Here is a 72,089-nt window from a genome sequence, read left to right on the forward strand (position 1 = left end):
TCTAGGAATTATAGAAACTAGTTAAATAATTATTATTTTTACTAAAATAATTTATATTAAAAATAGCTTCTAAATCTGAAATTTTTGTAATATTATTATTTAACAAATGTAAAAATGATTGATATATTTCTTTGAATATGAAGATAACTGGGAACCAATGTATGAACATATTTTCTGCCAACCGAAAGGTGAAACATATTTTATGCCAACCGAAAGTGATAACATTCCAGAATTACACCTTGTAAGAGTTATTTTGTTCGACAGATGCTAAAAATAATAAGAATATCAGTATGGGATGTGAAATAGAGAATTCGTGTTTTATCAGAATTAAATGTTGTGTCAGATGCTACAACATCTAAGACAACATGCAGCGGAAAATCAAAGTTTGTAACACAAATTCGCTTAACATAAATAAATGGACAAGATTAAATATGCACAAGTATAAATACTTGTGCGATGCCTTATGGCAAAAATATATCACTAGAAAACCACAATGTTTACGTAAAAAACCTATCACTAGTGATTCTCATTAAAATCAATTTCCTCAACGGATTGAGAAAACAAAAGCTTTCTAAAACAAACAGCCAGGATAAAACAAAACAAGAAAGCAAAACGTGTTGATAAAAGCAAATCCACGAGAAAGAAGTCTTCGGCCAACTTCCTCACAGATGTTGTCCGCGGATGTTCTCAACATTCACGGCAACACCCTATCACAACACTTTAAATTATAGCACGTCTCTTGAATAAAGTTTTCTCTGAAATTCTGAACGCGCACACATGAGTGAATATTGACCGAGTGGAAGAAGAAGCTCCATGATGTCCTTGGTCTCTTATTTATAGATGTAGAGTTTCATTCCATAAGAAAACCTATTTCACAAGGAAAGATTAGAGTTTTATTATGAATAAACTCTTTTGAAACACCAATATCATATCTCATCAATAGATAACATATCTTTGAATATATTTGAATGATTATCTCATTATCTAAGAAAAGCAAAATCATATTAAAAAATAAACTCAATTAGATCAACAAGGAGACATAATATTAGGGATATAATTAAATCAATAAAATATATTAATTAAAATTGAAAATAATATTTCCCTTCAATCTCCTCCTGTTTGCCTTTCTTGGACAAAATGAGATCAAACTCAATTATCAATGTTTAGTTCACATCAACTCCCCCTGAGTTAATCAACTCCCCCTGAGTTAAAGCATTTATCTTCCCCTGAACAAACTACACACATTAAGGATGTTGTTAGAAATGTTGGCAACACAGGAGACAACATCTGCATCATTTCATTAGTAGTTGCAAGATAAACAAAGAGGCAGAATCAACACATAGACAGAACCATTAGTAAAACAAAAACAAAACTCTTAACCAAAACACTTAATTCCCCTCATCTCTTTTATCCTTGGTCCTGGAAGGTCCAGCTTCAGTTTGATCATCTCCATCTCCCCCTTTTTGTCAAGGAAATACTGCTACATCCAAAAGCATCCGAAAGTGTCTAGCCAATGCTTCATGGTATGCAATATCCGCGGTGGCTTGAACAACAGCAGCCCTGGCTTGCTCAATCTTTGCCTCAGCATGAGCAATGTGAGCATGTGTGTCTGGGACAGAGATCATGATATAGTCAGTGGACTGGGATGGAGCAGGAGGACTCAGTGGTGGCTCCGCAACAGGTGGTGCTTTGGGAGATTCACACCACGGAAGATCAATTCGGCGATTGCCCTTGAAGAGTGCAAGAGCAATCTTGAATGGTTCACCAAGGTCAGATAATCGTTCTCTGACATCTCTGACAAAACCTTGGGAGACAAGAAGCCCATAGATCAGACTGGGAAATGGGAGCTTCGACGATCGCAGACCACCCGCGGCATATTGAAGCACTGTGTTGAACACCAGATGTCCAAAATCAAACACTCCATCTTGCCCGATGGAATACAGAACCAGAGTTTGATGCCTGGTAACGGTGGTGGTGTTTGTAGAAGGAGTCCAATTTCGGATGGCCAGCTTGTGAAGAACAGAATAAAATGATGTTAGATTTGCAGCTGAAAGGTTCTGTGGATGGTCTGGAAAGTGAGTAATAACTCCTCCAGTGAGGGTTGAGGTAGCCAAATCAATGTCAGGGGCAAGACCATCAATGTCCAATGGTGGGGTCTGGTAGAACTGATTGATGATAGTAGGGGTGAACTGATAGATCATGTTTCTTACAAATGCTTTCCCATACTTGGCAAAGCGTTCATCACTCACACTCAGGGATAGGTTGGCATAGAATTCTAACACAGGCAGTCGGGAAAACGGTGTTACCGCTAATACAGTGGGAAGAAGATGGCAGTGCTTCAGAAAGGCGAGCAAATTTTTTCTTTCGAAGACAGCTTCATCAATATTCATTTCCTCCAAAAATAAGCGGTGCGCATATAGATTCCAATGATCAGAGGCTTGCACAATGTGGAATTTGTTTGAGAAAGCAGTAGTGAGATCATACTCAGAACCATCTGTGTTGTCCACACTGTTGGCAAAATCTTCCGCAACATCTTCATCGGCAGAGGACTTTGCAGAAACATCAGAGGCAGATGAGGCAGCCTCATCAGGTGAATCATCAGTATGGTGAGAGGGTCCACCACATTCAGTATTAGTACAGAGGCTTGCCGAGGCGTCTTTGATCTCGTCATTACTGGAAGCAGGTGGAGGAGTGCGAGGCGTGGGCCGAGCATATTTCTTGTTTTTCTTCAGTGTGGCCATAAATTGAGCCAGGAAGACCTCATCTTCATCTGCTTTAGGTGTAGTATGTGTTTCATGTGGAGTGATGGGTACATTAGCAGAAGAAGAGACTGTGGTCTTACCAATAGTAGCAGTAACTACAGGGACGGGCCGTTTGCGAGGAACCAGCTCAAAATCAGCATCGTTGGAGTCATCCCCCGAGGTGCTATTAGGATCAATCAGTGACGGCCGAGTGGATGGCTGGCCCTTGTAACGGAAACGCTTTCCAGGTGTCAGATCAGGATTATATCCTGCCTGTATTTTGGATCGTCTTCTAGGAAGAGAGGGTGGATCGAAAACCCTGATGATTGGTGGGTTATCAATATCCAGTGCATTTCCAGGATCACCGGGGGCAATGACTTCCAGAGGCTCGGGTATTAGCACATCAGGAATAATCTGCAAGTTTTGAACAGGGAGTGTTGTCGCAGATGTTGCGGGAGGCGAGGAAACATCCTCTATATGGCCCATTTTGCTCGGATATCATGGGGATCAAAACCCTTTCCTGCCATTTCAGAGAGTGAATTACGTGAATTTTAGAGAGATTAGCTCGATTTAAAAAAAAAATCGGATGAAAATATCAGAGAACAGATTATACGGTGAACAGTGCTAGGGTTTTCAAGGAGTTTAAATGAAAAACCGATGATCGGAATTGTGAGATAAATGAGTATAAAATAAACAGTAATAATGCACAATCCCCACAACGGTAAAAAAAAAATTTGTAACCATCCTAATCTAACAATTTGAAAATTAAACGCTGAAATTGAACCGTTAACCCATCTACGTAATTACTGGGATGATTTGTGTACAATATATTTTCAAAATTTCCAAAAATAACTCCACATCAAATTTTAGCGCCACTAGACATCAACAATCACATCAATTCGAAATACTCAAAAATTGGATTTTTATAGAATTTTTCTTTGTTTACATACGAATATCCTTATGACACGACAAAATTCACAATGTTATGTTTATGCATGACTTATGGACGCCTAATAACAGAGTGTATCATAAATAAAAGCATGTGAGCAAATATGAGATATGTACACGGATGAAGTGTTGTCACAAATGTTGGAAACATCTTCTGACAACACGCACAATTCCAAAAACAATTTCCAATTTTTTCTTCACACACAATGATATAACAATTTTCTGAACATAAAAGTGGTAGCTCCCACACTAAAAGAACAGTCTTCATTGGACTCCCCTAGGTAGTTTTTTCCATTTTCTCATATTTCTGTGTTAATATTTAGAAGGGGTAGCTCCCACACTTAAAGTCCAGCCTTCATTGGGCTACTTTAGGTAACTTTTTCCATCTTTCCTTCTAAACACAGACCCATTATTAATGATTGTATTTTAATGCCTCGGGTTATTTGTCACCTTGTTTAGAGTCAAGTGACCATATTTCAAATCTTTTGTGACTAAGTTTACATGAATATGTGTCAAGTTTCTTAGAATATAGCAAGGAATTGTAAGTGCATCAGAAAATTATGCTACACAGTTTCAACACACCATATTACAGTATGAATGCAATGCAGTATGTCTAAGTCCTAAAGATGCATATTCAAATGAGATGTTGTAGTGACCCGTTCCAGAATCACCTACTAAACAGAACTATAAGCATGCAAAATTAACATTTAAAACTGAATCAGGTAAACAGCGGAAAAACAGTAATACAACCCAATCGAATCTGTAAGTACAAGATACTATAAACAACCAGATCGAACTAAAATCCAAGAATAAATACCAACAACTATAGGTCAACCTCTGCCAGCTCCCTGACCACTCCCTTCTGGACCGTCCAACCTGAGACCTGCCCCATCGAATAGGGTGTCCAAAACAGAGATAAACCGAGGACGTGAGCATAAAACGCTCAGCACCGAAAGCATGAGTATACAAGACTATGACATGCATGTATGCAAAATGTACTGGATACCAGGATCTGGGTATAACGAAATACTGCTCAGGCAAATGACGTCAAGGTATGTAGCACTCTGCGCCGTCGCACCAGGAGGTGGCTCCCATACCAAAATAAACATGTGGATATACCGGTGACCTGACCACCGTCGGCCAACGGGGTCCAACCATCCACAACAAACGAGGGCTGAGCACCCTCTCAACAGGCTATCTCAAAAATAGTCAGGCTCAACATGATTATGCAAATGCCGCATAATAAACCATGCATCATATGACAGATAATAATGCAACATATAAACATGCAACACATAGTAAAGCATACTCAATCCTGCTATCTCGGATAGTACTTTCGTACCTCAAACCAGTATATCCTAGCAATCAGCCCTAGAATCAAGCCTGCGTCCGTAGTCAGCCCACTGATGCCGCTATCCCCCAACTAGAGCACAGCTCCGCTACAAAAACCAGTAGCTCCCCGCTAGTGCCTAAACCTCGGGAAAAGACTAGAAACCCATCAGAAACGACTGAAACGCTCTGGAACACTCGGAATTGGCGAGGAAATAGTGAAGCCTCGCGCCTCTATTTATAGACAATGATCGGAAGATCCGATCCACTTCGGAAGATCCGATCGGTACACTTCGGACGATCCGAACCCTCTTCGGACGATCCGAACCTTGCATGTCTTCCACGTGTCCAGACACCTGTCTTCGGACGATCCGAACCCTGATCGGACGATCCGAACTCTGCATGTCTTCCACGTGTCCAGCCACCTGTCTTCGGACGGTCCGAACCCTAATCGGACGATCCGAACCCTCTTCAGACGATCCGAACTCTGTTCGGTCCTTCCGATCCCAACGAAATATAATTAATCCAATAATTAACTCGAATTAGGCATCGGGATACTACATTCTCCCCCCCTAAAAAGGATTTCGTCCGCGAAATCGAGTCTGAAGAATAACAATTCTGAACAACAATACATTCAACTTAAGAATGAATTACAACTGAAAGTACAACTGAAATTACAATCATTACTGAAAATCCTACAACTAGAACAACTCTGGATGCTCTGACCGCATGCGACTCTCTAGTTCCCAAGTAGCTTCTTCAGTACCTCGGCGCTGCCACTGTACTAAGACAAGAGGAATAGTCTTATTCCGCAGTACCTTATCCTTCCGGTCTAAGATCGAAACTGGTCTTTCCACAAAAGACAAATCCGGATTCAGCTGAACTTCTGTCGGATGCAAAACATGAGACTCATCCGCTACGTATCGTCTCAACAAGGACACATGAAACACATTGTGAACACTAGACAGATACGGTGGCAAAGCTAATCTGTAGGCCAAATCTCCCACACATTCTAAGACCTCAAAAGGACCAATGAATCTCGGAGATAGCTTACCCTTGAGTCCAAATCTTAGAATCCTCCGAAAAGGTGATACCTTGAGAAACACTTTCTCGCCTGCATCAAAATGAAGAGGTCTGCGCTTGGTGTTCGCATAACTCGCTTGTCGATCCTGAGCAGTCTTAATCCGCTGTTTGATCACAAGAACTTTGTCCATGGCCTGCTGAATCAATTCTGGACCCTCGACCTGTCGTTCTCCGACTTCCTCCCAGAACAGAGGAGTACGACAACGTCGACCATACAATGCTTCAAACGGAGACATACCAATACTCCTATGAAAACTGTTGTTGTATGCAAACTCTATCAGTGGCAGGTGATCCTGCCAAGCTGGCCCGAAATCCATCACACAAGATCTCAACATATCCTCAAGAGTACGAATAGTCCTCTCTGACTGACCGTCAGTCTCTGGGTGGTATGCAGTACTCAAACTCAAAGTAGTGCCCAAAGCTTGCTGAAAGCTGCCCCAAAATCTAGATGTAAATCGAGGATCTCTGTCACTAACGATACTCACGGGCACACCATGAAACCGTACAATCTCCTGAATGTACAACCGTGCCATCCGATCGAAAGTGAAATCTCTGTTATACGGAAGAAAATGGGCAGACTTAGTAAGCCGATCCACTACCACCCAGATAGCATCTCTATTCCCCACAGACATAGGCAAGTGAGTCACGAAGTCCATCGTGATATGCTCCCACTTCCACTCCGGAATAGGAAGATTCTGCAACAAACCTCCAGGTCGTCGATACTCAGCCTTCACCTGCTGACAGACCAGGCACTTGGAGACATACTGATAAACATCACGTTTCATACCTTTCCACCAAAATCGAGTCCTCAAATCCTTATACATCTTGTTGCTCCCGGGATGAATACTCAACCTGCTACGATGAGCCTGGGACAAAATCTCCTCCCTCAAAGTGTCATCTTCTGGTACAACAACACGACCAGATAAGCACAAAAGACCCTCGGACTGATAGTGGAATCCAGAAGTATTATCTCCATCAGCCAACCGAGCTAATTTCTGAACCTTAGAATCAGACATCTGAGCATCTCTAATCCGAGAATACAAAATTGGCTCAGACAAAATAGTAGCTACACGGATACTCTCTGTTCCCTTCCGATGCTTACAATTGAATCCCATCGAACAGAAATCCTGAATAATCTCAGATACAGCACAAGTCTGAAGAGCAGACAATCTCACCTTGCGACTAAGAGCATCGGCCGTGAGATTCGCAGATCCTGGATGATACTTGATCTCACAATCATAATCCTTGAGTAGATCCATCCAACGACGCTGACGCATGTTCAACTCAGCCTGAGTGAACAGATACTTCAAACTCTTATGATCAGTGAAAATCTCAAATCGCTCACCATACAGATAATGGCGCCAGATTTTCAAAGCAAAAACGATCGCTGCTAATTCCAGATCATGAACATGATAGTTTTCCTCATGAGGCTTTAACTGTCTCGACGCATAAGCAATCACATGCTCATTTTACATCAGAACACACCCTAGTCCCTGTAAAGAGGCATCGGTGTAAACACTGAAACCACCAGATCCAGACGGTAAAGCCAAAACAGGCGCAGATGTCAAACGTCTTCGAAGTTCCAAGAAACTCTCTTCGCACTCTGATGTCCATTCAAATGAAACATCTTTCCGAGTGAGCTGAGTGAGTGGCTTAGCAATCTGAGAGAAGTTGACAGTGAAACGGCGATAATACCCAGCCAATCCCAGAAAACTGCGGATCTCGGCTACTGTCGTCGGACGCGACCAGTTCAATACCGCTTCCACCTTGCTCGGGTCAACTGAAACTCCCTTGCTAGAAATGACATGACCAAGGAATACAACCCTGCCAATCCAAAACTCACATTTACTCAACTTCGCATAAAGCTGATTCTCGCGAAGTGTCTGTAAAATAATCCTTAAGTGTTGTGCGTGTTCTTGCTGATCATGCGAATAGATTAAGATATCATCTATAAACACCACAACAAACTTATCCAAGAAATCCCGAAATACCCGATTCATCAGATCCATAAAAACTGCTGGTGCATTCGTCACCCCAAAAGGCATAACCAGAAACTCATAATGCCCATACCGGGTCCTGAATGCAGTCTTCGATATATCTCCCTGATGAACTCGAAGCTGATGATAACCAGATCTTAAATCAATCTTGGAATACACAGAGGTACCTTGCAGTTGATCAAATAAATCATCAATCCATGGCAACGGATACTTATTCTTTATTGTAGCACGATTCAACTGCCGATAATCTATGCAGAGCCGCATAGAACCATCCTTCTTTTTGACAAAAAGAACTGGTGCTCCCCACGGGGACACACTGGGTCGAATATACCCCTTGTCAAGAAGATCCTGCAACTGCTGTTTCAATTCTTGCATCTCCGATGGAGCTAAACGATAAGGAGCTCTAGAGATTGGTGCCGTACCTGGCACTAAATCAATGCCGAAATCCACTTCCCGAACGGGAGGAAAACCAGGAATCTCCTCGGGAAAAACATCCGGAAAATCGCAAACCACTGGAATGTCACTGATACCGACACTATCTGCGGACGAATCAATAGCATAGATAAGGTAGCCTTCCCCGCCCGACTCTAAAGCACGACAGGCTTTCAGAGCAAAAACCACAGGCATCGGGGGTCGCGCTCCCTCTCCATAGAAAAACCAACTGTCGCCATCAACTGGACGAAACTGCACAAACTTCTGATAACAGTCCACAGTAGCTCTAAACACAGTCAGCACATCTATTCCCAGAATGCAATCAAAATCCTCCATCGCAAGAATCATCAAATTAGCAGTTAAAACATTACCCTCAAACTCTAGAAAACAACCCAAAACTAGACGTTTAGCTAGCACCGAATGACCCATCGGTGTGGAAAAAGATACCACAACGTCCAAAGAAGTGAAAGGTAATGCATGACGCTTAGCAAATCTCGCAGATATGAATGAATGAGATGCACCAGTATCAATAAGAACGTAAGCAGGTAATCCACATAATAAAAATAAACCTGCGATAACTCTCTCGTTCTCCTCAGCAGCCTGATCCTGGTTAAGAGCAAAGACCTGCCCTTGAGTATGCGGTCGGAGGTTAGAACCCTGAGTAGACTGTCCCTGCTGTGGCCTCTGATGAACTGAAGCCTGAGAACCAGATCCTGATCCTCCGCCCGTCTGTGGACAATCTCTCTTCATGTGGCCCATCTCACCGCACTTGTAACAAGCACCCGCAACCTTGCGACAACGCTCCGTCGGATGATCCTTTCCGCAATGCTGACACGGGCCCCTCTTCTTCCCAAAATGGTGAACTCCTCCAGATCCAGAGGAAGAAGAAGTAGATCCAGCCTTCTTAAATGTTTGGGCGCGGGGACCCAAAGAACTAGTAGGACGAGCAGACTGCATGGCTCGACCTCTCAGCAAACTGCCCTCAGCCTGGCGACAACGGTTCACAAGGCCCTCATACGATGTCGGATCATCACAGACAACAACTCGATCATAAATCTCCTGATTGAGGCCCTGAAGAAAATGGTTATACTTGGCCATAGCATTGTCACTGACATGCGGAACATACGGAAGCAACTCAAAGAACTTCTGCTGATACTCATCAACAGACAAGCTTCCCTGCTTCAGATTGATCAACTCAATCGCCTTGGTCTGCAGAAGAGCTGGCGGAAAGTAAAGCAGCATGAAAGCGGCTCGAAAATCGGCCCAAAGAACTCGACCATGTCGCTGAACTATAGGTGCAGAGGTAGACCTCCACCACTTACGCGCACCACCCTCCAGCAAGAAATCAAGGGTATCAATCTGCTGCTCCGCCGAGCACTGAAAATTCTTGAAGCAGCTCTCCATCCTCTCAAGCCCGTTCTCCGCAACATCCGGAGTCTCACCGCCCGAAAGAGGTTTCGGCCCCATCTGCAAGAACCGATGCATACTAAAACTCCGAGGCTCATCACGACGGTGTTGACGACGTTCTCGATGCTCTCGACGACGCTCCCGATCGTCGCGGTCTCCCCAGCGTCCAACGCTGCCATGACTACTAGCATCGTCGTCAAAACCAGACATCTCTTAGCTACAAAAGTTACCAGAGATTAAACCCAAAAGAACAGTTCTAAATCCCAAAATCTTAATGCATGCTCTGATACCATAAATGTAGTGACCCGTTCCAGAATCACCTACTAAACAGAACTATAAGCATGCAAAATTAACATTTAAAACTGAATCAGGTAAACAGCGGAAAAACAGTAATACAACCCAATCGAATCTGTAAGTACAAGATACTATAAACAACCAGATCGAACTAAAATCCAAGAATAAATACCAACAACTATAGGTCAACCTCTGCCAGCTCCCTGACCACTCCCTCCTGGACCGTCCAACCTGAGACCTGCCCCATCGAATAGGGTGTCCAAAACAGAGATAAACCGAGGACGTGAGCATAAAACGCTCAGCACCGAAAGCATGAGTATACAAGACTATGACATGCATGTATGCAAAATGTACTGGATACCAGGATCTGGGTATAACGAAATACTGCTCAGGCAAATGACGTCAAGGTATGTAGCACTCTGCGCCGTCGCACCAGGAGGTGGCTCCCATACCAAAATAAACCTGTGGATATACCGGTGACCTGACCACCGTCGGCCAACGGGGTCCAACCATCCACAACAAACGAGGGCTGAGCACCCTCTCAACAGGCTATCTCAAAAATAGTCAGGCTCAACATGATTATGCAAATGCCGCATAATAAACCATGCATCATATGACAGATAATAATGCAACATATAAACATGCAACACATAGTAAAGCATACTCAATCCTGCTATCTCGGATAGTACTTTCGTACCTCAAACCAGTAGATCCTAGCAATCAGCCCTAGAATCAAGCCTGCGTCCGTAGTCAGCCCACTGATGCCGCTATCCCCCAACTAGAGCACAGCTCCGCTACAAAAATCAGTAGCTCCCCGCTAGTGCCTAAACCTCGGGAAAAGACTAGAAACCCATCAGAAACGACTGAAACGCTCTGGAACACTCGGAATTGGCGAGGAAATAGTGAAGCCTCGCGCCTCTATTTATAGACAATGATCGGAAGATCCGATCCACTTCGGAAGATCCGATCGGTACACTTCGGACGATCCGAACCCTCTTCGGACGATCCGAACCTTGCATGTCTTCCACGTGTCCAGACACCTGTCTTCGGACGATCCGAACCCTGATCGGACGATCCGAACTCTGCATGTCTTCCACGTGTCCAGCCACCTGTCTTCGGACGGTCCGAACCCTAATCGGACGATCCGAACCCTCTTCAGACGATCCGAACTCTGTTCGGTCCTTCCGATCCCAACGAAATATAATTAATCCAATAATTAACTCGAATTAGGCATCGGGATACTACAGATGTTGTCTGAGATGTTGTCACGTCTGAGACAACATCCAAGAATGATTAGGCAGAACATATGCCGAGAGATTTCCTAAGGTTGAAAAACCTCTCAAAATCGAATGCTTTGGTGAGTATGTCGGTCATTTGGTTATTGGTATCAACAAACTCCATTCGAACCAATCCTTTCTCTACAAGTTCTCGAACAAAATGCAATGTGCTTTGTTCGAGAGTGTTGTAATGGATTTTTTTAAATGTTAATAGCACTTGAATTATCACAGTACATAACTAAGGGTTCACTTTTAAGCCCATAATCTTCTATCATTTGATTCATCCACAAAAGTTGAGTGCAACCACTTCCAACTACCACAAATTCAGATTCAGTAGTTGAAAGTGATACACAGTTCTTTTTTCTAATGTGCCATGATATCAAATTATTTCCAAAATAAAAACAACCACCAGAAGTACTTTTCCTATCATCCAAATCCCCAGCCCAATCAGCGTCTGAGAACCCTAGCAGATTTGAGTTGGTTTCGTGCGTATACCATAATCCTAAGTCAATGGTTCCGGATATGTATCGTAAGATACGTTTTACGGCTTTTAAGTGAGAAATCTTAGGATTAGATTGGTATCTAGCACACACACAAACGCTAAACATTAAGTCAGGGCGGCTAGTAGTAAAGTACAAGAGACTTCTTATGATGCTGCGATATAGGGTGTTGTCAACATTTTCGGCAGCATCTTCTTTGGATAATTTTTCATTTGAGCCCATAGGTGTTTTCATGTGCTTAGAGTTCTCATTAGAAAATTTCTTTATCAGATTTTTGGCATACTTACTTTGGCACAAAAAGATGCCATCATGCAATTGTTTAATCTGTAGGCCAAGAAAGAAATGTATTCACCAACCATGCTCATTTCAATAGTAGTAGACATGCATTCAACAAAATTATTAGCATGCTTTTGGGATGAAGAGCCGAAAATGATATCATCAACATAGATTTGGCAAATAAGGATCTCACATTTGGATTTTTGAATAAAGAGAGTTTTATCTACCTCACCACGTTTGAATCCAATTTCGAGTAGGTATTCAATCAATCTGCCATACCAAGCACGAGGTGCTTGCTTCAAGCCATAGAGAGTCTTTTTCAACTTGTATACATGATCAAGATTATGTGGATCTTCAAATCCTTTAGGCTGTCTGACATATATTTCTTCACACAAAATCCCGTTCAAAAATGAAGGATGCAGATGTGCTTATATTTATAGCATAATAATCAAGTCAACAAAAATTAATATTATATTATATCTTGAAAAAAAAATATATAATATTATATACAGAAAATATAGGGTTTTTTTAAAAAAATATTATAAATCAATAAAACTATTGTAAAAATATTGCAGATTGTGAGGCTTTGTGAAAATAGTACAATCCGGGATTTACTGTCCCGGATTCATCTTTTTTATTTTTATTTTTATTAAAAAAAGGAAAAAAAAGTGGGGGCACGATTTTTAAAAAAAAATAAAAGGGAGATTGGCGACGATTTATGCAAACCCGTCGCGATTTGCAACGGTTTAAACAAACACCGTCGCTATTGGCGACAGTTTAGTCAAATACCGTCGCTAAAGCAAATCCGGGAAACCCTGTCACGAATTCTGAGAATCCGTGTCACTCCGTGTAGTAGGATTGCGGGTATTCTTTCCAACATCCTCGAAAATAATTGTTCCTCATATTCATTCTCACAACTTATTTCTTTCATTCGATTTATATGTGCAAAATCCATATTTTCTAATTCGCTCATATATTAATATTATTTGCTGATTTTATCGTCAATTTCATTTGTAGAGATACGATGATGTAATGTTTAATTTCGTTGATAATATTATATTTACATATTAAGATGTAATTTCTTTGTGTAACTTTATTTTTAATATTTTTCATTTATTTAAGATATTAGTATCGTCCGTTGATATTATTAAAAGTTCCGTATAATTACGTTTAAAAGGTAATTTAATTAATTTTTTTAATACTTTGTTTGTATTATTTATATTATATTAATGTAATTATAATTTTGTTCACTAACATTATATGATTTTGAAACTATTTTTTAATATCGCGATTAATATTAAAAATATACTATTTAACTAAATTATACTTAATCATATAATGTTAGTGAACAAAATTATAATTACATTAATATAATATAAATAATACATACAAAATATTAAAAAAATTAATTAAATTACCTTTTAAGACGTAATTATAAGAAACTTGTAATAATATCAACGGACAATGTTAATATTTGAAATAAATGACAAGTATTACAAATAAAATTAGACAAAGAAATTACTTCTTAATATGTAACTATAATATTATCAAAAATATTTTACATTACACCCTCGTATCTCTTCAAATGAAATTGATGATAAAATCAACAAATAATATTAATATATGATCGAAGTAGAAAATATGGATTTTGCACAGATAAATCGAATGAAAGAAATTTGCGAGAATGAATATGAGAAACAATTTCTTTGAGGAAATTGGAAAGAAGCCTTAGCGACGGTATTTGCTTAAACCGTCGCTATTCGGTTTTGTTTAAACCGTTGCAAATAGCGACGGGTTTGTCGCCGATCTCCCTTTTATTTTTTTTAAAAAATCGTGCCCCCACTTTTTTTTCCTTTCTTTTTTAAAAAATAAAAATAAAAAAGATGAATCCGGGACAGTAAATCCTAGATTGTACTATTTTTACAAATCCTCACAATCTGCAATATTTTTACAACAATTTTATTAATTTATAATATTTTTTAAAAAAACCTCGGAAATATAGGCGACATCACCTTCCATTCAAAGTAGTTTCAATCGTGGCTCATTTTCCACCATACAAGTATATATTTATCCCGAATCCCCACTTTAGACACCTCAGTTCTTTGTCCATTTTCGAGACCGGGTTTGTAATCCAATAATTCATCGATCAGTTTAGCTAGCTCTCCTCCTCGGATTCGATTTTCCCTCCTCGCGTGTGTTGTAATAATTTTTTTTTCTTTGTCCCATTTCTTTAAAATTATTCTTTTTATTATTTCAATATTTAATTGATTAGACTGCAATTCCAAATGCGAGTTTTTTAACAATACTACGTTTTAACATGAGAAAATCTTAAGATGACACGTATTAATTCTAATAATATTTTTTTTAAATACTCAATACTTGGAACTCGATGTTTATTGAATATTAGAGCTTTATGTGTATATATATGTGATATTTTTGTTTTTACATTTTTATGTTATTTAAAATTTAATATTTTTTATAATAAATTTTTTTTAATAAAATGATATAATCATTTAAAAATACCAAAGTTTGAATACAAATTAAAGAAAATATTTTTGTAGTTTAAAAATTTTTGAACAGTATATATGATAGCCGATAAAAGAAAAACACAAATTACTAAAATAGTTTTTATAATATTTTTTGTTAAAAAAAAATAAAGTACTTTATAATTTTAGAAGGATTTTGTTAGTATTTTAAAAAATTCATCATTACACTAAAATTAATTATTCTAGGTGTCCTAAAACTATATAAGATAATATATATAGTATAGATAAGGAATGAAATGTCTCTATCTCTATCTGTATCTGTATCTCTATCCTATATTAAATGTTAGCGTAAAAGAGACGAAAAACTTGGTATGTAAGCACTTGTTAGCGTGTTCAAATCTGGCGCCTAATACATTTGAGTAGGTATGTTATGAGACAGTCTAATGAAATCTTTATCTGTAAGACGGATCAACTCTAACGATATTCACAATAAAAAGTAATATTTTTTCATGGATGACCCAAATAAGATATATGTCTCACAAAATACGACTCGTGAAACCGTTTCACACAAATTTTTGTCAACAAATTTTATTGATTTCGTTTCTCTCTCTTTTTTTTTATTCATTATTTTGAATTTGTAGTTTAGTCATTCACTCGTTATCACAATTATGGTATGAATTTCGTGTAAATATAATCAAATCATATTGTAATTAATAATAGTTTCAAAATGATTATACTGAGTCACTAATTTTTTTTATAAATTATGATATCACTTGTACATGAATATAAATTAAATTAATTAAAAAAAGTAAATAAGTGTAAACAGACGATAATAATTATTATGAGTGTGTTTAGATTTACCAAAAGATGAATAGAAGATCTTCCTTTCCCACGATGAGTCCACGAGCTCGAATGTACATGGCCGACCAGTCAAAGAATGGAAACAAAATTGATACTTGTGCCAGCTGTTACCCATTTATTAATTAAATAATGGATTGGTCAATTTAATGTGTACAACGTTAAATTAATCCATGACCGCGACACTTGAAATATAGCCCATGTGTTCTTGAAGATAGCAAAAGGGAAAGTTGAGTCCGGGATTCGTCAGATATGTGAGATTTTTTCACAAAAAACCTACTCTTATTTTTTTTAAAAAAATGTTGTACTATTAATTTTTCATGTTGATGATATTTTTTTTGAACTATTAAATAAAAATAATGAACAATATATATGTGTTATAAAATATAGATTATTGGTTACTTGTTATCTCTCTACAAGAATCCCCGCCGAAAGTCTATGCTGATGAAACCATTATTGTGATAAGACACACTAAAAATGAAAGGTCGCATGTGCATAACTTAAAAGAATTACATATCATATGAGACGGTTTCACATAATAATATCATGAGATATATCAATCTTATTCATAATTGTATTGAAAAGTAATGTTTTTAACATAAAAAATAATATTTTTTCATGAATTGAGTCGAGTCAGATATTTGTTTAATAAAATTGACTTATGAAACGATGTCACAAAAGTTTTTATTTGCTTGAAAACCCATGCTAATGAATCCTAATTTTTTTAAAAAATTTACTATCTTGCATGCTTATACAGTTGTGAATAGAGTTTCTAGGAATTATAGAAACTAGTTAATTAATTATTATTTTAACTAAAATAATTTATATTAAAAATAGCTTCTAAATCGGAAATTTTTGTAATATTAGTATTTAAAAAATGTAAAGATGCTTGATATATTTCTTTGAATATGAAGATAACTGGGAACCAATGTATGAACATATTTTCTGCCAACCGAAAGGTGAACATATTTTTTGCCAACCGAAAGGTGATATTAGAGATTTTGAATATTAGAGATTTTTTTGCACGCTTTATGTGTATTATGTGATATTTTTGTTTTACATTTTTATATTATTTAAAATTTAATATTTTAATAATAATTTTTTTAATAAAATGATATAATCATTTAAAAATACCAAAGTTTGAATAAAGATTAAAGAATTTTTTTTTTTTGAAAGGGAATTTCATTAATCATACAAAGAATTACAATAATCATCTAAATGTTCAATCAAATCTGGCGGACTCTCCAAGAAAATCGAAGGACTAGCATATAGTTGAGCAGCTTTTGCTAACGCATCGGCTACACAATTTGCTTGCCTATATGCGAATTGAACTAGATTTTTATAATTTTTTTTGTTAAAAGAAAATAAAGTACTTTATAATTTTAGAAGGATATTGTTAGTATTTTAAAAAATTCATCATGACACTAAAATTAATTATTTTAGGTGTCCTAAACTATATAAGATAATATATATAGTATAGATAAGAAATGAAATATCTCTATCTCTATCTCTGTCTCTATCTCTATCTTGTATTAAAAGTTAGCGTAAAAGAGACGTAAAACTTGGTATGTTAGATACGGCCAATTTCACAGATTACATGCATTATGCCTCCTCGTCAATTTTTACAATTATGATATTATCCATATTTTAATATAAATTATTTTAGTAAAAATGATAATTAATTAACTAGTTTCTATAATTCCTAGAACTCTATTCACAACTGGATAAGCATGCAAGATAGTAATTTTTTTAAAAACATTATAGCTTCTAAATCTGAAATTTTTGTGATATTATTATTTAACAAATGTAAAAATGGTTGATATATTTCTTTGAATATGAAGATAACTGGGAACCAATGTATGAACATATTTTCTGCCAACCGAAGGTGAACATATTTTCTGCCAATCGAAAGGTGATAAAACACCTACTGATGGAATACAAACCGATAACATATAGAGAAAAATTTGTGTGAGACGGTTTTACGGGTAGTATTTTGTGAGACAGGTCTATTATTTGGGTCATCTTGAAAAAGTATTACTTTTTGTGCTAAGAATATTACTTTTTATTGTGAATATTGGTAGGGTTGTATAGTTCACGAATTCTGTACACGTATAACAATGCATTTATTTAATTACTAAGTCATTTATTTAAGTTTAAATGAGCATTAGCCACGCATGACTTATTTAAATGCATTATTTTAAAATTATTTATGTTTATGCGATGCACGTTAAAATATTTTTCAAGTGTCATATTTCAGGCGATTATTCGAGGCGGGATCGAGGAATAGAGATCAGTGACGAGTTTGGCAATTTTTAATATGTAGCATTTTATTTTAAGTTGAGGATGGGGCATTTTAAAAGATTTACTAAGCTTTAGTATTTTTAAAAGCCTTATTTATTTATTTAGTGATTTTAGAATTTTAAAGTTAGCATTATGTAGTTTATTTTGTTAAAGAGGAAAATTTTATAAAATTTAGTGTGTAATTATTTTAATTGAGGAGTTTGACTAAATTAGTGTGTGTTAACTTTAATTAGTATTTTAATTAGTTAATTTAGCTATAATTTCTCCTAATTAAAAACACACACACACACACGTTTTAATCACCCACACACACACTTTTTCACACACTAGAAACCGTATAACACACACACACAAGTTTCAATTCAGAATTTTATTATTTTGAGAAGGTAATATTAGGGTTCTTAGTCTTGAGAGCAGCCGCCCCTTCCCTCTGTAATTTCAACGAGTTTTCGTCATTTTTGTGCAAGAAAAATCGAGCCACCATCGTCCCGGATCAGGCCTCACTCTGTCTCCGCTTCGATATCGCCGTATCGTGAGTTTTTCACATCAAAGGCACGTATATTCCGTTATTTCTGCATCGATCTTGTCATATTATGTGTTGTGTTATTTTTATGCGTAAAAATTTATGTGTGATGTTCGTCGTTTGAACAAAAAATGGTTTGGATCAGTTTTGAGATAAGTTTTAGATCTGGACACTCGTTTTTGCTGCCTCTTTTAAATACTGCGCCTTTTAGATCGTGATTCTTAGAAAACTTTCAACACCAAAATTATAGATCTTTTCGATACCTTCGATTGGACAGTAAATTCGAAATATTTGGATGCAAATTGAGTGAGTTATGGTGTTTTTCGTGCGACTTCTCAAACTGCGTTTTTCAAAAAATGATGTATTGACGTGTTCTCGAGATTTTATTGTTGCAGGATTTGTTGGGATCGACGGGTGATCGTTGTTGCGTCTAGTATGCTTAGTATGTTGTTGGGTTGTTATTTGATAGGTCGTTTAGTGTCGATAGGCACTCGAATACATTGGAAGTCGTAGGAATCGATTTGGTGTCAATTGCCACGTTTTTTTAATTGTATGTGTCGTAGGGTGGACGTCGTTGCTTTGGGTGCTTGTACGAGTTCGGTTCAATGTTATGGAATGCTAGGATGGGTCTCGGGGTGTCGGTTCATGGTCCGTACAATCGAGTCTAAGATGATAAGTTTGGCATGCACAGATTCTTCGTGAGCACGACCAACGAAGGTACACAGACCCGGACACAGACCCTAGCACGGGGTCCGTGTCTTCGTTTCTTCTTGAGTTTCCTTTTTGCGAGCTGACACGGACCCCCACACGGACCTGAGCACGGGGTCCATGCCTTTGTTTTCTTCTCGATGTCAAGTTTGCGTACACACACAGACCCCCACACGAACAAGGGCACGGGGTCCGTGCCCCTCCTTTTCTTCACGACACATTTCACCGCACGGACACGAACCCGGAGCCGGACCTGGGCACGGGGTCCGTGTGTTTGTTATTTTGGAAAAAATTTTATAGTATGCTTTGAGGTCTGATGTCATGGTTTAGTACAATGATTTACAAAGTCGAGTCATGGGAATTTTAGAACGTCCTAAGGAATCGAATGAGCTTGTAAGTAAGCATGATATTTACGTCTAAGTTATGCAAGTTAAGAATTTGAATTCATGTTAGTATGTGCAGCAGCGGCCTCCAATGAAATCCAACGAATCCCTCAATGCCAAGTAAGTATGTTGACGTGTAAGAAAATATTTTCAAGTTTTTGAGGTATGCTAAATGTCTTGTGACCAATGTATGTATAGGGTTGGAAAGCGTTAAATCATGAACGGGGACCAACCCACCCCGTTAAGCATGAACGAGTTTAGATTAGGATTGGAAAACGTTAAATCATGAACGGGGACCAATCCGCCCCTTAAAGCATTAACGGGGATCTCATGTATGTGGCAGTGGATTCGTCCCTGTCAGCCCAGTACCGTGGTTTAATCTGATCAGGCGATTTACGTTATGGGTCACTTGCTTTGAAACATGCCTCTATGCAAAATAATGAAGTTCATGTATGTTCAAGTATGTACAAGCATGCAAGTATGTTTATGAAAGTTTTACGTTATGGCACGTCTAAGTTATGTACGTATGTTTAAGTTTCGTGCAAGTTCAAGTTTCAAGTATGTATGTCTTATTTTAAAGTTGCATGTGGTTTTATTACGTATTATTCGTTATTCTCAGTTTATATGTGTTGAGTTTGTAGACTCACTAACTTAATCGATGCAGGTGAGGATGTTTATAAGGACCAAGGAGCTGGCTTATATGGGTCAGACAAGTGTTTTAAATTTGGAGCTAGTGACCACATGCTGAAAGAGTTCCCACAGTGGAAGCAGCCAACTCAGGGCAGAGTGTTCGCCATGCACAAGAGGCGAACCCAGACACGACTTTACTGACCGGTAAACTTTTCTACCTGAGCTCAGTATTATTTTTCCTTGCATGTTGGAATTTTGTTTGAGATTATTAATGTGATAGCGATATTTTGAGTAACTTGGAGTATTGATTTCTTCTATGCTTAAGGTTAATATTAGTAATTTGGGATATAAGTTTGTGTTGTGCTAACGTCTCTCAGGAAATATTTTCATTAAGAGAATAGCCACCCGGGCCCTGATAGATTCAGGAGCCACCCGTTCATTTATCTCGGAAACGTTCGCTAGTCACTTGGATATCAAGACCATTGGACTCGACGTGAATTATTCAGTGACAGTCCCTTCAGGGGAAGAATTATCAGTTACTAGTGTGGTCAGAGACATCGATCTGGAATTACACGGCCACCTAGTGTATGCCGACTTGATCGTCTTATCCATGCCAGAGTTCGATATCATTCTGGGAATGGACTGGCTGACGAGGAACAGAGTCTTGATTGATTTTCAGAAGAGATCCGTTTTGGTTAGACGGGTGGGCATGGAACAGTTTCTGTTTGAACCAGCCAGATGGATAAGTTTCCCTCGCATGATCTCATGCATGCAGGCTCGAAGACTTATTTTTAAGGGGTGTCAGGCCTTCTTGGCCAGCGTTATTTCTGCACTTGACATGCCCACTCTGTCGGTATCAGATGTGCCAGTAGTCAGAGACTTCCCAGACGTCTTTCCTGACGACGTTACAGGTCTTCCACCAGAGAGAGAGATGGAGTTTGCAATTGAGCTCATGCCAGGCACAGCGCCAATCTCTAAGGCACCGTACCGATTAGCTCAAGCGGAGATGTTAGAACTCAAGCAATAGATTCAGGAGCTTCTCGACAAGGAATTTATCCGCCTCAGTTTCTCACCATGGGGGCACCAGTGCTTTTTATAAAAAGAAGGATGAAAGTATGCGACTGCGCATCGATTACCGAGAGTTAAACAAGGTTACGATAAAGAACAAGTACCCACTTCCTAGGATCGAAGACTTGTTTGATCAATTGCAGGGAGCCACAGTGTTCTCTAAGATAGATCTTCGATCAGGGTATCACCAGCTGAAGGTGAAAGATGCAGATGTGCACAAGACAGCCTTCAGGACCAGGTATGAGCATTACGAGTTCTTAGTGATGCCATTCGGACTGACGAATGCTCCAGCAATCTTCATGGACCTCATGAACTGAATATTTCAACCCTACCTTGATCAGTCCGTCATAGTGTTCATTGACGATATTCTTATTTACTCGAAGAGCCATGAGTAGCACAATCAACACTTAAAGACAGTTTTGCAGACCTTGCAGAGTCGCAAGTTATTTGCGAAGTTCAGTAAGTGCGAGTTTTGGTTGGAGAAGGTGGCGTTTTTGGGTCACATAATATCTAGTAGTGGGATCGAGGTGGATCCAGCCAAGGTAGCAGCCGTTAAAGAATGGGTTGAGCCGAAGAATGCATCAAAAATCCGCAGTTTTCTGGGTTTAGCCGGTTACTACCGTAAGTTTATTCAGGGTTTTTCGTCCATAGCAGTGCCACCCACTTCACTGACCAAGAAAAATGCTAAGTTTGTGTGGAGTGGCGAGTGCCAGAAGAGTTTCGATACTTTGAAGCAAGCTCTTATTTCAGCGCCAGCATTAGCCATGCCGACAGGGCAAGGTGACTTTGTGCTATACGCCGATGCATCCAAGCTCGGGTTAGGCGCAATATTGATGCAGCAGGGTCGAGTTATAGCTTATGCTTCCATGCAGTTGAAGGTGCATGAAAAGAACTACCCGACTCACGACCTTGAGTTAGCAGCCGTTCTCTTCGCGTTAAAGATTTGGAGACACTACTTGTATGGCGAGAAATGTCAGATATTCACTGACCACAAGAGTCTCAAGTATTTCTTCAGGCAAAAGGAACTGAACATGAGGCAGAGACGGTGGTTAGAGTTTGTGAAAGACTACGACTGCGAGATTAGATACCATCCGTGAAAGGCTAATGTTGTCGCAGACGCCTTGAGCAGGAAAGTGGCAATTGTAGCACAGTTGTCGGTACAGAGACTCTTCAGTCTGAAATTCAGAGGTCTGGATTAGAAGTTTATCGCAAAGGCAGAGCTCCAAGGCTGTCTAATCTGACAGTCCAATCTTCCTTGCTAGACCGTATTCAGACAGGACAGCCTTCAGATAAGCAGTTGCAGAAATGGAGGCTGAAGGATGAAGCCAAGGGCAGTGTACTCTACACAGTGTCAGATGGTATTGTGAGATACAGAGACAGAATGTGGGTGCCTAGCGTTGATTCGATCAGAAAGGACATTCTGACAGAGGCACACGCATCACCGTATTCCATTCACCCAGGAGATACCAAAATGTACAAAGACTTGCAGATTTTGTATTGGTGACCAGGGATGAAGCGAGACATCCGCAGATTCGTGTCTGAATGTCTCACTTACCAGCAGGTGAAGGCAGAACATCAGAGACCAGCAGGAATGCTTAAGCTACTCCCTATCCCCGAGTGGAAATGGGAGAATATTACAATGGACTTTGTGGTTGGTCTGCCAGGGTCAGTCAGAGGATTCAATGCCATTTGGGTTATAGTGGACTGACTCACCAAGTCAGCGCACTTTTTGCCAGTGAAGACGACTTTCTCCATGATGCAGTATGCGGAGCTCTATAACAGGGAGATAGTTCGGTTGCATGGGACCCTAGTTTCGATCGTGTCCGACTGGGACCCGAGATTTACATCGTCCTTTTGGAAGAGCTTACGTGCAGCCATGGGGAAGAAGTTGCTTTTCAGTACCGCTTTTCACCCGCAGACAAATGGCCAGTCTGAGCGAGTGATTCAAATTTTGGAGGATTTACTACGAGCCTGTGTGATCGATTTCCAGGGGACTTGGGAATCGAAGTTACCTCCAGTGGATCTTACATACAACAACAGTTTCCAATCATCGATATGTATGGCTCCCTACGAGGCGTTGTATGGAAGAAAGTGCAGATCACCAATTCATTGGTGTGAGGTTGACGAGAGAGCAGAACTTGGTCCAGAGATAGTTCAGCAGACTGCAGATGTGGTGGTCAAGATTCGAGACAGAATGAAGACTACCCAAAGTCGCCAAAAGAGCTATGCCGATAAGAGGAGAAGAGATCTGGAGTTGCCGTAGGTGATCACGTCTTCGTGAAGATAGCACTCATGAAGGGTGTTACGAGATTTGAGAAGAAAGGCAAGCTGAGTCCGAGGTTTATTGGACCGTTTGAAATTCTGGACAGAGTTGGATCACTAGCTTATGGTGTTGCCCTTCCGCCGAATCTGGCCGGGGTACACAATGTATTCTATGTCTCGATGCTGAGGACGTATCTAGCTAATCTTTCGCATGTCCTGAGCTATGAGCCGTTGCAACTTGCTCCAGATCTGTCATATGAGGAAAGACCCGTCCAAATCCTAGACAGACTGGAGCGTAGACTTCGGAACAAGGTGACTAAGCTGGTAAAAGTCAAGTGGCTGAACCAATCAGTGGAGGAAGCCACTTGGGAGTCAGAGGCGGACATGAGGATTCGCTACCCGGAGTTGTTCGGTAATATTTAATTTCAAGGACAAAATTTTTTTTAGAGGGTGAGGAACTGTAGTGCCCGAATTCTGTACACGTATAATCCATGTATTTATTTAATTATTAAGTCATTTATTTAAGTTTAAATGAGCATTAGCCATGCATGACTTATTTAAATGCATTATTTCAAAATTATTTATGTTTATGCGATGCACATTAAATTGTTTTTCAAGTGTCATATTTCAGATGATTATTCGAGGCGGGATCGAGGAATAGAGACCGGTGACGACTTTGGCAATTTTTAATATGTGGCATTTTATTTTAAGTTGAGGATGTGGAATTTTAAAGGATATACTAAGCTTTAGTATTTTTAAAAGGCTTATTTATTTATTTATTTAGTGATTTTAGAATTTTAAAGTTAGCATTATGTAGTTTATTTTTTAAAAGAGGAAAATTTTATATAATTTAGTATGTAATTATTTTAATTGAGGAGTTTGACTAAATTAGTGTGTGTTAAACTTTAATTCGTATTTTAATTAGTTAATTTAGCTATAATTTCTCCTAATTAAAAACACACACACGTTTTAATCACCCACACACACACACACTTTTTCACACACTAGAAACCGTATTACACACACATGTTTCAATTCAGAATTTTATTATTTTGAGAGGGTGATATTAGGGTTCTTAGTCTTGAGAACAGCCGCCACTTCTCTCTGTAATTTACAACGAGTTTTCATCATTTTTGTGCAGGAAAAATCGAGCCACCATCATCCCGGATCAGGCCTCACTCCGTCTCCGCTTCGATATCGCCGTATCGTGAGTTTTTCACATCAAAAGCACGTATATTCTGTTATTTCTGCATCGATCTTGTCATAGTATGTGTTTTGTTATTTTTATGCGTAAAAATTTATGTGTGACGTTCGTCGTTTGACCAGAAAATGGTTTGGATCAGTTTTGAGATAAGTTTTAGATCTGGAAACTCGTTTTTGCTTCCTCTTTTAAATACTGCGATTTTTTATTCGTGATTATGAGAAAACTTTCAACATGAAAATTGTATAACTTTTTGATACCTTCGATTGGACAATAAATTCAAAATATTTGGGTACAAATTGAGTGAGTTATGTTGTTTTTCGTAAGGACTGCTCAAACTACGTTTTTCAGAAAATGATGTATTGATGTGTTCTCGAGATTTTATTGATGCAGGCTTCGTTGGGTATCGACGGGTGATCGTTGCTGTGTCTAAGTATGCTTAGTATGATGTTGGGTTGTTATTTGATAGGTCGTTTAGTGTCGATAGGCACTCGAATACATTGGAAGTCGTAGGAATCGATTTGGTGTCAATTGCCACGTTTTTTAATTATATGTGTCGTAGGGTGGACGTCGTTGCTTTGGGTGCTTGTACGAGTTCGGTTCAATGTTATGGAATGCTAGAATGGGTCTCGGGGTGTCGGTTCATGGTCCGTACAATCGAGTCTAGGATGATAAGTTTGGCATGCCCAGATTCTTCGTGAATTCGCGTCCAACGAGGGTACACGGACCCGGACACGGACCCTGGCACGGGGTCCGTGTCTTCGTTTCTTCTTGAGTGTCCTTTTTGCGAGCTGACACGGACCCCTACACGGACCTGAGCACGGGGTCCGTGCCTTTGTTTTCTTCTCGGTGTCAAGTTTGCGTACACACACGGACTCCCACACAGACCAGGGCACGGGGTCTGTGTGTTTGTTATTTTGGGAAAAAATTTATAGTATGCTTTGAGGTCTGATGTCATGGTTTAGTACAATGATTTACAAGGTCGAGTCATGGGAATTTTAGAACGTCCTAAGGAATCGAATGAGCTTGTAAGTAAGCATGATATTTACGTCTCAGTTATGCAAGTTAAGCATTTGAATTCATGTTAGTATGTGCAGCAGAAGCCCCAAATAAAATCCAACAAATCCCTCAACGCTAAGTAAGTATGTTGACGCAGGAAAATATTTTCAAGTTTTTGAGGTATGCTAAATGTCTTGTGACCAATGTATGTATGGGGTTGGAAATGTTAAATCATGAACGGGGACCAACTGACCCTGTTAAAGCATGAACGGGTTTAGATCAGGATTGGAAAGCGTTAAATCATGAACGCGGACCAATCCGCCCGTTAAAGCATGAACGGGGATCTCATGTATGTGGCAGTGGATTCGTCCCTGTCAGCCCAGTACTGTGGTTTAGTCTGATCAGGCGATTTATGTTATGGGTCACTTGCTTTGAAACATGCCTCTACGCAAAATAATGAAGTTCACGTATGTTCAAGTATGTACAAGCATGCAAGTATGTTTATGAAAGTTTTACGTTATGGCACGTCTATGTTATGTACGCATGTTCAAGTTTCGTGCAAGTTCAAGTTTCAAGTATGTATGTCCTATTTTAAAGTTGCATGTGGTTTTATTACGTCTTATTCGTTACTCTCAGTTTATACGTGTTGAGTCTTTAGACTCACTAGACTTGATCGATGCAGGTGAGGATGTTTATAAGGAGGCTAGTGGTGGAGACCAAGGAGCTGGCTTGGACTGAGCAGGAGGCTAAACTCGAGGACTGCCATGTTTTGAAGTTTTTATGCAATGCGCAAAATACCTTTACTTCACGTTATGATTTATGATGTTTTTGAAACGAGTACGTTCTTTAGAAACTTATTTGACATCTTTTGTCGCAAAGATTTTGGATGAACGGTATATTTTCATTGGATTTTGAAGGTTGAGTACTCCTTTAAATTTTTTTTTAATTTTTCCGCAAATTTTTGAGTAGTAAAATACGGTACTTTACAGGTTGACCCGTCTCACAGATAAAGATTCGTGAGACCGTCTCACAAAAGACCTATTCTAACATATATGTTGGTTAATCAGATGAGAAGTGATTCGATTCAATATCAAATATGGATTGAATATAATACTTTTAATGTGAGAAATATATTTATGCTGAAGTGTATTGTTTAATTTTATATTGGCATGATATATGTGTATAATATATCTTTGTATATATGAATTAAATCGTGTTCATTACATATTGTTCTAATGATGATCAAACGCAGAGAAAAATTTATGCTTACACGAGCAAGCTATAAAAATTAGGCTCCCACATGTATTATCACAGATAGAGAGAGCATGAAAAAAGTTCTGAGACAAATGTTTTTGAAATTATTATCTTTGTAATATTAATTACAATATAGTGGAAATTTATATCAGTGACAAGTGAACGTAACTCTTACATTGATAATGAATCATTATAAATTTCGTGTGTTTAAAAATTCCAAAGTTTGAATAAAGATTAAAGAAAATATTTTAGTAGTTTAAAAATTTTTGAACAGTATATCACTACTATATTAAATGTTAGCCTAAAAGAGACGAAAAATTTGGTACCGCCAGTTCACAGATTGCATGCATTGACTCCTCGTCAATTTGTATAATTATGATATTATCTATATTTTAATATAAATCAATCTAATTAAAAATAATAATTAATTAAAATATTTTTAAAAAAAAAATCGACTGCATGCACATAGATGGTAGTTTTTATAATTCTTAGAAACTCTATTCACTCACAAATTGATGCAAGCATGCAAGATTGTGGTTAAATACGTAAAACTAAATGTGATCATAATCTTGAATTTTAAAATCTCCGTGTTATTGATTATTAATGAATGATATCTATTAAATTTTATTCAGTAACTCTATAAACGATTTGATTTTTATAAATCTCAAAAATTTATTATAGTTAATGTGAAAATATTTTTAATTTTTTTAAAAAAAATTATAGCTTCTGAATCTGAAATTTTTGTGATATTATTATTTAACAAATGTAAAAATATAAATATGAAGATAGAGAGAGCATGAAAAAAGTTCTCAGTATTAGGGCTGCTAGCTTAATAAACTTTACCATCTTGCAAGCGATTAGAGGATTAGGGTTGCAGTTAGGCCGGCAATATTCAATGGATTTAGTGGTTCTGAGCAAAAAAAAAAGATCAAAATAAAAAAATCTAGTTGGTGGATGAATGTGAGGCCCATTTACTCTAACGACAATTAATGATCAAACAATAATGGTTTGACTTAAAACTGCAGCGGAAAAAGGTTTAAAATACTTTAAAACGGACCTCAGCGCCTAGAAAAATTTCGGCATGACCTCCCCGTAAGTAGGACATCCCGAAAACTCAAGCAGCAGTTTATATCAAAATATACTCCAACTAGAGTCAATAAAACAAAAACCGAAGTTAAACAACCTATAGCCGCACTGGCCAGGACTAAGCAGAAATTAAAACTTACCAAAAGCTCACCAGATCATAAAAATCACAGAGTCGACTCAGAACATCACAAAAACAACCAAATACTACTACAGATACACGGGGCATCTCCCCGGCAAATAAAGTACAATACAAGTCTGAAACAAACTCAAGACATATATATAGACTAACTGGGAGACTCCACTGAACAGAACCAAGCAATCCAACCTCAATCCCGAGCTCCACTGGCGGAACCTCGGCCTGATGCTGCAAAACGACTCGGGAGATCTACCATGGTGCCCAAAAAGCAACCACAGCAGCCCCCAGTAAACAACTGAGGTTAGGATTCTGGTATGAAACAGTTCAACAATAACAACAATAACATAAATCATGCATAATCATAAAATGAAATATAATATGCAATGCATGAAAGGCTCAACGAATAATCGGGATAACAGGAGCCAACAAACGGTACGATAACAACTGGAATAATGCTCGAGCAACAACACAGGGGAGCTACATCGTCATGCAGCTAAACCGCCCTGCCAAGTATGCGAGGTATGCCAAGCTGTGTTGAAAAACACCCCTGACTCGGCCTCCATACAGCTGATACGCTATAACAGGATGGCACAACAGAACGAACTAGATGACACAATCCCAGCGCTCACCTCAAAAGGCTGCACTAACCATGGGATTGTTCAATCACATCTACGGTCTCATGTGTATAGGCCTATCAGCCACCCAATGATCCCGAGATAAACAACAGTGCCAGATAACAACGGATATCAACAATGGGCTAACAAGAACGATATGGCTCAACATGAATGTCATAACTGTATGCCCAATGCCAAATGCCAATAATATGTCATAATAAATAAACATAGATCAAAATGAAGGCATTTAACAATTTACAACAGTCAACAAGTCATAAACACGATCCATGTAACACAGAATGACAATTAAACATAATTTATGTTTTACCGTCGTATGTTACCGAGCTGTAACATACCTATACCAACTCGACAATCCAATAACAACTTCACTTCAATACCATTGGCCTAAACAAAGCAAGAATAAACCGATCATGAACTACATTCCATACCAATGTCCAATTTTGGCACAAAAGAGCATAAAATTTGTATCTCGCTCAATATTAACTCAAATCAATATCCGCCAATTGGAAATGAAAGATAACTCAAATATCTAAGTTTCTCCAGTTAAAACCATCTTCAGAATCTCAGTAAATTATTCTCAGAATTTCCAAGAACACTCTGTTACTTACGAATTCGCGGACAGAATCTCACACACTGAGCAGTTCCAGAAAAACGGGCATAACTTGCTGAATTCTTAATGGAATTTAACGAATTTTATATCATTACGAAGATAACACATAGCTCTAAAATTTATTTTGAATCACAAGTCTAGAATTCTTAATGGAATTTAACGAATTTTATATCATTACGAAGATAACACATAGCTCTAAAATTTATTTTGAATCACAAGTCTAGAATCCGAGCGCATAATTGACAAAAACTCGAATTACAGTAGGTGTCCTGCACAGCACCATTTCAGAATTCGATTTGACACATTTTGGTAGAAAAATCATATCAAATCCGTTTCTTATCCAAATTCGATGATTCCAGTGGCTATAGAAAGCTAACAAACAGAGCTACAACCTCTTTATAATTCATTTCTACAAATTCAAATTACAAAAGTCACAGTAACCCAAAAATTGTCACCCAAAATCGGAAGGATTCTCGCAGAAACAGGGCACCCGAACAGCAGCTTCGATCTACCTGAATCCTTGCTCAAACTTCGCGATTTCTGACTTGAATCGAAGCCTAAGATGTTAGGAAGACACCCCTTCAGACCGATTGAGATTTGGACGCCGAACGGAGGAGTTATCGCGATTTTCCCGCAGCTGCTCCAAGGGTTACGAAAATTTGGGTTGAGGGAAATGGGTTTGGGAAATAGCTTCTCTCCCTTCCTCTATTATTGGTAAGTTGTGTATATGTATGTGTATTTTTTATATATTGTGTATTTGGTTACTAAAATAGTAACTCAAGCCCATTTATCCCGGTCTGTATTTATTTTGCTCTCGTGTGTTATTTAAACTCTATATGTATTTTATATCGTTAAATTCTCCGATATTCTAAAATACATATTTTTAACACACTTCTTGAATTTATTTGGCATAAATAATTATTTTAATTTATAACTCAATAATTATTCTAATTATGCCAAAATTACCGGATAATAAATTACACGGCCTTACACTTCTCCACCCCTTAAAACAAATTTCGTCCTCGAAATTTCTGTTTATACACATACATCTTACATACGATACAAAACCAACAATGCATTGCTAAGAATCAAACAGATATGGATAAGTTGCTCTCATCTTCTCTTTTGTTTCCCACGTTGATTCTTCTACACCATGCCTCGACCACTGAACACGTACAAGTGGTATAACTTTATTGCGTAAAACTTTGTCTTTACGGTCCAAGATACAAACAGGATACTCAGTATACGATAGAGAAGGGTCGAGTTCAACCTCATCAGGCTGAATCACATGAGACGGATCGGGCTCATACTTACGCAACATAGAAACATGGAAAACATCATGGATGCCAGACAAAGACTGAGGCAAATCCAAACGATAAGCGCAAGTCCCAATACGCTCAACAATCTCGTAGGGGCCAACGAAACGAGGTGACAACTTACCTCTCATACCAAAACGAACAACACCTCTAAACGGAGAGATTCTTAGAAACACAAAATCTCCAACTTGAAATTCTAGAGGTCGACGACGTCTGTTAGCATAACTAGCTTGACGATCTTGGGCAGATTTCATTCTTTGGCGAATCAAATGGACTTTATCGTGCATTTCCTGAACAATCTCAGGTCCAGTCAACTGATTCTCACCAAATTCATCCCAACAAAGAGGTGATCGACACCGTCTGCCGTACAAAGCTTCAAAAGGAGCCATACCAATAGTCACTTGGAAACTGTTGTTATATGAAAATTCTACTAGTGGTAAAGCTTCCTGCCAACTGTCTTTAAAATCCATGACTACAGCTCGAAACAGATCCTCGAGTGTCTGAATCGTACACTCTGTCTGACCATCTGTTTGAGGATGGTACGCAGTACTCATCGCAAGTCGTGTACCCATTTCTTTTTGGAAACTAGTCCAAAACTTTGATGTGAATCTAGGGTCACGATCTGAGACTATTGCAACTGGAACTCCATGAAGTCTCACAACATTTTCAATATACAGACGAGCCATTTTCTTATACGAATATGTCCTCTCATACGGAATAAAGTGTGCCGATTTAGATAATCTGTCGACAATCACCCAAATGGCATCGAAATGACGAGAAGTACGTGGCAAATGCGTGACAAAATCCATAGCTACGTGCTCCCAGTTCCACTGAGGAACTTCAAGGCTATGCAGTAATCCTCCCGGTCTCATTCGTTCCGCTTTGACTTGCTGACAGATCATACAACGAGACATAAACTCAGCCACATCCTTTTTCATATTCTTCCACCAAAACTGAGGCCGTAGAATATGATACATTTTTCTGCCTCCTGGGTGGATACTATATCGGGTACAATGAGCTTCTTTAAGGATGGCTGTATGCAAATCAGGAATATCTGGGACGACCAATCTACCATTCAACCGAAGAGAATCATCTGAGTGAATTGAGAAACCAGATTGGTATTTCCAAGATTCGATTTCATATTCGAATGGAGTCGAATTTGTTGATTCTCGGATACGGGAATTGCTCGATAGATTTCTCGAAACAAACTCCTTGAGATACTAACTCATAAGATTTCAGAACTCGTTCATCAGTTTTCTGAGCTGACTTTACAATCTGAATCAACTCTGGCTCAACAGAAATCTGAGATACACAAACAGCATTACCTTGGATTTGAAAATCCAACCCAGAAGTACAAATATCCTCTCGTAACTTAGAAACATGAATCGATGATAAATTAACGTCAACAACCTCACGACTCAAAGCATCGGCAATGACATTCACTTTTCCCGGATGATACTAGATCTCACAATCATAATCTTTCAAAAGATCCATCCAACGTCTCTGTCTCATATTCAGATCTGACTGAGAGAACAGATACTTCAAGCTTTTGTGATCAGAATAGATTACAAATTGCTCCCCAAACAAATAATGTCTCCAAATCTTGAGAGCAAAAACAATAGCAGCCAGTTCCAAGTCATGAACAGGATACTTAGACTCATGCGGTTTCAACTGAGGAGAACCATAGGCCACAACTCTGCCATGTTGCATCAGAACACAACCTAGACCTCGATTAGATGCATCCGTGCAAACCACAAATCCTCCCGAACCATTTGGAATGGTAAGAATGGGTGCAGAAGTCAATCTCTTCTTCAACTCGACAAAACTTGACTCACATTCATCAGACCAAATGAATCTCTGATTTTTCTGAGTCAGTTGAGTGATAGGTCTAGCAATCTTTGAGAAATTTTCGATAAATCTCCGGTAATAACCAGCTAAACCCATGAAACTACGAATCTCTGGCACATTGGTCGGTCGTGCCCAGTTCAGAACTGCTTCCACTTTACTTGGATCGACAGAAATACCATGTTGAGATATGACATGGCCCAGAAACACAACTCTATCTAGCCAAAACTCACACTTGGATAGCTTGGCGTACAACTGCTTCTTTTGAAGAATTCGAAGAATTTCCTCAAATGTTTGGCATGCTCTTCCTCGGACTTGGAATAATCAAGAATATCATCGATGAATACAATCACAAAACGATCGAGATATTTACGAAATACTCGATTCATCAAGTCCATAAACACAGCAGGAGCATTGGTCAAACCAAAAGGCATAACCAAAAATTCAAAGTGTCCGTATCTCGTGCGAAAAGCTGTTTTCGGCACATCTTCTTGTCTAACTCTCACTTGATGGTACCCTGAACGAAGATCAATCTTAGAATACACCGAAGTACCTTGCAACTGATCAAATAAGTCATCAATCCTAGGGAGTGGATATTTATTCTTGACAGTAGACTTATTCAGTTGCCGATAATCAATACACATCCGCATCGTACCATCTTTCTTCTTGACAAATAGAATCGGTGCACCCCACGGTGAAGAACTCGGACGAATATAACCTTTACTCAACAAATCCTGCAATTGTTCTTTCAGCTCAACAGGGGCTAAACGATATGGTGCTCGAGATATGGGTTCAGTTCCTGGCATTAATTCGATACTGAACTCAACTTCTCGTTCTGGTGGAAAACCAAGAATCTCTTCTGGAAACACATCAGGAAACTCACAGACTACAGGAATATCAGAAATCCGTCGCTCATCTTGCGATAGATCCACAGCATAAACCAGAAAACCTTCATGACCAGAATCTAACAATCGATTCATCTCAATGGCAGAAACTAGAGGAATCTTGTCTTGAGAACCACGACCATAGAAATTCCATTTAGGAGCAAAGCTAGGTCTGAAACGAACTATTCCTCGATAACAGTCAACAATGGCACGATTTGCAGTCAAAACATCCATACCAACGATACAGTCAAAGTCATGCATAGGTAGGACTATAAGATTCAGATATAGAACATTTTCATCGGGAAACAAAATCGCATTGAACACCACATTATCAGTGATAATAATTTTGCCCATTGGAGTAGCAACAGATAGATTGGAATTCATACTAGTGGTGCGAAGATCATGCGAAACAACAAATGCGTGAGAAACAAAGGAATGAGATGCTCCACTATCAAATAACACTCGTGCTATAAAACCACAAAGAGTACAGTTACCGGTAATGACAGTACCTGGAGCTGCCTGAGCCTCATCCTCTGTCAAAGCAAAAACATGAGCAGATGACTGATTCTGTTGACTACCTTGCCCTCTGCTCTGTTGCGAAGGGCGACTAGGCTGCTGGGAAGACTGGGACGGTGCTGGAATTCTATTACTTTGAGCTCCACTACCTGACTGGGATGATTTCCCCGTCTTACTAGGACAGACTCTAGAAAAATGGCCCGGCCGACCACAAACATTGCAAACCCCTTGAACTCCAACACACTGATTACTGGAATGCTTGCCTCCACAGTGATCACAGTAAGGTCCACTATAGCGATATCCCCCACGGTTCCCCGAACTCCCTGAACTCGAAGAACTAGAACCAGGCTTCTTAAATTGTTTCCCACGTGGACGAAGAGATGCAGAACCAGATGAATTGAATTGTTGCCTCCCCGACTGATGATGTTGGGTAGGAACTCGATTGCCACTCCTCTTAAGACTAGCTTCAGCCCTTTTTGCTATTTCCACCGCCTCAAGGTAATTCAGTGGCTTACCGATAGAAACAAAAGGGTGCAGATGATCGTTCAATCCTTCAATGAAACTTTCGACGACAGCAACCTGACTCGCAGCAACATGAGTAGCATATCTCAGCATAGCATAAAAAGTATCTGCATAATCCGCCACTGACATATCGCCTTGTTTCAGGTTATGAAACTCAGAAGCCTTAGAACTATAGAATGATGGAGGACAATAGCTCTCCTTAAACTTCAGCTTGAATATATCCCAAGATGGAATGATCCTCTGAGCATCTAAAGTCATCAATGTAGTAGACCACCACATTTTGGCACGATCTTTCAACTGATGCACAGCTAATCTCAATCGACACTCTGGAGGATACTCAATCAAATCAAACAATTATTCAATCTCAGAAATCCATAACTCAGCTTTCTCAGCTCCCTCGGAACCACTGAATCGAGGAGGATGCATAGAATGGAAACGCGCAACTAACTCATCCATCCTAAGCTGCTCTAGATGATCAGCAGCTTGCTCAACAAAAGTATCATCAACAACACGGACACGAGGTCTACCTCGTCCACGACCTCGACCTCGAGCTAAAGGAATCTCATCAATAAGAATTTCTCCACCTCCTTCTATTCTATACGATAAAACACCAAAACAATTAGAATGAAAGTAAACAAATCAAATAATCACATAAACATTCTGTCAAATAGCATACACATGCGCAACAACCATTTTAGTGCCAAGACTCGAGTGTCCTAGACTCTAGTTCGAGCGTATCCCAGTTTACGCTCTGATACCAAGATGTGAGGCCCATTTACTCTAACGACAATTAATGATCAAACAATAATGGTTTGACTTAAAACTGCAGCGGAAAAAGGTTTAAAATACTTTAAAACGGACCTCAGCGCCTAGAAAAATTTCGGCATGACCTCCCCGTAAGTAGGACATCCCGAAAACTCAAGCAGCAGTTTATATCAAAATATACTCCAACTAGAGTCAATAAAACAAAAACCGAAGTTAAACAACCTATAGCCGCACTGGCCAGGACTAAGCAGAAATTAAAACTTACCAAAAGCTCACCAGATCATAAACATCACAGAGTCGACTCAGAACATCACAAAAACAACCAAATACTACTACAGATACACGGGGCATCTCCCCGGCAAATAAAGTACAATACAAGTCTGAAACAAACTCAAGACATACATATAGACTAACTGGGAGACTCCACTGAACAGAACCAAGCAATCCAACCTCAATCCCGAGCTCCACTGGCGGAACCTCGGCCTGATGCTGCAAAACGACTCGGGAGATCTACCATGGTGCCCAAAAAGCAACCACAGCAGCCCCCCAGTAAACAACTGAGGTTAGGATTCTTGTATGAAACAGTTCAACAATAACATAAATCATGCATAATCATAAAATGAAATGTAATATGCAATGCATGAAAGGCTCAACGAATAATCGGGATAACAGGAGCCAACAAACAGTACGATAACAACTGGAATAATGCTCGAGCAACAACACAGGGGAGCTACATCGTCATGCAGCTAAACCGCCCTGCCAAGTATGCGAGGTATGCCAAGATGTGCTGAAAAACACCCCTGACTCGGCCTCCATACAGCTGATACGCTATAACAGGATGGCACAACAGAACGAACTAGATGACACAATCCCAGCGCTCACCTCAAAAGACTGCACTAACCACGGGATTGTTCAATCACATCTACGGTCTCATGTGTATAGGCCTATCAGCCACCCAATGATCCCGAGATAAACAACAGTGCCAGATAACAACGGATATCAACAATGGGCTAACAAGAACGATATGGCTCAACATGAATGTCATAACTGTATGCCCAATGCCAAATGCCAATAATATGTCATAATAAATAAACATAGATCACAATGAAGGCATTTAACAATTTACAACAGTCAACAAGTCATAAACACGATCCATGTAACACAGAATGACAATTAAACATAATTTATGTTTTACCGTCGTATGTTACCGAGCTGTAACTTACCTATACCAACTCGACAATCCAATAACAACTTCACTTCAATACCATTGGCCTAAACAAAGCAAGAATAAACCGATCATGAACTACATTCCATACCAATGTCCAATTTTGGCACAAAAGAGCATAAAATTCGTATCTCGCTCAATATTAAATCAAATCAATATCCGCCAATTGGAAATGAAAGATAACTCAAATATATAAGTTTCTCCAGTTAAAACCATCTTCAGAATCTCTGTAAATTATTCTCAGAATTTCCAAAAACACTCTGTTACTTACGAATTCACGGACAGAATCTCACACACTGAGCAGTTCCAGAAAAACGGGCATAACTTGCTCAATTCTTAATGGAATTTAACGAATTTTATATCATTACGAAGATAACACATAGCTATACAATTTTATTTTGAATCACAAGTCTAGAATCCGAGCGCATAATTGACAAAAACTCGAATTACAGTAGGTGTCCTGCACAGCACCATTTCAGAATTCGATTTGACACATTTTGGTAGAAAAATCATATCAAATCCGTTTCTTATCCAAATTTGATGATTCCAGTGGCTATAGAAAGCTAACAAACAGAGCTACAACTTCTTTATAATTCATTTCTACAAATTCAAACTACAAAAGTCGCAGTAACCCAAAAATTCTCACCCAAAATCGGAAGGATTCTCGCAGAAACAGGGCACCCGAACAGCAGCTTCGATCTACCTGAATCCTTGCTCAAACTTCGCGATTTCTGACTTGAATCGAAGCCTAGGATGTTAGGAAGACACCACTTCAGACCGATCGAGATTTGGACGCCGAACGGAGGAGTTATCGCGATTTTCCCGCAGCTGCTCCAAGGGTTACGAAAATTTGGGTTGAGGTAAATGGGTTTGGGAAATAGCTTCTCTCCCTTCCTCTATTATTGGTAAGTTGTGTATATGTATGTGTATTTTTTATATATTGTGTATTTGGTTACTAAAATAGTAACTCAAGCCCATTTATCCCGGTCTGTATTTATTTTGCTCTCGTGTGTTATTTAAACTCTATATGTATTTTATATCGTTAAATTCTCCGATATTCTAAAATACATATTTTTAACACACTTCTTGAATTTATTTGACATAAATAATTATTTTAATTTATAACTCAATAATTATTCTAATTATGCCAAAATTACCGGATAATAAATTACAGGGCCTTACAATGAAACTAAAATTTGACAAGTTACAACACTAAAAACCCTAAATAGGCTAACTTCGAAGACTAAAATTACAATTTTCCTTGCTTATCTAATAAATAGAGCTAATACAATAATTAAAATTAAAATCAATATATTACTTAAAATTATAATTTTATTTATTACATTTTGAAATTTTGAACGGTAACTTAAATTACATTACAATTTTTAAAACTAAATTACAATTTTATTAATTCTGGACAACATTATACAATAATTAAAATTTAAAATAATATATATTACTTAAAATCATAAAAATTTTAATTAAATTTACAAATTTTAAATTTATACTGAATTGATTTAGAAATTTGAAAATCAAATTAAAACTTTATTAAATGATATTTAAATTATAAGTAACACTTCACTAAGTATATTTTATTTATTTCAAATGAGATAACTCTTTGTCACGCTCCGAAACCGAGGTTAAAGGACATCGACGTTGTTTTACAAATCGTGGGTTTTACTTTCTTCCCATTTTATGAAAAGTTTCACCCCACTGAATTTCTAATATCGTTCCTGACAAATCTGATAAAAAAAGAGAGAAAAGTAAAGCAAAACGATCCTCAATGATTCAAAATGGGATGAACAAATTTTGTCTTTTTCATTTATTTTTGTTTATGTATATTTTAATGTGCGTAATATAAGTTTTATCTTTGTCACGTAGGAGAGCATCTGTGTCAAATAAGTAGTATTCGGTGGATCTAGTGGTTTCTAACAAAAAAAGACCGAAACAAAAAAAAAATCAAGTTACTGGATGAAAAATAAAAATTGACAAGTGACGACATTAAAACCTAATATACCTCCACTTACAAGACTAAAATTGCAATTTTTCTTGCTTATATAATAAATAGAGTTTATACAATAATTAAAATTAAAATCAATAAATTATTTAAAATAACTTATTATGAAATTTTAAATATTTGAAGTGTAATGTAAACGACATTAGAAATTTTAAAACTAAATCACAATTTTATCAACTCTTGAAAACATTACACAATAATTAAAATTTAAATTAATATATATTATTTAAAATCATAATTTTTTTTTTGTTAAATTTACAAATTTTAAATATATCCTGTATCTCATTAGAAATTTTAAAATCAAATTAAAACTTATCATTGCTATTTAAAATATAAATAAAACTTCTCTGAGTATATTTTATTTATTTCAAATGAGATAACCCCTTCATCTCTTATTTTTCTTGCAAAATTCGCATTGAAAGTATGCATGATTGGTACTTTTTGTAAGGATCAATCAATATGTTTAGACGGGGTGAATATATATATCTGAACAGATTAATAGTACTCTTAAATTGCACGTTTTTAAATTGTTTTTGTGTTGTCTCATTGGATCCTTATTTTCTTTCGTTTGACTGACTCTAGTAACATGTCATGTAACGTCCCGAAAATCGAAAAGTCCACGTGAACCACATGCATGCAAATTATTAAATTTCTTTAGTATTTTATTTAATTATTTTTAAAGCATTAAATGCATGTTTATCTCATTAATTTATGTTTAATTATTTTTATGCATTTTATGAATAATTCTTGGATGATAGGACTTAATTCATGAAATTTTAAAAGTTCATGCATTAGGGTTTCTAGATATATTTCACGTCCAAACGAGGAATGGAGACCGGAGAATTTTCAAGAAAATTATTTTATTAAATGATTAATTTTTATTAATTAATATAAGGTGTTTTTAAGGCTAGTTTTCAAAAATGGGATTTTCTGGGTATTTTTACCCTCAATATTTTATTTTTAACGGTACCTAAAATTTAGCGAATCGGGAGACTTTTTGAGAGTTCGGCTAATGTTTTCAAAAACTTTCCAACACGAAATATTTTTCGGGAGTATGTTTGGAATTAATGGGCCTACTTTTAATTATATTGGGCTTAAAACTCTTTTTAAAATTTTAAAATATCATTAAGGCCCATTATCTTACTAATTAACTATTTATTTATACCTAAGGACCCATTAAACCTAAATCTAACTCCCACCAGCCGACAACCCCTCTCCCCTTCATTATTTTAGTGGGTTCCAGTAGTCATTTTCATGGTTTTTATCAGAAAGATTCGGCCATGGCTTGTGCTTGCAAAAGAAATTCCCCGGCGCTCCCCCGACGTCCGTTCTTCATCATTCTTGCGTAGGAATCATCAAAGGCACGCATTTTACTTTCGTTTTTGCATCACATACGTCATATACATGCTGTTTTGTGTGATTCATGTGTTTAAAATTCGGTCCATGTAATATTTTTCAGATCATGGTTTGGTTAGTATGGTTTTTGAGCAAATATTTGCATCTCTCACGTTTTTCATGATTTTTTGCAAAGGGGCTGCCGATTTTATGTTTCTTATGGGCTGAAGACGTCTATGATTAAGGGAGCTAGGTACTGGAGTCGAATCTTGGGTGGTTTAGGTGAGAAGGTAGGAGAACCGATGGGTTTCATTTGGTCACACAGGTTGATTGTGGCTACATTGGAGGATTTGAGCGAGCCGGCGGTGCGAGAGCCACTTATAGCCTTGGACCAGACCCTGGTGGAGCTGAGTCAGGGTCTAGGATGGCTCGGACACAGCTGGACATGACCATGAAACCGATCGAGCAAGACGGAAGGATTTTGAGCTAGTTTCGGGTGAGCTTCGGGTGTGCGTGTGTTGCAGTGTGCATGTGCTGATTTCTTGGGAAGGTTCGGTCCATAAGGGTCCTAGGGTGGTCTAGGAGAGGTTGGTTAGGCGCTGGTCCGTGTGGTCTTGAGCTAGGATCGATAATTTGCAAGTTTGGTCCATTGAGGTTTGAAGTTATAGTATGCTGGAAATTCCAGCAGCTTGTGGCATCCTTTTCGTGTGTTTAAGTGGGCTGAAAAATGTGGTTTAGGGGCTGGTAAATTGTATTTTAGGCATGGTTTAAATTTGGGTAAAATTTAGTTAAGTTTCGGGTCGATTCGAGTTAAAACCGGGACCCTGTTCCAAGTTTTAAAACAATTCGGTTAAGTTATGAAATGAGCTCAATTTTACGTCTAGGAATGCTTATAAATATGTTTTTGGATATTTTTAGGAGTTTGGTAAGGTTCGGATCAAAATAATGAGTTTTGGATTTATCCGGGATTTAATCGTCGCACGAAACGTTAATTAAAGGATTAATGGAAACGTCTAGATTTAAGCTTAATAAAATTATTGGAAATTATATTTAAGCTCAAATTATTATTATAAGTCTAAATTTTTAATTTGGGAATTTTATACTAAGGTTTGGTTTAATTCGGAATTAAAACGCATTAATAGGTTATATTTAAAGATTAATTTAAAAGTCGTAGATTTATGCCAAATAAAAATATGGGAAAGTTCTTGTAAGCTTAAATAATTATTTGGGACGTGTTAGAGTTAATGGAATTAAGAAAATGTCAAAGAAGTGAAATTTTACATCTATAGGCAAAATGGTAATTTTTGGGTTTCAGGGGAAAAATGGTCATTTTGCACCTAGGGTGAGATGGTCCTGGCAGCGACCTGAGCATATTTTATCACGTTTTAAATGGTTATGCATCATGTTTATGGATTTTTATGAAATTATAATAAATACGGTGCATGATTGGTTTAAAGGAAAAATTATGTATATGCATGATTTTATTAAGTGATGAATATGATGACACGTTTTGAAGAAAGTGATTTAGTTGTGACTAATACGATGACACGATGACATGATGATATGATTGGAGATATCGTGAGGGAAAAGGCCCCAGAGGGAGCCCGTTTACGGGAGAAGGCCCAGAGGGAGCCCGACGATCGTATTTCCATTGACATGATATGATGATATGATAGGCTCGGGCTCAGTTGACGGGTGAAAGTGTCGCTGATGTCCCCCGCCGTCGGGTACCGCGGTTACACGTAGAAGGATCCATCGACTGACATAATGACATGATGATACGAAAGTCACATCTAATGAACGAAATTCAAATTAAGATTTTAACACGTATATGCTGATACGATGATACATGCTAATACCATGTTTTGACAGGTCACAGTTACGCATACAATATGATAATAGGATGAGACATGATTTTACACGACACGATTTTACACGACATGTTTACATTATGCTTTTAAGTTCATGAAAGATATGTTGAGTATGATATTTTTCACTGCTGTGTGATATATATATGTACTTGTTATTAACAGTGCAGGTGTTTTGAGTCTTTAGACTCACTAGGCGTGGTGTTATGCAGGTGAGCTTTATGATGAGGAGACTGGAGGTGCCGAACTCTGAGTAGGCAGACCTGGTGCGGTGACATAACCCGAGGACCACATATTTTCCGCATTACGATTTATGAGATTGAGAGGAGATAATATTTTCATAAGTCGATGATTTTAAAATTTATACTCGTTTATGTTTACGCATGATTTTGGAACGAGTTTGGTTATTTTAAACTACGCTATTTTTACTGTCAAATATTTAAGATCATTTTTAAATATTATTTCGAAAATGCGAGCTGTATAAAAAAAAAAAAATTCCGCACTTTTAAATCTAATAGACGTCACAGTTGGTATCAGAGCAAGGGTCCTGTATAGGGTTATGCCACCGCCAGCTTTTGTCTCTCAGTCTTCAAGCCTCGAGTCTGTAAGCTTTTATGATTTAAATGTTTTAAATGATTTACTCTTATCATCTGCATGTTAACATGATTTATGCTTTTTGAAGATCTACGGTATATGTTTAACTGCTTTGATGATTTAAAGATTTATTGTTTAAAAAGATTAAATTGCATGTTGGTTACGTTTGGAATTAGACGTGTCTAAGAATTCGAATATTGGGCTTTAGGAAAGGTTGAAAATAAGTTGGCTATATTAATTTTTGGTCAGTAATACTAATGTCCTCCTTATTGGTCATAGGTTAATCTTGAAAATTTTGAATGCTTTTGAGACTTGTAGAATTTATAAGAAATTATTGATGGTTCGTGGTTGCTAGCCGAGTTAATTTTTGAGAATTCCTTGTAAGGGTTAATGATTCGAAGACTACGACGATCTTTGGAAGTATAAAAACGTAGAATTTATTTAGGATGCATGCTCTACCTAGTGGGACCTAAGGATTGAATTGCATGGATTGAGAATTTTAAGGACCTAATTGTATTAACCAATAATTTGATGACCTAAGTGCAACAATAAAATTCTAAGGGACTATTTTTGAAATTACCAAAATTTGGGATTAAACTATGAGTTTCGAGAATTTTAAGGTTTAAAGAGGCTAAAATCGAAATTTTAATGAGTACAAAATGCAAATTTCGAAGAGTTGTAGGGCCAAAAATGTAATTTTTGAGAACTTAAAGTGCCAAATTGCAAATTTCGAAAATTTTGAGGATTTAATTTGAACTTGGAGGAACACTTAGGTTGAATGAATAATTTTTCGAGGTTATGATAATTGATTTTGGGTTTAATAAACTTAAAATTTCTGAAATTTATGTAAGAGAAACCTATAAAGTGGGATTAGGAACGCCAAGAACTTATGGATAATTGTTGGATTCTTGAGATTTAGGACAAACGAATAATATTCGAGGAAAGTAAGAACTAATTTTGCAATTTTTAAGAAATTTGGGGGATTTGTTTGACAGTAAGTGAAAAGCAAATGGTTTAAATGATTGGAATTTTTGATGATTTAAATTTGAAAGGATATTTGGAACCTTGAGATATTTGGGTTATAATGTTATAAGAAATGGTAATCAAGGACATTGAGGATGAATCAATCTTGTGCTAAAAAAAAAGTGTTAGTGAAATAATGTTGTTGAGGATCGAAGTTGAGTTTAGAGGGGGGGTGAATAAACTCTACTCGTTTTTCTTTCTTCTTCTGATGATGTACTAAAATCCTGTTAGAGATATTAGTTTATCTTGTGCGTATACCTTCACCTAGATTTCAATAAGACGTGCGGAAACAATCTGATGAAGTAATTGAAAGACAATAAAAACAGTAGGCAGCAGTTGTTTATGGAAGTTCGAAGATGAAATCTTCTACGTCTCCCCTTCTTCTGTTTCCAGAAGGTATAACTAAAAGACTTTGGAAATTACAGTACAACTCTTGTACACACCCACTTCAGAAGGACTTACACCTCAGCCTACTGAAACTCTTAGTTACTCGACTCACAAAAACGTTATACACAAAGTTCTGAAAAGACTCTTTTCAGATTACAAACTCTTCCTGATAAAGTATAAGTGATGTAAAGATTGTGAAGAGTGTAAGAATCAGTAGCACAAGATGATCTTCAAAAGATCAGATATTAGCTATGAAGCGTGTGCTACTTTTTTTTGTGTTGAACTCTAAGTACTCAGGAATTTCGAGACTTGTCTGATCAGTGAAAAAGCTTTGATCCTTGAAGAATGATGTTATGCGAAGTGTCGTGTCGTATAAGGATTTGTTCCATGTATATATATAAGCGACTGAGTTCAACGTTCATAATCAGAGGATGTCTTCAGATAACTGATACAATCAGCTTTATTACCAAAAGAGGTTCCTGCAGAAAGGCTATAAAACAATCAGTCTTGTTTTATACTTAATTGGGTAAAGTGCATTAAATGACTCCGTATAGTATTTAATGCTGCAATTAATACTAGTACTAGGAACTTTAACGGTAACAATTAAAGTAGTAATGTTAGGCAACGTCTTCTACTGGTTCTGTATTTCTATCCTTTCTACTGCTTTAGTTTTACTAGAACAGTAGCTTCTGATAAGTTAGACTACTGTTCTGGTCTGCTGGTTTTAGTCAACATCGCCACAATAAAATTCATGTCTAACAATTTCCCCCTTTGTGGTGATGCCAAAACCTAAACAGTAGAAAAGCGATAAATAAAACAGATAATCATTAAGCAAGAGGATAATGTCAATAAAGTATCAAAGTAAATAATCAATCAGTTTCAATATCCCTGTAGATGACTTCTTCATTCTGAGGATCTTGAAGTCTTCTGTCTGAAGGTTCAGCTTCAGCTTCTGATTGCCTAGCTTCTGCCAGATCTCTTCTATCTTCCCCTTTTTTGGCATCAGCGGCAACTACATGGGCCAAGAGATCATTCATTCTTCCATATAGATTCTGAATGCCATTGGTTAGCATCTCCAGATACGGAGCTTGAGAAGAGATGCGATCATTCAGTGTAGTGAGAGATTGATTTTGAGAATCAATCTTGGCATCCATATGTTCCAAGGAAGTGGAAAATGATCGGAAGAGATCATCATGCTCGGTGATTCGGTTGAGTATATCTGTTTGAGCAAGCATGATGTTACTGTGATTTCTCGATATAGCCTCTCTGAAAACGATGGTTTCAGCATGCATTCTTTCCATGTTTTCCGCCGTGTTATATATGTGTTTGCCCATGCGTTCTCTGAAAGTTTGAGCACCAGTGAATTCTGAAATGCTTTCACAGGACATTCGTTTGACTAAATCAGACACGTTGTTGAGTTCCCGTTGCAGAGTTTCAATCTGAAATTCCAAGTTGAAAGCATCTGATTCTGGGGAGGGGGTTCGCACAAGCATCCATTGCTTAATCTCAGCAAGACGAGAGTAAGTCTGAGTTAGAACAGGATGAGAGATAGTCAACGCAGTAGAAACGAGATTAGTGTCCATCAAAACAGTAGAAGGACCAGGGTCTGCTGAGCTTTCTTCTGGAAGAGTAGAGATAGTGGGTTCAACAACAACCAGTGGAGGAGCAATTTCTTCAGTGGGAACGGCCAAGTCAGAGGCCAAATTTTTGTCCGTTGGTGCAATGACAGCAAGTGAGTCTGATGGTTATGCAGTTGAAGGTGCAGAAGGCTGATTCAGAAGAATATGCATTTCTGCTTGATGAGCAGCAGAAAATTTCTCTAAATTTGGCAAGAGAGAAGTAGCATCTGGTTCTGTCATATGTTGTACTGGGGTCAGAGAAGGAGAAGGTGGCAATGAAGTAGCCGGTGCTGCTTCCTGGGTGGTAGAGACCGTTGGAACAATCGAATCAATGACTTCTTCAACCAAAGCCAGTTCATGTACAAATAACAGGGACGAAGACGGAATGGGCCTTGTTGGAGAAGCAGGAGTACTGAGAGCAGAAGCCTTTGGTGAGGCTGTAGTCCTTTCCTCAACTGTCTGAATCTGATGAAAGTCTGGAACAAGGTCGACGTGATATACAATAGGCTCGCCAAAGCCCTGTTCTTGAGCAAGAAGTTGCTCACGAATCTGTTTTAACTTGTCAGAAAGAATCAAAATAAAGTTTTGATCCTGAACAGTAGTAGGAACGGTAGGATCAAAATTCGATTCAAGAACTTTCAGAACCGATTCTAGCTTCTGACATTTCAGCTGATCGAGGATGAAACTCCTTCTGCGCATGGCCTCGATGATATTTCCAGTTTTTGCAAGCTGAAAAATTTTCTTCTCCGCGTTCATAATTTTTGCATAGGTTCCTTTTGTCTTGAAGTAAGCAAAAGAATGGAAAAGTCGGACCGTGTGCCACTCATCAAAAAAATTCATGTCATCATTTGCAGAGCTTTCGATTTCTGCCAGATGAAGATCAACACCGGTGGTTACAGTTGTTTTGAGTCCAAAAACTGGTAGTTCTTCGATCATTTTTCCTTTGCCTTTATCTGATGATGAAATAGGCAAAATGGGTCGGAATGCAGAAGACCCGCTTGTTTATTCTCGAATTACTATTCCAGACGATGGCTTGAAAGCAGAAGCAGTAGATGGTACTGGAATAGATACAGTAGCTTGTACAGACGTAGGAGCAATGGATCGAACAGAAGGAACCACTTCTGGAAATACCTGTCTGATAGGTACTTTCTCAATCTCAGACAGTTCTGTTGTCTTCTTGATCTTAAGAACGGTGCGAGCTTTCTTCTTGGTTGGAGGTGGTACGGGTGGTTGAACATCAGCAGCAGAATCTTCTGATGCTGTTTTGTCCGAATCAGTCGAAATGATCACTCTTTTCCTTTTAATTTTCCTTTGAGGTTTTTGAACCTCAGAAGCAGTTTCTCCGATCTCCTTTTTCAAGGCGACAAATTCAGCCACGGTTGGCTTAGGCCTTAAAGCGAGTACGTTTTCGGCATCAATCATGGATACTGAAGCAGCATCTTGATCACTGGTAGAGGCGAAACCAGCATCCTTGAGCATTGCGCTGATTTGAACAGCGAATCCAGAACTTTTCCTGACAACCATGTCTTTCATGATTCTGAAGAGGAAACGACTCCAGTCCACTTTGATTCCCTTAGTGATGGCAGTCATCACTTGAACTTTCTCCTTAGTCAACTTGTCGAAAGTGTCGGCTTTGATTAAAATGGCTTTTGCCACAATATCGGCCAGAATTTGATATTCTATTTTGAGTAATTTCTTGTGACAAGAAGGAGAAAATTCTTCTCAAGAGGCTGAGAAAGAGCTGAGCGCAATAGACATATCTATCTTGGAGATATCAGATAGCTCAGAAATACCTGAGAGTGGGAGGAGAAAGGTCGCTCCCAAAAGTGTGGCATCAATGGAGATAGATGCATCTCCTTGAGAATGAACAATCTTTCCTTCATGTACTGTCGCTTTAGCGTAAAAATCCAGGAGAGCATTTTTGTAAATCACAGCTGTGGGGACCCGGACGCTAATCATGTTCATAATCGTCGTTGGGACTAATTAATCAATTATAATATCGGGTCTAAATTTTTTTTTTCTTTTTAAAATATAAATGCGGAAACGTAATGTAATTTACTTCAAATTACATATTAAAAATAAACATATAAATCTTGTATTATCTACAAGAATTCAACTAGGTTCAACTATATCTCAGTGCTGAATCCTAAGTTGCTTCAAAGCCCGGATCTCCACGCTATCTAGTCCAGCCTCGTTCTCTTCTTGACCCTGATCCTATCCCACCTGTTGCCATGCACACATACAAACAAGACAACAGCCGGATAACTCCGGTGAGAATTATATTCCCAGCATAAATCAACGAAACATCCAAATCAGAATATAAATCCATCTCAAGAATAACTCCTATTCTAACATGTACCATTATCAGGAACATAATTGACATAAATCAATATAACTGTCAATTAAACTCATGACTCCACATTTTAGACTAGACTCAATCCTAGCCTAGGGATCCCGGTTTCCAGATGTGGTATTCCTATATCGACCAACAGTAATAGAAAAGACTCCAGTTCTATCCAAGTCGATATAACCAAACATCCAGTGTCCTGACATATCCGTCATAGAATGTGGTCTATCGCCAATACACTATCTTGTGACATCGTGCAATGTACCCGTGGTTACCTGCCACTATCAGGTACTTCTGTCACAAGATTACTCTTCTAATGCAAGCTCCTATAAATCCATAGAACAAGCATTTAAATCAAATCATTAAACACAATAATAAACAAATAATAAGTATGTGATTTAGGGAAACTCAAGTACATCCTACTTGAGTCGATGTCCCAATACCACATTGACTTATACCTTTATCTTCTCGGTCGGACGAAGACGAAGTTCCGAATTCAAATCTGTCCATATCAATCTGAAATAACAATATCGAATATACTGTGTCAATATACCGCTTAATTTAAAGCCTGTTCTGATCAATACTCAATCAAAACATAATCTGATCAATATCGAATCAAAACACAATCTAATCCATATCGACGATATCACGATATAATCGAAGTCACTACTAAATCTGGTCAATATCAATCCACTGATGTTTCGACGGTATAACAGTACAATCTTAGTAACCCCGTCAATTCCAACATCACAGATATAATACAAGAACTCATAATCAATCTCAATACCAAGTCTCATGTCAAATCTGTACAGTCCCGCAACACCGGCAATACAATATCAGTACAAACAAATCAACAACTCATCTGATTCAACTCTGACTAATATCAATATATCCAGTGATACAGTATAATTCAGATATCAATTACAAATCACAACCCATATCCGATACAATTTGTAATCAACCCAATCCCAATCTATTCAATTAATATAATCTGAAAAATCATAACAATTTCATAATCAATCTGTTCTTCGATCTGACTTCGATTCTACGATGTCTAGTATTCCCAAAACACATAATAATGGTCAAATAATAATTTCTCCAATATCATTATTTCAAATGATAGCAGAATTCAATAAAACTTACGTCCAGTTGTAGCTCGTGTCGAGAGGAGTACAGTAACGTGTCCGGATTCAAATTCGGATAACCCGATCACGCACAATCACAATTCAAAGATAATAAGAAACTTTAAGGAAATTTGCTCTGAACTCTCGGTTGGCTGAGGAAGAATGAAGGAATTTGCAAATACATATATCAAGTTGTATGGTGGTGACAAGTGTCCCACTCAACTTTCATTAATTGCACTTTAGTCCCTCAATTCTTTTACTATTTGCAATTCAGTCCTCAATAATTATAAAAACCGTGGAATCTAATTCATCATTCCAAAATTCGTAAATTAAATAATCTCGGATTAAAATGATATAATCTCGGGCCTTACAACAGCTGGTGCTTCCAGAAATTTTCTAAGTCCTGAATTCTCAATGTCTTGAAACATTTAAACGAGATTCTCATCCTTGACGTTGAGAATAAAAGCCAAATTTACTTGATATGCGTTGAGAATGTATGCTCCGGCCATTTCTGTATGAAGATAGAATCAGATACAATTTGCAGTAGTTAGAGATGATAGAGAGAAAGCAGTAGCTGAATAACAACAGTTATGAAACAGTAAAGATGAAAAGGTGAAATTTAAAATAAATATACAGCCGTCAAATAAACATAAAGACACGTGTCAGTATGTTTTTGGTTAAGTGTTTGAAAAGATTTGCAGAAACTGTCAGATATACGAATGATTTTAAAATTTTGAAAAAGGCGGGCTGTCCAGTCGGTTACTAAAAAAAATCAGAAGAAGATTTGTCGTTTTATGATAACGTCTGCTGGAAGTTTCAGGGTGCTGGAATATTTGAGCACTTTGACAAAACCAGCAGACTCGTAGTTTTATCGAAAAGACAAACATTCTATCTGTTTTCTGAAAAAGGTGTCAAAATCTTAGTCTGACTAAGATACTGTTCCCCCTCGGTAAATGCAACTAATAAGTGGTCATTAAAGCGACAAGTGACTCTTGACAATATCTCAATCTGAACCGTTGAAAATGAACAGTCGCAAGAGTCTTTGTTTCTTCTATAAATACCTGCACAACTTGAACGAAGTTAAACAAACAAAATCTAAAATGAAAACTCAAGTTAAAAGAGAGTTAGAGTCTGATCCAGGAGTCGAAAAAATGTTCAGAGAGAAGTTTGGGGATATCATTCTTTACGTAATGATCCTTGAAACAAACTCCTGGAGTTGTAGTGTCCATAGTCAAACAGATCTGTTGCTTCCATTGATATTGAAATGTAGCATCGATTCCTTCCAGAAGCATGCTAATGCAATAAGAGAGTGCTGGTTGATCGATAAAGTTGATATCATCTATGATGCCCTGTAAAGCATCTAATAATACATTAGTGCTGACAAGACCCAAGCTTGCTAGATTCTTTCTAGGCCTTAAGCTTGATGGAATCTCTTTTGACGAAGATCATCCTATTTCTGCTGAAGATACTGCGATCTGCTAATATTACTAAATGCAAAAAGTTAAATGTAAAGCTTCTGGTTAAGGAAGCATTTGTAGATCTACTGCTTTTATTTCTGCATCGTGTAATGTATTGAAATGGTTTCTAATAAAATTTCAGTTTACGTACTTGACTTTCCCTTCTGCTTTTCTGCAAATGACTTACTGTTAGTTAAATACGACAAATAACAGAGTAATCATAAATGCTAAACCAAGATAATAGATAATAATCAAGTTAAATCTATCAAACCAAGAGAGTTACGAAAGTAAGAAAACTTATTTTCTGGTAAAGGTTTTGTGAAAATATCTGCTGTTTGTTGATCAGTAGAAACGTATTCCAGACGAATGTTCTTCTTTTGCACATGATCTCTGATGAAATGATGTCTGATGTCAATGTGCTTCGTTCTGGAATGAAGTACTGGATTTTGTGTGATTGCAATTGCACTGGTATTGTCACAGAATATAGGTGATTCGGAGGCTTGAATCCCATAGTATCTTAACTGTTGCTGAATCCACAATATCTGAGAGCAGCAGCTTCCAGCAGCCAGATATTCTGCTTCTGCAGTAGATGTGGCTATGGAAGTCTGCTTCTTGCTAAACCAGGATATCAGCCTATCACCAAGAAATTGACAAAAACCACTTGTGCTTTTTCGGTCTAGTTTGCAACCTGCATAATCAGCATCTGAATATCCAATAAGATTTAACGATGAATCATTGGGATATCATAAGCCGACATTTTGAGTTCCTTTTAAGTACTTCAAAATACGTTTAGCAGCAATATAATGAGATTGTTTGGGGTTAGATTGAAATCTAGCACAAATACAAACAGCAAACATGATATCTGGTCTACTGGCAGTCAGATATAATAATGAACCAATGAGACCGCGATACTGAGTTACCTCTACTGGAATTCCACTTTCATCTTTATCAAGTTTAATAGATGAGCTCATTGGAGTAGAAGCAGCAGAGCATGCTTCCATTCCGAACATTTTCAGAAGCTCCTCCGTGTACTTAGCTTGATTTATAAAAATTCCAGTCTCCAGTTGCTTAATCTGTAATCCTAAGAAGAATGTTAATTCTCCCATCATACTCATTTCGAATTTATCCTGCATCAATTTTCCAAACGTTGCACATAATTTGGGGTTAGTTGACCCAAAAATGATATCATCAACATAGATCTGTACTAAAAGAATATGCTTATTCTTGACTAATGTGAACAGAGTTTTGTCTACTGCTCCAATGGTAAAGTAATGATCGATAAGAAACTGTGATAAAGTGTCATACCATGCTCTAGGTGCCTGTTTTAAACCATATAATGCTTTGTGTAATTTAAATACATGATGAGGTGAGAAATGATCGATAAAACTTGAAGGTTGTTCGACGTAGACTTCTTCTTGTAAAAGACCATTCAGAAAAGCACTTTTCACATCCATTTGATATACTTTGAAATTCTTGAAAGCAACAAATGCTAAGAATATTCTGATTGCTTCGAGCCTTGCTACTGGTGCGTAGGTCTCATCAAAGTCTATTCCTTCTTCTTGTCTGAAACCTTGAGCTACCAATCTTGCTTTATTTCGCACCACTGTGCCTTCTTCATTGAGTTTGTTTCTAAATACCCACCGAGTTCCAATGACAGCTTGATGAGATGGTCTAGGCACTAGAAACCAAACTTCATTTCGTTTGAATTGATTCAGCTCTTCTTGCATGGCTTCAATCCAACTAGGATCCAGAAGAGCTTCTTAAATTTTCTTTGGTTCATCCTGAGATATAAAAGCAGCATGCATGTATTCATTAAGCATTTGCCTTCTGGTTCTCAAAGGCGCTGCTGGATTACCAATAACCAATGATGGAGGATGAGATTTTCTCCAGATAAAGGGATTTAAAAGGATATCTTCCTGATTTGATATGTTGAGATTATTCTCGATGGAACCAGTAGTAGGTTCTTGAGTGTCTTCTGCTGGTATTGGTAGATCCAAAGTCTGTACTTCTGGTTCCACTATCGGAATGCCTGGTTCTGGATTTTGAAGATCCTTGATGTTTGCTTCTACATCATCTTCACTGTCAAGTTCCAAGTGAATCCTGTCTAGCCTGTTACTTAAATCAGATATGTTAGATATTTCAAGAGCACTGCTGTCTTCATCGAAGACAACATGAATCGATTCTTCAACATTAAGAGTTCTATTGTTGAAAATTCTAAAGGCTTTGCTTACAGCAGAGTAACCAAGAAATAGTCCAGCATCTGATTTTGAGTCAAATGCAGTTAAATGATTTTTGCCATTATTTAGTACAAAACATTTGCAACCAAACACATGAAAATAAGATACGTTAGGCTTTTTCCCTTTCCATATTTCATAAGGGGTCTGATTGTGCCTTTTGTTGACCATAGATCTATTTTGCGAGTAACAAGCAGTATTGATAGCTTCAGCCCAGAAGCGCTGAGAGATGTCTGCATCTGCTAACATTGTTCTAGCTGCTTCTTTTAGAGTTCTATTTCTCCTCTCAGCTACTCCGTTTTGTTGAGGTGTTCTGGCAGCTGAATATTCATGATGAATCCCCTGTTCATTCAAATATAACTCAAGATACTTGTTAGTGAAATCAGTAACCCGATCACTTCTGATTTTAATGATGGAATTAGATTTTTCACTTTGAATCCTTTTCAGAAGCTTGATCAGGAGGCTACTAGTTTGATCTTTTCCTGCGAGAAATATTACCCAAGTGAATCTAGAAAAATCATCAATAACAACAAGAGTATATTTCATTCCCCCTAAGCTCATGATAGGGATTGGACCAAATAGATCCATATGCAGTAGTTCCAGACATCTTGAATTAGATTTGCTATCTTTGTTCTTGAAACTGGATCTTATCTGTTTCCCAAGCTGACAAGCAGAACAAACATGATGTTTAACAAAATTAATATCAGGTAATCCATCAACTATATTCTGCTTCTTGAGATAATTAATTGACTTGAAATTCAGATGATTCAATTTCTTGTGCCATAGCCAGTGTTTATTGCTAAGAGAGGCAACTAAGCATGTAGGAGTATTGACATGATTTGAGTTCCAAGGGACTCTGTAAGTGTTGCCTTCTCTCTTTCCAGTTAACACAGTAGTTTCAGCAGAATCTCTAACTATACATGAATGCTTCTGAAAAGCTACAGAATAACCATTATCACATAGTTGACTAATGCTGATTAGATTGTAACAAAGATTGTCAACTAATAACACATCATTAATAATTATGTTACCATGGATAATCTTACCTTTACCCATGGTTTTACCTTTTGAGTTGTCTCCAAAAGTTATCTTTGGTCCAGTGCAACTCACTATCTCGGAAAGTAGGTTTTTTTGTCCAGTCATGTGTCTGGAACATCCACTGTCCAGATATCATGTAGAGTTACTGACTTCTGCTTTCTTCTCCTGTTCCTGCAAACACAAATTTTAGTATCTGGTACCCAAATCTATTTGGGTCCAAGCCTTATCAGTCCTTTGGGGACCCCCATTTGTACAGTTTTTGGTGACCTTGTACTTCGGGTATCCAAAGATGTGTGTGCAACAGAAGGTCTGTTATTTCTAACAGTATGCATATTAAAGTGTTGTTCCTCCCTTCTGTTTCTGTTTTCCAGTCTGTATCTCTTCTGAACAGGTTTAGAGTTGTAGTACTGGTAATTTTTAACCTTCATAGGATGTTGTCTTCCAGAGTTGAATTCTTTTCTGAATCTAGAACTCTGGTCAACTTTTTCCTTAGGTTTAACGTAACCCAGACCATAGTGCATTCTTCTGTTCATCTGATTTACATTCCTTTCAACTGAAGCAGTAGGTACTTCTGGTTTCTGTACCACGCTGGATTTCACAAAGTGAATATATTTCCCTTTGCACATATCCAGTGTTGGCTTAGTATTCGTTTCAGAAGTGCCTTCATTATTACAAAAACCGAGACCACTCCTATCTCCTGACTGTTTTTGTAATTCTTGCATCTTTTCCAGTGAAACAGAAGACTTGTTCCAAGCATTTACCAGTAGCGACAACTTTTGGTTTTCAGAAAGCACCTTCTGATAATCTGCTTTGGCTCTTTCATTCTCAGTTATTAATTTACTCATCTTAACTTGTAAATCATTACAGCTGTCTACTTGCAAGCAAGTTAACTTACTGTTCTGATTCTTTAAGTTCTGATTTTCGATCTTAACTTCTTCAAATGATTGAGAAAGTCTAGAATACCCTTCTACCATGTCATGTAGTGCATCAATCAAATCAGTTCGTGTAAATTCGTTAGAGTCAAAATCAAATACCTCTCCAAATGTCGAGGTTGAATCATTGTCTGCCATGAGACATTTGACTTCTTCTGCATCACTGTCACTGGAATGAATTTCTGAATCAGATGACTCAGAACTAGAGTCCGCCCATTTGGATTTGCTTTCTTCAGCAATCATAGCTTTTCGATCTCTTCTGGACTTTTTGTCATTCCTCTTGTGATCTTTTCTCTTCTGGTCATCCTTCTTTGGTTTAGGACAATCAGCCATGAAGTGACCTATCTTTCCACAGTTAAAGCATCCCATATCATCAGATGGTGAATCTTTCTTGAAGTTGCGGTTGGGACCCTGATAAGTTCGATGGTTCTTCTTTATGGACCTGGAGAATTTCTTTACAAATAAGGACATAGCATCACTACTGATTTGTTCAGCAGTCTTCTCCAATGTACTGTCAATGATCACAGTAGGTAGTGCTTGAGGTACAACTGTAGCAGCAGTAGAAGAGGTAGTGGCAGTAGCAGTAGCGGTAAAAGCAGTATCAGTAGCAGCAAGATCCTTGGTAGGTAGGCTTGAAGGCTCTTCTCCACTTCTTACTTCCAATTCGAACTCGTAAGCTTTCAGATATGCAAATAAGTCGTGCGGTTCCAACTTGTTCAAGTCTTTGGATACTTTCATAGCCATTGTTTTAACATCTCATTATCTGGGTAAGGCTCTCATCACCTTGAGGGCTATTTCTCTGTTGCTATGCTCTTTACCCAGAGTTGTTAGCTCATTTACCAGGCTACTGAAACTTTCATCGAACTCGTTTAGAGTTTCACCAGCTCTCATTTTTATATTTTCGAACTTCTGCATTGCTACAGACAGTTTTTTTTCTTTGGTCTGCTCATTTCCTTCACATATCTGAATGAGCTTTTCCCAAATATCTTTTGCAGTAGAATACATTTTGATCTTGCTAAAAGTGTTCTTGTCGAGAGTTTTATACAATATATCCTTTGCCACATTATCAAGGTTGGCCTTCTTCTTATCTTCACTGGTCCATTCACTTCTTGATTTTTCAACCATTTGCGGTGCACCCTCAGTAACAGCAACAGCTGTGTTAGGCTTTAATATTTTCAATGGACCATCTGTGATGACATACCACATGTCATCATCTTGTGCTGCAAGATGAGCTTGCTTTCTGATCTTCCAATCATCGAAATCTTACTTAGAGAACATAGGGATCTTGCTGAAGTGTGCCATCTGTTGTAGTTTTTCAAGAACAAGAATGACCTGCTCTGATACCAATTGTTGAGGATCGATGTTGAGTATAGAGGGGGGGTGAATAAACTCTACTCGTTTTTCTTTCTTCTTCTGATGAGGTACTAAAATCCTGTTAGAGATATTAGTTTATCTTGTGCGTATACCTTCACCTATATTTCAATAAGACGTGCGGAAACAATCTGATGAAGTAATTGAAAGACAATAAAAACAGTAGGCAGCAGTTGTTTATGGAAGTTCGAAGATGAAATCTTCTACGTCTCCCCTTCTTCTGTTTCCAGAAGGTATAACTAAAAGACTTTGGAAATTACAGTACAACTCTTGTACACACCCACTTCAGAAGGACTTACACCTCAGCCTACTGAAACTCTTAGTTACTCGACTCACAAAAACGTTATACACAAAGTTCTGAAAAGACTCTTTTCAGATTACAAACTCTTCCTGATAAAGTATAAGTGATGTAAAGATTGTGAAGAGTGTAAGAATCAGTAGCACAAGATGATCTTCAAAAGATCAGATATTAGCTATGAAGCGTGTGCTACTTTTTTTTGTGTTGAACTCTAAGTACTCAGGAATTTCGAGACTTGTCTGATCAGTGAAAAAGCTTTGATCCTTGAAGAATGATGTTATGCGAAGTGTCGTGTCGTATAAGGATTTGTTCCATGTATATATATAAGCGACTGAGTTCAACGTTCATAATCAGAGGATGTCTTCAGATAACTGATACAATCAGCTTTATTACCAAAAGAGGTTCCTGCAGAAAGGCTATAAAACAATCAGTCTTGTTTTATACTTAATTGGGTAAAGTGCATTAAATGACTCCGTATAATATTTAATGCTGCAATTAATACTAGTACTAGGAACTTTAACGGTAACAATTAAATAGTAACGTTAGGCAACGTCTTCTACTAGTTCTGTATTTCTATCTTTTCTACTGCTTTAGTTTTACTAGACCAGTAGCTTCTGATAAGTTAAACTACTGTTCTGGTCTGCTGGTTTTAGTTAACATCGCGATAATAAAAATCATGTCTAACATATATATATATATATATTATATATTACTAAAAAAATTTTAAAAATTTGGAAGGGCCATGACCCTCATGGGCCCTATGGTAGATCCGCCTCCCCTTCATTATTTTAGTGGGTTCCAGTAGCCATTTTCATGGTTTTTATCAGAAAGATTCGGCCATGGCTTGTGCTTGCAAAAGAAATTCCCCGGCGCTCCCCCGACGTCCGTTCTTCATCGTTCTTGCGTAGGAATCATCAAAGGCACGCATTGTACTTTCGTTTTTGCATCAAATACGTCATATACATGCTGTTTTGTGTGATTCATGTGTTTAAAATTCGGTCCATGTAATATTTTTCAGATCATGGTTTGGTTAGTATGGTTTTTGAGCAAATATTTGCATCTCTCACATTTTTCATGATTTTTTGAAAATGGGCTGCCGATTTTATGTTTCTTAGGGGCTGAAGACGTCTATTATTAAGGGAGCTAGGTACTGGAGTCGAATCTTGGGTGGTTTAGGTGAGAAGGTAGGAGAACCGATGGGTTTCATTTGGTCACACAGGTTGATTGTGGCTACATTGGAGGATTTGAGCGAGCCGGCGGTGCGAGAGCCACTTATAGCCTTGGACCAGACCCTGGTGGATGCTGAGTAAGGGTCTAGGATAGCTCGGACACAGATGGACATGACCATGAAACCGATCGAGCAAGAGGGAAGGATTTTGAGCTAGTTTCGTGTGAGCTTCGGGTGTGCGTGTGTTGCAGTGTGCATGGGCTGATTTCTTGGGATGGTTCGGTCCATAAGGGTCCTAGGGTGGTCTAGGAGAGGTTGGTTAGGTGCTCGTCCGCGTGGTCTTGAGCAAGGATCGATAATTTGCAAGTTTGGTCCATTGAGGTTTGAAGTTATAGTATGCTGGAAATTCCAGCAGCTTGTGGCATCCTTTTCATGTGTTTAAGTGGGCTGGAAAATGTGGTTTAGGGGCTGGTAAATTGTATTTTAGGCATGGTTTAAATTTAGGAAAAATTTGGTTAAGTTTCAGATCGATTCGAGTTAAATCAAGCAGACTTGATGGCTATAGCCACGATCGTGGCCACGACGCTGCAAGGGTTAGTAAACCCCAACGCCAATCAACCACCACCTCCTCCACCGCAGCACGGAGTCAAGTTCCATTATGAATCACTGCGCAAGAACAGGTGCCCACCTTTCAGTGGCGCTGCCAACCCTGAGGTTAGCCAGAGTTGGCTGAAAAGTGTGGAGACTCAGTTGAGACTGTTGGAAGTCCCGGACGCACTAAAAGTGGACGTGATAGTGCCCTTCCTGGAAGACAAGGCAGCTAAATGGTGGGAAGCAGTCTCGCCAGCCATGACCGCTGCTGGACCAATCACATGGCGAATCTTCCGAGAAACATTTCTGAAACAGTACTTTCCAGCCGAGGTCAGGTTGCAAAAGTTGAGTGAGTTCGAAAATTTCAGCCAAGCTCCAGACATGTCAGTAGTGGAATATACCTCCCAGTTCAACACCTTAGGATCTTATGCTCCGGATCTCATGGCGGACGAAGTTCTAAAATTACACCGCTTCAAAAAGGGTTTGAACAGCAGAATACAATCGGATTTGGCAGTCTACCAACCTGTGAACTTCTCAGACTTGATGGGCGCAGCTATCCGAGCTGAAAGTGATATCCAGCGCAGAGAGAATGAGATTAGGAACAAAAGGCCTATGAATGATCAGTCCTCTCATGGCAGTCAGTTGTTCAAGAAACCGAACCATTCCGGCGAACCATCTAAAGGGACTTCGCCTGCCTCATGCTACCAGGCCATTAAGCCTTGCCCAACTTGCCACTTACGACACCTGGGAGAATGTCGTAGAGCCAGCGGCGTCTGCTTTGGATGCGGAAAACCAGGACACCGTATGGCTGATTGTCCAGCCGCCAGCAACAAAACAACTGGACCAGGTAAAAGAGACGGGTCAAGCCCAGGGGCGAATACCAATAAACCACGGGAGAACAAACCGAATGCCAGGGTGTTTGCCATGACGCAGGAGGAGGCGGATGATGCAAGCAATGTTGTGTCAGGTACCATATTTTTTCAGCAAGCGCCTGCTTATGTGTTATTTGACTATGGCGCTACACATTCTTGTATATCTAAGAGATTTGGTAAGAGAGTTAGGACGTAAGCCCGATAAGCTAACCGAACCTTTCCAACTAGCCACACCTACTAGTAGAGCCATTGAAACTGACGAACTTTACAGAGATTGAAAAATCAGTATCGGTAATTAGATTTTTAGAGCCGAATTGATACAGTTGATCATGGTCGATTTCGATATCACCTTAGGAATGGATGGGTTAGCAAGAAACAATGCGGTAGTAGATTGTAAGGGAAAGGAATATCCCTACCTATTTGGAGACCAGGCCAACTCCAGTTTCGAGGACGAAACTTCTCATAAGGAGGGAGGAATGTGAGAACCGAAATCTTGCATCAATGTAATTAATATTGGGAGGAAATTTTATTAGCACAAGATTTTGTATTGGAATAAGATATATTGAAATCTTTGCCAAGCCAATTAAATCTACACCTTGCAAGCATGTTTTCGAAATTAGGTAGGAGATATTGCAAGATTTGGGAATTCTCATGCAAGATATAGAAGAATGAATACAACCTCACTAGATTTCTTTTGCCTTATTTTGGTGGTGCTTATTTGAGGGATTATATGCAATATAAGCCAATAGAATGGAGCAAATCCTCCCCACCCTTACACCTATATTTTCAAGCCAAGTAAGGACAAGAGACTATGGAAGGAATATCACAAATTTAATAGCAAAAAAATCGGCAGCCATTGGATGAGATTTGGAGCCTAATTAACGTGGGATTTGGGGCCTAATTGAGTAAGATTCTAATACCAAGTTGAGCTCCTTCCCCTCACCAATAAATAGGCCAACACCCCTAGCCATTCCTTACACCCAATTCTCGAAAATCCTTGCTGAAACTCTCGAAAATTTCAGCAACCTGTCTTAGCCAAACTCTGCACAAAATCGTTCAAGAATTCAAGCCGAAGGTCTGTCCGAAGAAGGAGCAAGAAGCGACCCTATTTTCGAGCCTAGCCACCGCGTTTTTAGTATCAATAATCATTGTAAGTGGGCTGTTTTAAATACTTTTAAATTTCGGTTTATGCATATGTGAGAAATTTCGGTTTAAAAAAATACGGTCGAGTACCATCGTTTTGTCTATACGTTTTTACGAAAGTTATTACGTTTATGTTTGACACTGTGAGAATTCCCTGAAAATGGGTGGAATTCCAACATATGGCCCTTAACAGTGGGATAGAACTGTTTTATGGCCTCGCCCCCTTAGAGGATCAAAACTTAGGGACTGACGTCAGTAAACCGTTAAAGGTGAAAAATCGCAGTGTTATTACGTTATGGAATTTACGTTACGATTATGAAAAACATGCTGTACGTTTATGATATGTTTCGAAAATGTTATTAAATTGGTTATGTTGTGTTCAAAGTCCCCCAATTACTGAGTATTCCCAAAATACTCACCCCCTTACAACCCTTCCCAGATAAGTCCGAAGAACAGGTTGAGAAAGAAGAGTCGGAAAAATTTTGGGGTTGGTGATCTGCCAGATTAGTAATAGGATTTACTTCGAATTTATGATTTAATAATTGTAAGACGCTTCCGCATTATTTACTATTTCGTTGGATTTCGTTATTGTAAAGGCAATGTTTATTTCATTGAAATTATGATATATAAACTGGTTCGGTTTACACTGTGCTACGAAAGGCTTGTTGTTTTTAATTGTGTGATTGATAAACAACGTCGATGTCGACTAACCCCGGTCTCGGGGCGTGACATATTATGCGTCTATTTATAACATTTAATATTATATTATTATATATTGTAAAAAATATATAATATTATATAAAAATAATAATAGGCTGGCATTCCATTCCATTCCATGTAGCTCCAATCTCCACTTACACCTCACTCCAATTACTCATTATTTTTACAAAGTTACTAATATTCGGGCAGCCGAAAAACATTGTGTCATGGATTGTTTTTTTTTTTTCATTGTTTTCTTGTTTTCTAAATCATTTTTTTAAAATTATAGTTTAGTCAATCAAATTACTATATGTAATAATTTCGTAAAATTATAATTTTCCTCAAAAATATTACTTTCTAATATATTATCGGAGTTTAAAAGAGATATGACACTTTACCCTCCTGCTAAATTCTCAAAATTAAAAATGTGTAATGCATTGAATTTTTCTTCTAAACATTTCGCTGGGGCATATCGGATTATTCCACCGACAGTTGGTGTCATCCAGCTTAGCTAGAACTACGAAATGATTGTCTGCAATAATTCAATTTCGAGTAGATGATTTTGGCCATCAATTTAACATACATTCTGCGCGGGCGAATCCAAGTTATTTTCTCAAATTGTCTAAATTTTATATGAAAAAAGTATTTTTAAAAAAAAATCGGTTGTGCCAAAATATAGACTATATTATATGAAAATATTTTAGTCCCTTAATTTATATATCTTTTAGCCTATTCATATAATTTAAAATAACCAACAGAATTAGCTCGTAGCAAACTATGATGCTTGACCTTAGGGATTCAATCTTTTCAAGGATAAAAAATATATTATACAGAATTTATACATCATGTGGAAGTGAGAAATATCATTTAAAATTTGATGTTGACATCACACCTTACTCTATTGATTTTGTTCAATCTCATTTTTTTTGTGCGTCCTATTTCTGAAGCCATCGCCCTGTATACATCATATGAAAGGATTTTATATTTTTTGTTTTATTCATCGAGAAAATATAACCAACAGATTTTTATTTCTATATTTCGCAAAAAAAAAAAAAAAGAAAGAGTGAACTATACATCATATGAAAGGATTTTATATATATTTTTAAGAAAATAGTTTCGAAAAAATGGATAGATTTAGCTTGTAGAAAAGTCTAATTATTGGTCTCATGCATTTAAAATTTTGATGATTACATCACTAGTTAGCTGTATTGGAAGCGTCACAATTCAGATTTTTCAATCTATATTTTGCAAGAAAATTAAAGTACACGTAATCCATGTGTATTATAAAAGTGTGAAGAATGAACAAAGTTTTAATTTTGAATTGTGAATTTTGTCCTTTGTTTGTATATATTTTAAAAAAAGGTGAAAAATTGGCGTAGATGTTTTTTTAAAATAAATTGTTATGATGGTACCAAAGTATAAAAAGATAAAGTATCTCGTTATTATCTAGGGAAAGTTGTAGTCACAGTCTTGTAACTTGGTAATTTTGGGTTTTAGTCATGTAAATTGCCAAAATTTGACTTTCATACAATAACTTGTAATTTTGTCAAAATTAATACTTTGGTAGTGATATATGTGATGCCTGGGGACGAAGAGGGCGAGGATGATCGCCGGTGCCATAAGATTGAATGGAAAATGATAGGCTCCTGATAGGCTTCTAGACGAAGGGAACATGAATGAACCGATCAGAATGAGAGGAATTCAAAAACCGTTTGTTGAGGATCGAAGTTGAGTTTAGAGGGGGGGTGAATAAACTCTACTCGTTTTTTTTTCTTTCTTTTCTGATGAGGTACTAAAATCTTGTTAGGGATAATAGTTTATCTTGTGCGAATACTTTCACCTGATTACAATAAAACTTACGGAAACAATCTGATGAAGTAGTTGAAAGACAATAAAACAGTAGGCAGCAGTTGTTTATGGAAGTTCGAAGATAAACTCTTCTACGTCTCCCCTTCTCCTGTTTCCAGAAGGTATAACTAAAAGACTTTGGATATTACAGTACAACTCTTGTACACACCCACTTCAGAAGGACTTATACCTCGGCCTACTGAAACTCTTAGTTTCTCAACTCACAAAAATGCGAAACACAAAGTTCTGAAAAGACTCTTTTCAGATTACAAACTCTTCTCGATAAAGTATAAGTGATGTAAAGATTGTGAAGAGTGTAAGAATCAGTAGCACAAGATGATCTTCAAAAGATCAGATATTAGCTATGAAGCGTGTGCTACTTTTCTTTGTGTTGAACTTTAAGTACTCAAGGAATTTCGAGATTTGTCTGATGAGAGATAATAGCTTTTGTTCCTTGAAAGATGATATTATGCGAAGTGTCGTATCGTATAAGGATTTGATCCATGTATATATAATCGACTGAGTTCAACGTTCACAATCAGAGGATGTCTCCAGATAACTGATACAATCAGTTTTATTACCAAAAGAAATTCCTGCAGAAAAGCTATAAAACAATCAGTCTTGTTTCATACTTAATTGGGTAAAATGCATTAAATGACTCCGTATAGTATTTAATGCTGCAATTAATACTAGTATTAGGAACTCTTTAACGGTAACAATAAAGGTAGCAATGTTAGGAAACGTCCTCTACTGGTTTTGTATTACTATCCTTTCTACTGGTTTAGTTTTATGAGACCAGTAGCTTCTGATAAGTTAGTCTACTGTTCTGGTTTGCTGGTTTTAGTTAATCATCGCCACAATAAAATTCATGTCTAACAATTTCCCCCTTTGTGGTGATGCCAAAACCTAAACAGTAGAAAGTTGATAAATAAAGCAGATAATCATTTAAACAAAAAGGATAATGTCAATAAAGTATCATAGAAAATGATCAATCAGTTGCAATATCCCTGAAGATGACTTCTTCATTCTGAGGTTCTTGAAGTCTCCTGTTTGACGGTTCAGCTTCATCTACAGGTTGTCTGGCTCCTGCTGGATCTCCTCTATCTTCCCCCTTTTTGGCATCAGCCGCAACTACATGGGCGAAGAGGTCATTCAGTCTTCCGGATATGTTTTGAATGCCATCGGTTAGCATCTCCAGGTACGGAGTTTGAGAAGAGATGCGATTATCCAGTGAAGTGAGAGATTGATTTTGAGAGTCAATCTTGGCATCCATAAGTTCCACGGAAGTAGAAAGTGATCGGAAGAGATCATCATGCTCAGTGATTCGGTTGAGTATATCAGTTTGAGTAAGCATGATGGTACCGTGAGTTCTCGATATAGCCTGTCTGAAAACGAAGGTTTCAGCATACATCTTTTCCATGGTTTCCGCCGTGTTATAGATGTGTTTGCCCATTCGTTCTCTGAAAGATTGAGCACCACTGAATTCTGAAATGTTTTCACAGGACATACGTTTCACTAAATCAGATATGTTGTTGAGTTCCCGTTGTAGAGACTCAATCTGAAATTCCAGGTTAAATGCATCTGATTCCGGGGAGGGAGTTCGCGCAAGCATGCGTTGCTTAATTTCAGAAAGACGAGAGTTCGTCTCTGTCAGAGCATGATGAGAGATAGTCAACGCAGTAAAAACAAGGTTAGCATCCATCAAGGCAGTAGAAGGACCAGGGTCTGCTGTGCGTGCTCTTGGAAGTGTAGAGACAGTAGGTTCAGCAGCAACCAGTGGAAGAACAATTTCTTCAGCCGGAACGGCCAAGTCAGAGGCCAAAATTTCTTCCGTTGGTGCAATAACAGCTTGTGAGACTGATGGTTCTTCAGTAGAAGGTGCAGAAGGCTGATCCAGAAGAATGTGTATTGCTGCTTGATGAGCAGCAGAAAATATCTCTAAATTTGGCAATAAAGAAGAGACATCTGGTTCTGCTATGTGTTGAACTGGGGTCGGAGAAGCAGAAGGTGACAATGAAGTAGCCGGTGTGACTTCCAGAGGAGTAGAGACTGTAGGAACAATCGACTCAATGACTTCTTCGACCAAAGCCAGTTCATGTACAGATAGTAGCGATGAGGACTGAATGGGCCTTGTCAGAGATGCAGGAGTACTGAGAGCAGAAGCCTTTGGGGAGGCTGTGGTCCTTTCCTCAACTGTCTGATTCTGTTGAAAGTCTGGAACAAGGCCAATGTGATAAACAGTAGACTCGCCAAAGCCTTGTTCTTGAGCAAGAAGTTGCTCACGCATCTGTTTGAACTTGTCAGATAGAATCACAATCTTGTCAGATAGAATCCTTGAGAGTGAACAATCTTTCCTTCATGTACTGACGCTTTAGCGTAAAAATCCAGGAGAGCATTTTTGTAAATTACGGCTGGTGCTTCCAGGAATTTTCTGAGTCCCGATTTCTCAATGTCTTGAAACATTTTAACGAGATTCTCATCCTTGATGTTGAGAACAGAGGCAAAATTGACTTGATAAGCGTTAAGAGTGTATGCTCCAGCCATTTCTGTATAAGGATAGAAGCAGATATAATTTGCAGTAATTAGAGATGATAGAGAGAAATCAGTAGCTGAATAACGATAGTTATGAAACAGCAAAGGTGAAAAGGTGAAATTGAGAAAAAATATACAGCCGTCAAATAACATAAAGACACATGTCAGTATGTTTTAGGTTGAGTATTTGAAAGTTTTGCAGAAACTGTCAGATATACGAATGATTTTGAAAATTTGAAAAAAAAGAGGCGGGCTGTCCAGACGGTTACTAAAGAAATCAGAAGAGGATTTGTCGTTTTATGATAACGTCTGCTGAAAGTTTCATGGCGCTGAAATATTTGAGCACTTTGACAAAAACCAGCAGACTTGTAGTTTTATCGAAAAGACAAACATTCTATATGTTTTCTGAAAGGTGTCAAACTCTTAGTCTGACTAAAATACTGTTCTCCCTCGGTAAATGCAACTAATAAGTGGTCATAATTGCGACAAGTGACTCTTGGCCATCTTTCAATCTGTACCGTCGAATAACCAACAGAATTAGCTCGTAGCAAACTATGATGCTTGACCTTAGGGATTCAATCTTTTCAAGGATAAAAAATATATTATACAGAATTTATACATCATGTGGAAGTGAGAAATATCATTTAAAATTTGATGTTGACATCACACCTTACTCTATTGATTTTGTTCAATCTCATGTTTTTTGTGCGTCCTATTTCTGAAGCCATCGCCCTGTATACATCATATGAAAGGATTTTATATTTTTTGTTTTATTCATCGAGAAAATATAACCACAGATTTTTATTTCTATATTTCGCAAAACAAAAAGAAAGAGTGAACTATACATCATATGAAAGAATTTTATATATATTTTTAAGAAAATAGTTTCGAAAAAATGGATAGATTTAGGTTGTAGCAAAGTCTAATTATTGGTCTCATGCATTTAAAATTTTGATGATTAAGTTAGCTGTATTGGAAGCGTCACAATTCAGATTTTTCAATTTATATTTTGCAAGAAAATTAAAGTACACGTAATCCATGTGTATTATGAAAGTGTGAAGAATGAAGAAAGTTTTAATTTTGAATTGTGAATTTTGTCCTTTGTTTGTATATATTTTAAAAAGGGCTGAAAAATTGGCGTAGGTGTTTTTTTAAAATAAATTGTTATGATGGTACCAAAGTATAAAAAGATAAAGTATCTTGTTATTATCTAGGGAAAGTTGTAGTCACAGTCTTGTAACTTGGTAATTTTGAGTTTTAGTCATGTAAATTGTCAAAATTTGATTTTCATACAATAACTTGTAATTTTGTCATACTTTGGTAGAGTTATATGAGATGCCTGGGGCCGAAGAGGGCGAGGATGATCGCCGGTGCCATAAGATTGAATGGACAATGAGAGGCTCCTGATAGGTTTCTAGGCGAAGGGAACATGAATGAATCGATCAGAATGAGAGGAATTCAAAAACTGTTCATGTTTGAGACTGTGTATTTGAGAAGGGATTAAAAGATTTGATATGTACTACTCATATCAAGAATATGCATCTTCTTTTCAGGAGCCCGTGACATAAAACTCCAAAGTTAAGTGTGCTTGACTTGGGACAATTCTGGGATGGATGATCCCTTAGAAGTTTCTCATGTTGTGTGTGACTGGGGACATAAGCACGCTGAAAATACTCGTCTTGGTATTCGGCACCAATTCTATCCTACTTGGAACATGTTAAAAAAATGAGAAAATTTTCAAAACGACCTTCGATAATTCAAAATGGGAGGAACAAATTTTGTCTTCTACCTTTATTTTTTTATGTATATTTTAATGTGTGTAATATAGGCTTTGTTCCTGTCACGGTCCACGGAGTAAAGCATCTACGTCAAATAAGAAATATTTGATGGATTTAGTGGTTCTGAGCAAAAAAAAAAAGATCAAAATAAAAAAATCTAGTTGGTGGATCAAACTAAAATTTTACAAGTTACAACACTAAAACCTAAAATAGGCTAACTTTGAAGACTAAAATTACAATTTTCCTTGCTTATCTAATAAATAGAGCTAATAAAGTAATTAAAATTAAAATCAATATATTATTTAAAATTACAATTTTATTTATTAAATTTTCAAATTTTGAACTGTAATTTAAATTACATTAGAATTTTTAAAACTAAATTACAATTTTTTTAATTCTGGACAACATTATACAATAATTAAATTTAAAATAATATATATTACTTAAAATCATAAAATTTTTAATTAAATTTACAAATTTTAAATTTATACTGAATTGATTTAGAAATTTGAAAATCAAATTAAAACTTTATTAAATGATATTTAAATTATAAATAACACTTCACTAAGTATATTTTATTTATTTCAAATGAGATAACCCTTTGTCACGCTCCGAGACCGAGATTAGAGGACACCGACATTGTTTTACAAATCGTGGGTTTTACTTCCTTCCCTCCTTATGAAAAGTTTCACCCCCTCTGAATTTCTAATATCGTTCCTGACAAATCTGATAAAAAAAGAGATAAAAGTAAAGCAAAACGATCCTCGATAATTCAAAATAGGTTGAACAAATTTTGTCTATTTCATTTATTTTTGTTTATGTATATTTTAATGTGCGTAATATAAGTTTTATCTTTGTCACGTAGGAGAGCATTTTTTTCAAATAAGCAGTATTCGGTGGATCTAGTGGTTTCGAACAAAAAAAAGACCGAAACAAAAAAATCAAGTTACTGGATGAAAAATAAAATTTGACAAGTGACGACATTAAAACCTAATATATCTCAACTTACAAGACTAAAATTGCAAATTTTCTTGCTTATCTAATAAATAGAGTTTATACAATAATTAAAATTAAAATAAATATATTATTTAAAATAACTTATTATGAATTTTAAATATTTGAAGTGTAATGTAAATTATTTACATTCCTTTCAACTCGAACAGTCGGTACTTCAGGTTCATATATCATACTGGATTTGACAAAATGAATGAATTTCCCTTTGCCTTTATCCAGTTCTGGCTTGGTACTTGTTTCAGAAGTGCTTTCATTATTGCTGAATCCGAGACCACTTATGTTACCGGATTGCTTATGCAATTCTTGCATCTCTTCTAAAGAAACAGACGACTTATTCCATTCATTTACCAGAACACACTTCTTCTGATTTTCAGATCTCATTGTCTGGTAATCTTCATTTACTCTTTCATTCTCAGTTCTCAACTTATTTATCTCAACTTTTAAATCATTGCAGCTATTCTCTTGTAAACAAGTGAGTTTACTGACTTGATTTTTTAAGTTTTGATTTTCAGTCTTAACTTCCTCGAATGATTGAGAAAGTCTTGAGTACTCTTCCACCATGTCGTGCAATTCCTTAATCAAATCAGTTCGTGTAAATTCGTCAGAGTCAAAGTGAAGTACCTCTTCAGATGTCGAGGTTGGTTCAATATCCGTTATAAGACATTTGATCTCTTCTGCATCACTTTCACTGGAATAATTAGATATTTCTGAGTCAGATGACTCAGAATTGGAATCCGCCCATTTAGACTTGCTTTCTTCAGCAATCATCGTTTTGCGGTATCTTCTGAACTTCTTGTCATTCCTTTTGTATTCTTTATTCTTCTGGTCATCTTTCTTGGGGTTTGGACAGTCAGCAATAAATTGACCAATCTTTCCACAGTTGAAGCACCCCATATCACCAGGTGGTGAATCCTTCTTGAAGTTCCGATTAGGACTTTGGTAAGCTCGGTGATTCTTTTTCATGAACCTGGAGAACTTTTTCACAAAGAGAGACATAGCATCATTGTTGATCTTTTCAGTAGTCTTTTCAGAAGTATTCACAATGCAGGTAGCAGGTAATGCTTGTGGGATGACTACAGCAGCATCAGCAGCAGTAGAAGTAGTAGCAGCAAGAGCCTTGGTTGACAGATTTGTTGAGGGCTCTTCTTTGCTTCTCACTTCTAACTGGAACTCATAGGCTTTTAAATCAGCGAACAAGTCATGTAGCTCCAACTTGTTTAGATCTTTAGAGACTCTCATAGCCATTATTTTGATGTCCAACTTGTTTACATAAGCACGGTGAAAATACTCGTCTTGGTATTTGGCACCAATTCTCTCCTACTTGGAACATGTTAAAACAATGAGAAAATTAAGCAAAACGACCTTCGATAATTCAAAATAGGAGGACAAATTTTGTCTTCTACCTTTATTTTTGTTTATGTATAATTTAATGTGTGTAATATAGGCTTTATTCTTGTCACGGAGAAGAGCATCTATGTCAAATAAGCAATATTTGGTGGATTTAGTGGTTTTGAGCAAAAAAAAGATCAAAATAAAAAAAATTCAAGTTGCTGGATGAAACTATAATTTGACAAGTTACAACACTAAAACCTAAAATAGGCTAATTTAAAATACTAAAATTACAATTTTCCTTGTTTATCTAATGAATAGAGCTAATACAATAATTAAAAATAAAATCAATATATTATTTAAAATTATAAATTTTTTAATTAATTTTTCAAATTTTGAAGTGTAATGTAAATTACATTAGAAATTTTAAAACTAAATTACAATTAGAATTATACAATAATTAAAATTTAAAATAATATATATTACTTAAAATCATAATTATTTAATTAAATTTACAAATTTTAAATTTACACTGAATTGAATTAGAAATTTGAAAATCAAATTAACTTTATTAATGATATTTAAAATATAAATAACACTTCACTAATTATACTTTATTTATTTCAAATGATATAACCCTTTGTCACGATCTGAGACCGAGATTAGGCGACACCGACATTGTTTTACAAATCATGGGTTTTACTTCCCTCCCTCCTTATGAAAAGTTTCATTCCCCTCTGAATTTCTAATATCGTTCCTGACAAATCTATAAAAAAAAGAGAGAAAACTAAAGCAAAACGATCCTCAATCATTCAAAATGGGATGAACAAATTTTGTCTTTTTCATTTATTTTTGTTTATGTGTATTTTAATGTGCGTAATATAAGTTTTACAATTGTCACATGAGCCACATAGGAGAGCATCTGTGTAAAATAAGAGTATTCAATAGATCTAGTGGTTTTGAACAAAAAAAAAGACCAAAAAAAAAAAAAAATCAAGTTACTGGACGAAAACTAAAATTTGACAAGTGACGACATTAAAACCTAAAATAGGTCAACTTACAAGACTAAAATTGTAATTTTCCTTTCTTATCTAATAAATAGATTTTATTCAATAAGTAAAACTAAAATCAATATATTATTTGAAATTATAAGTTTTGTTATGAAATTTTAAATTTTTGAAGTGTAACGTAAATGACATTAGAAATTTTAAAACTAAATTACAATTTTATTAACTCTTGACAACATTACACAATAATTAAAATTTAAAATAATATATATTATTTAAAATCATAAATTTTCTGTTAAATTTACACATTTTAAATGTATCCTGTATTTCATTAATTTAAAAATCAAATTAAAACTTTATCATTGCTATTTAAAATGTAAATAACACTTCACTGAGTATATTTTATTTATTTCAAATGAGATAACCCCTTCATCTCTTATTTTTCTTGTAAAATTCGCATTGAAAGTATGCTTGATTGGTACTTTCTGTAAGGATCGATCGATATGTTTAGACGGGGTGAATATAAATTGCACGTTTTTAAATTGTTTTTGTGCTGCTATAAAACGTGTCCTTATACTTGAAATATGTGTTGTAGAGTGTTTGAACTTAAAGCCAAAATTTCAGCTTTAAAGAGATATGAGGTGGAGAACAAAAGGAAGAAAGAAACAAAAGAAATGAAACCACTGCAAATGAGAGCTTGTAATTTTATATGGTTCATGATGATTCTTGAATGTTTCTCCTCATTTCAATTTAGAAATTAAAATTGCTTCTTGATTCAGTAAATATTTATTTACCTTTGACTTATTTTATATTAAATTATAAAAATATTATTTTTTATGTCAAAAGTATTAGTTTTCAATCGTAAAACTATTGATTTTATAATTTTTATAATAAGTGAGCAAAATTTAGTGTCAGTTAAGTTATGAATAAAAATATTACTTTTATGTCAAACGTATTAGTTTTTATATTAAATGTATTACTTTTTATGTAAATTGTATTACTTGAAAGTGTATGTTTATTTGACTCAAAATAGTTATTTTTATGTCAAAAGTATCATATTTCAATACAAAAGTAGGAAAAAAATCAATTTTAGTGTTGTAAATTGGCATGTTATGGTTTTAGTCATGTAACTTGTTAAAATTTCGTTATGTTAAAATATAAACTATGTAATGTTAAATTTCTTAGTCTTTTAATTTATATATCTTTTCATATAGTTTTAAAATTGTTTGTTTAAATCTCAATCTCATTAATAATTGTCACGCCCCGAGCCCGGGTGTTGGATCGAAATAGTCTCTGATCAGCATCAGTCAATAATGAACTGATGCATATTCAAAGAAACTCAACCTTCCAATGAGCTGCAATAGCTCGTGTTCTAAGATCGTATACACCGATGAATTAAATCGAGTTTGGTTAAAAACCAAGCGGAAGACACTCGAAATAATCCTTCGTTAAGAAAACAAACTGATCAATTTTATATATCTTGTGCAACTGGTTAACTGAAGAAAAGAAGTCAGTTAGAGCTTATATCAGTTCGGTTATGGACAGAACTGAACTGATATCAGCTGGACTGATGAAACAATTAAGAACAACACAGTTAAACAGTTAGACTGAAAACAAAACACAAGATATGTTTATGGATGTTCGGAGACTTCAACTGCTCCTACGTCACCCCTTCTACCTCCTCGGGTAGGATACGCTAGAAGACTTTGATTTATACAACTACTTGTACAAACCCACCCAGCTTAGGACTTACCCACTGCCTAACTGAACTCCTAGCTACGACTGAAGGCAGCACCTTCCAGCCAACACTTGTTTAACGTCTATGTGTCAAAGACTACATACACATGTTTTACGTCTGTGTGCAAGACGAAATCTGAGATGATGAGTGAGTGAGTGTGTGTGTGTGTGTGTGTGAGAACTGATCAATGAACACTACCCGAAAGTGTTCTCACACACTGAGGAAAAAA

The 72,089-nt window shown here is 37.1% G+C and overlaps 1 protein-coding gene across 4 annotated transcripts; it reads right to left on the reverse strand.

The window, feature by feature from the left end:
- Positions 1 to 28,162: 28,162 nt before the first annotated feature.
- On the reverse strand, positions 28,163 to 37,674 carry LOC140827794 (uncharacterized). Of its 4 annotated transcripts, XM_073190639.1 has the most exons (5): positions 37,144 to 37,674; positions 36,496 to 36,544; positions 33,979 to 35,102; positions 29,150 to 29,198; positions 28,163 to 28,428 (listed from the first exon to the last, which is right to left on the reverse strand). In XM_073190639.1, exons 3-4 carry the CDS (start codon positions 34,784 to 34,786, stop codon positions 29,185 to 29,187), a joined length of 822 nt encoding a protein of 273 aa, XP_073046740.1. In that variant the 5' UTR covers positions 34,787 to 35,102; positions 36,496 to 36,544; positions 37,144 to 37,674; the 3' UTR covers positions 28,163 to 28,428; positions 29,150 to 29,184. The 4 variants fall into 4 exon arrangements, 2 of the variants coding, with proteins under 2 accessions (XP_073046740.1, XP_073046739.1); XM_073190638.1 differs by lacking the exon at positions 29,150 to 29,198; XR_012117030.1 differs by lacking the exons at positions 28,163 to 28,428; positions 29,150 to 29,198; positions 33,979 to 35,102 and adding an exon at positions 35,161 to 35,782.
- Positions 37,675 to 72,089: the final 34,415 nt, after the last annotated feature.

This window comes from Primulina eburnea, chromosome 3, assembly GCF_022965805.1.
Source record: "Primulina eburnea isolate SZY01 chromosome 3, ASM2296580v1, whole genome shotgun sequence".
NCBI lineage: Eukaryota > Viridiplantae > Streptophyta > Magnoliopsida > Lamiales > Gesneriaceae > Primulina > Primulina eburnea.

Excerpts from the sequence above, each read along its gene's own strand:
- LOC140827794 (XM_073190638.1), bottom strand. The coding sequence starts at position 34,786 with ATGTGGTGGTCTACTACATTGATGACTTTAGATGCTCAGAGGATCATT. Across the intron at positions 28,429-33,978 it reads TGAGGCTCAGGCAGCTCCAG|ATCTCCCGAGTCGTTTTGCA; the intron begins GTACTGTCATTA and ends GCACCATGGTAG.